Raw genomic sequence first — 72,089 nt, forward strand, 5'->3', positions numbered from 1 at the left:
TCCCTTCTTGCGTGGGGTGGGGTGATGGGGGTGGGGTTGGGGGAACCTTCAAGTCCTTCATAACCTTTGTACTATTTCACCAATCGGAACAAAACTTATTTGACTTGCAGCAGAGGAGAATGGTGAGTAAGGTGGTGAAAAATCGTAGCGCTATGGTGGATTATATTTGCGCAAATTTAATTACAACGCAGACAGGAAGTGGTCAAGATGAGTGTTTTCTGTGGCGGGTGGATGTACGACGTGACCATCTGAGGGAGACAGTTCATGGGGGTGGGGGGCACTCAGCAGGGCCGGTTCAGAGCCGCTATAGCTCTGGGGATGAAGCTGTTCCTCAGTCTGGAGGTGCGGGCGTAGAAGGCCTTGTAACGTCTGCCGGAAGGTAGGAGTTCGAACAGTCCATTACAAGGATGTGAGGAGTCTTTGTGGATGCTGACGGCCTACCTGAGGCACCGTGTGTAGTAGATGCCCTCCAAGGCTGGTAGCTGTGTCCCAATAATCTTCAGCGCTCTGTGGACGACGTGCTGAAGAGCTCTCCTCTCCGCCTCCGTGCAGCTGAGATACCACACAGAGATGCCATACGTTAATATGCTCTCTGTGGTGCTGCGGTAGAACGTTATCAGCAGCTGTTGGGGCAGACCAGTCTTTTTCAATGTTCTCAGGAAGAACAGTCGTTGCTGTGCCTTCTTGACCAGCGCAGCGGTGTTGGTGGACCATGTGAGGTCCTCTGAGATGTGTGTGACCAGAAACTTAAAGCTGGACACTCTCTCCACACTGTCCCCGTAGAAGGAGATTGGGGCGTATTCTCCATTATGTGTCCTCCTGAAGTCGATAATCAGCTCCTTGGTCTTGGAGGTGTTTAGGGACAAGTTGTTACGTGAGCACCAGTCTGCCAGGTTCTGCACCTCCGCTCTGTAGTTTGTTTCATCACCGTTGGTGATCAGCCCAGATCACCGTTGTGTCATCTGCAAACTTGACGATGGTGTTGGTGTCGAATGCAGGAACACAGTCGTGTGTGAAGAGGGAATAGAGCATGGGGCTCAGTACACAGCCCTTGTGAACCAACATTACAAACTCCTTCATATATAACGTGGGATAACATTCTCAGTCAGTCTCCCGCCCACCCAACATTCCTACCATAAATTATACACACTAGTGGTATGTGGAAATAGGCTTTAAGGTGCACTGTCAATGGGTGTGTTTAACATTACATTGAGGTGGGCAATTTTAGCTTTAAGAAAATCAAAAACTGCAGGTGCTGGAAATCTGAAATAAAAACACAAAATGTTGGATACACTCAGCAGGTCAGGCAGCATTTATGGAAAGAGTTTGTTTCAGGTTTGGGACCCACAGCACCTGATGTTTTTGTTGCATGATTCACTGCAGTCAAAATGCTCATTCGAAACAAAGAAAGCTAATGTTTCATTTTTCATTTTCATTTTTAGAGATACAGCATGGAAACAGGCCCGTTAACCCACCGAGTCGACACCAAACATCAATCACCCACTCACACTAGTTCTATGTTATTCCACTTTAGCACCCACTCCCTACAAGCTAGGGGAATTTTACAGAGACCATTTAACCTACAAAGCCGCACGTCTTTGGGATGTGGGAGGAAAACGGAGCACCCGGAAAAAACCTACGCGGTCACAGAGGAGAATTGTGCAAGTTCCACGCCGACAGCACCCGAGGTCAGGATCAAACCCGAGTCACTGGCATGGCATGGCAGTAGCACTACTAGCTGCGCCACTGTGCCACCGACAGATGTTAGACACAAAGAACTGTAGATGCTGGAATCTTCAGCAAAACATAAAGTGCTGGAGTAACTCAGTGGGTCAGGCAGCATTTGTGGAGGAATCTCAGTCTGAAGAAGGGTCCAGACCTGAAACATCGCCTATCCATTTCGTCCACACATACTGCCTGACCCATTGAGTTACTCCAGCACTTTGTGTTTTGCTCAATTCTGATATTAAATGTTTGTAACTGCTGAACGTTATTTCTGAAATTATTTTCATGTTCATAAGTTATAGGAAAAGAATTAAGACATTCAGCCCATCAAGTCTACTCCGCCATTCAATCATAGCTGTTCTATCTTTCCCTCTCAACCTCATTCTTCGGCCTTCCCCCCATAACTGACACCCATAGTAAAGAACCTGTCAATATCCGACTTGGCCTCCACATCTGTCTGTGGCAATGAATTCCACAGATTCACCACCCTCTGTATAAAAAAAATCCTCATCTCCTTTCTAAAGGTACATCCTTTTATCCTGAAGCTACGATCTCTGGTGCTGGACTCTCCCACCAGTGGATGCATCCTTTCCACATCCACTCTATCCAGGTCTTTGACTATTTGGTAACTTTCAATTAGGTCTCCCGCTCATCCTTCTACTATACTTATCAATTGTGTGAGATAATTTCAGAAAGAACAGTTATTCCTTCAAAGATAGACACAAAATGCTGGAGTAACTCAGCGGGACAGGCAGCATATCTGGATAGAAGGAATGGGTGATGTTTCGGGTCAAGACCCTTCTTCAGAGCTGAAGGAGTCCGAAGAAGGATCTCGACCCGAAAAGTCTGAAGAAGGGTCTCGACCCAAAACGTCACCCATTCCTTCTATCCAGAGATGCTGCCTGTCCCGTTGAGTTACTCTAGCATTTTGTGTCTATCTTCGGTTTAAACCAGCATCTGCAGTTCCTTCCTACACAGTTCTTCCTTCCACCCTAGCTGGCTACATAACATGATTCATTTATTTCTGGCTCACTGCATGTCAAGGATGTCTAATCGTATCAGAAAAATGTCCAGTTTATCCTGACCTTCCGCTTGATTAAAAGCAGAACGAGTTTGCAAGGAATTTGAAGATGATGGTGCAAGAGCAACTGTGCACTAACATGCTCCTACCCTGCGTGGCACTAATTGAGTTTAGTTTAGGCGTGTTAATCAACAGTTGCATGCAGTGCGTGATTTAAATGCAATTAGAAGAACAGGGACGTCATTGCCATTGTAAGAGAGAAGGCAAAATCTTCAAAACTAACAACAGGTAAAACTGAAGAGAAGCAAAATACATGCCTGAAACATCAATCACCCTCAGCACAATGAACAAGCCATTAAGGAATCTTTTAATGTTGATCATTAGCACTTTAGCATCGACTAGTGCATTAATGCTTCTTGCAACAGGTAGTTGCTTTAATTGGAGAAACCAGCATGGCCTCCATTAATCCTAATCTTTTTCAACCCATCAGGCACCAGATATTGAATCTTCCCAGCACTTTACTCAATTGCAATCAAGTGGGGGAATTTATGATAACCTTGCAATCCACAAGGGCAAAGCCTGGAACATTACCTGGTGCCAGAGATTTGAATTACTGCTATCACCATGCCTCTGACACTTATACATTGCTGAATTTGTAAGCATCCTTGGTGGAGATTATTTTGCCTGATATTGTAGTTTCAGATATCGGGTTTATTACGGGATGTCACTGGATTCCTTACAGCACACCAGGCTCCAGATTCACACAACATATTGAAGTTCATAAGATATCAGAGCGGAATTAGGACATTCGGCCCATCAAGTCTGCTCCACCGTTCGATCATGGCTGATCTATTTTTTTCCCTCTCAAACCCATTCTCCTTCCTTCTCCCCCTAATCATCGCAAGAAAATTAGCATCTTATGAAACTGGTTTGTTAATGACTTCAGTTGATGAGATCAAGATTTGATTAACTATATATTTGGGTTTTCATTTTATCATGGAAGTTCAGTTGTTCTTTTTTAATTGCCACAGCAATTAAATAATATATTCTACTTTAATATGGCTTTGAATGAATGCATTCTGACCGTTGGCAAGATTGCATTGTCTCACTTGTTTTGAGGAAAATGCACTAATTCCTTCATTTAGTTTTAATCAGTTGTTAATGTCCTGAAATGTTGGTGTAGTTGAGCAGTCCTTGCTTTAACATGACAAATCATAAAGTCCTGGCGTAACTCAGTGGGTCAGGCAGCATCTCTGGGTGACATGGATTTGCTTTAGACTTTACTTTAGAGACACAACACAGAAACACGCCCTTTGGCCCACCGAGTCTGCGTGAACTTCGTACTATAGTGCAATAGTGCACACTAGGGATAATCTTTACCAAAGCCAATTAACTGTATGTCTTTGGAGTGTGAGAGGAAGCCCAAGCACCTGGAGAAACCCACGCAGCACAGGGAGAATGTACAAACGGTCAGCATCGAACCCGGGTCTCTGGCGCTGTAAGGCAGTGACTCTACCACTGCGCCACCGTGCCACCACACTGCTGGAGGAATTGAGCGAGTCAGGCAACATCTGTGTAGCGATCAGTGAAATTTAATTCACATTACAATCAATTGATAGCAAAAATCTTTACATTAGAACAGGAGTATCAATCAGCTTGGCTCATTTAAAGGCTTGGTTTCTGTATGGGAGAGTTTTGGTCTCAATTGGACTATTTGTAGTGTCCTCACCTCGACCCTTCGACCCAAAACATCACCTATTCCTTTTTTCCAGAGATGCTTTCTGACCCGTTAAATTACTCCAGCTTTCTGCATCCATCTTCAGTTTGAACCAGCATCTTCAGTTCCTTCCTACACATCTTATCAATGCTTCAATGGTGCTTAATTATCACATGTACTGAGGTACAGCGAAATTCTTTTTTTACATACAGTTCAGTAAAGTATCCCTATACATAATTACAATCCCGGATTAAGTAATAAGTGTATAGAAATAGTCCACTGAAACCATATACAAGAGACGCCAAGTTTTGGAGCCACTTTCAAAGTCCAGTTGTTTTACGAGCAGCTGGCCATAAAGGCCCTTTGTCCGAGTGATGTTGCAGAGTCGGCCTGGCCAAGTGAAGCTGTGGGCGGCCTCCACCACTGCTCTACCACTCCGTGCCACTGCGTTCCACGTCCGGTCCGTAGGCTGGGTTCCCTGGAGCGGCGTCCGATCTAGTCGAGCCCCAGGCTGCTACGGGGCCTCCAGCCGTCACCTCGATCTGGATCATCAGGTCAACCATTATCCCTCCTCGCCCGGCCACCATTCAGCCTTTGTGCTCCAGGGGTACCTAGAGGCCACGTAAGGTAAGACCCCAGTTCCCTTTTACCAGCTCTTTGTCCTTGTGCCTGCCTCCACTCTCCTCTCCGGTTCTCCGGTCCTTGGGGATGAGCAGGGACCAGGCTCGGCGGCTCCCCTCTCAGAGCGGCAGGCCAGCCAGGCCAGCTGCCGGGAGTTAGTCGCGGCACCTTGGTATGCTGCGTGCAGCTCTCTAGGGGCCAGGCCATGTATTTTGTTCTGAGATCTAGGATATTGGTTACATGGGAGATGGGAGCTCTGAATGCTGAAGGGCGAAGCAAACCAAATGGTGCTGCCTTCCACAAAATAGACCTACTAGGGCGGCATGGTGGTGCAGCGGTGGTGTTGCTGCCTTACAGCGCCAGAGATTCAGGTTCGATCCTGACTGTGGGTGCTGTCTGTACGTTCTCCCCGTGACCATGTGGGTTTTCTCCAGGAAGTTTCTGGTTTCCTCCCACACTCCAAACACGTAGAGGTTTGCAGGCTAATTGGCTTGGAATAAATGTAAAATTGCCGCAAGTGTGTGTAGGATAGTGTTAATGTGCGGGGATCGCTGGTCGACATGGACACAGTGGACTGCAGAGCCTGTTTCCGCACTGTATCTCTAAACGAAACTAAACTAAACTAAGAAACAATGTATTTGAAATCTCATGCATCTCTGGCAACAAACAAGAGAAATCTAAGCTAATTTAACTTGTAGTGGAACTGCCAACAAAATTGCACACCGCATATAATTGTTTTTGTAAAATGCCATTTCATGATTCTTGTAGGATACTGATGAAAACATTTGTTTATTGTACGATTTGGAAGTAATGCTCACAAAACCGTAGCCCATGAGAGATGGTGCAGGGTATCAGTGATACCCAGTCATAGAACACTTGAAGGATGGTAATTTTTGAGCTGTAATAAGAAGGAATTAATGGACCACAAATAACTGTCATGGTAACGGAGAGGCTAATTACACTCAGCATTGTGGCTGCAACACTTCTGTTGAGGGGCAGACGAGTGGTTGAACACGGAAGGCTAAGAGATGTTGTCCACAGTGCTTAAGCCCGTCATTAGATTTGTGGAGGTGGCATCTCACTGACTTGTGCAGTAGTTCTAAACCAGGCTCACAACAGAAAGTGAATTCTCACCCTGAGCACTCCTTTTAAGACATGATAACTGTTAATTAACTACTAAACAATTTCACCAGCAATGAAAATTGGCTGGAACCTCATTCCTTCAGCTTTTAATTGCTGATGGGAATCTTAAAGCCTTAAATTTAAAATTCACATTTTCATTTCTCTTTTATCCTATTAATCCAATCTATCCGGGGTTTTTTTCCTCTCTTGACATTGAATTCACCTAATCTAATCTCTTCTTGCTTCTTAGCCTGAGCATTGTCCATTTTCATAATTCTTCATTCCAATTAGTTATGGAGATAAACTGCGATGTCACCATCTAGCATTTTTGCAGAAACTTGCAGCACAGTCTACCTACTACGGGCACTCCGTTGTCGTTCTGTCCCTCCAAGCTGGGTGCTGTTATGTTTCAACAGATAATGACGTGATCCATTTGCAAGTGACCCAGAGTAAGTGACATTACCAGTTACTCTAGCTCAGGCTGAAACTCCTTCGTGTTATTTCCCAGTACTCACCATTTAAGTGATTAGATGCATGATCTAAGTGCTGTACAAGTGCCAATGTGAAACTACCGGTAATAAGAAATGCAATCCCAGAAGCTAAAAAGCAACCATTGCAAGGCAATTGATACATCCTGTAACTGGTCCAAGAAGGCATTTCCTCCTGAATTGATGTAATTACCAGCAGTTCCACACTAATGATGCTCATTAATTCAAAGTGAAGATTCTATTGATATATTTTTTTCATGTTTGAAACTTGCTTGCACCAATAGACACTTATCATAAGTCTCCTGGTGTATTCCTACTGAGACTGAAGGTTAACCTTATCATGTTACACATTCCAAATGAGCTACAGGTCAAATGGAAAGTTTCAATTGCCTTTGCAGCTTTCCATCATCCTTCACCAGTGGGAATATCTGGTAGCAAGTATCAAAGCTTCCTTGTCGTTCCAAGTTTCTTCCATTTAATGTGCCACATTTTCTCGGGTAATGGAAGCGGGTAGAGGTAACTCAGTCAGCAATCAGATTGATGTCGAAGGTAAGATCACAAGCCTGAAGTGTATGCCCAAATCATTGCATTTGTATATTATGTAAAAGCAAAGAACTGCAGGGTCTCGACCCAAAACATCACCTGTGCATGTTCTCCAGAGATGTTGCCTGACCTGCTCAGTAACTTCAGCACTTTGTGTCCTTTTGGTCACTTCTATGTTATGTCCATTTAAGCACTAGAAACTGAGGATTAGGCATTCATTTTATATATATCTTTGCTTATTATAATATCTGACATATCAAATATAAATATGAGAAATCTGAATGTGAACCATAAGGCAAAGTCCACTTTATATGGCATGCATAGAGTAGATAGTGTCATAGAGTCACACAGAATGGAAACATGCCCTTCGGGCCAACTTGCACACACTTGGCAACCAACATGCCCCATCTACTCTAGTCCCAACTACCTGGATCTGGCCCATATCCTTCCAAACCTATCCTATCCATGTACCTGTCCAAATGTCTTTTAAACGTCATGATAGTACCTGCCTCAACTACCTCTTCCGGCAGTTCGTGCCTTGAACCAGCCACCCTTTGTGTAAAAATGTTTCCCCTCAGGTTCCTATTAAATCTTTCCCCCCTCATCTTAAAACTATGTCCTCTATTTCTTGATTGTGCCTTCTGGTTGAAGGACTCTGTGCAGTTACCCTATCTAATCCCTTCATGACATACACCTCTATTAGATCACCCCTCATCCTCCTGTGCTTCAAGGAGTAAAGTCCTAGCCTGCTCAACCTCTCCATATAGCTCAGGCCCTTGAGCTCCAGCAACATCCTCATATATCTTCTCTGCACACTTTTCAGCATAACAACTGAATACTCCAAATGTGGCCTAACCAATGTCTTGCACAACTGTAACATAACCTCCCATATTTTATACTCAGTACCCTGACTGATAAAGGCCAATGTACAGAAAGCCTTCTTGATCACCCCGTCTACCTGTGATGCCACTTTCAAGGAACTATGTACGTGCACTCCGAGATCCCTCTGCTCTACAACACTCCCCAGAGCCCTAGTTCTCAGGCTGTCTCCTTGATAACATTGTCCACAACCAGAGGGTGAGTAATATTGGAATAGAGTTATACAGCATGGGAACAGACTCTTTGGCCTAACTCATCCATGCCAACCAGGTTTTATAACTGAATTAGTCCCATTGTCTGCATTTGGCCCAGATCTCTCCAAATATTTTCAATCCCATGTAACTGTCTAAATAGCTTCTAGACATCACCATTGTTCCCACTTATGCAGCTTCCACTGGCAGCTCGCTTCATATATGTACCACCCTCTGTGTGAAGAAATTGCCCCTCACATCTCTGTTAAATCTTTCCCCGCCCACCTTAAACCTACTGTATGCCCTTTATCAAGGCATAAAGTCAAGTCAAGTCTGTTCGTCACATACACATACGAGATGTGCAGTGAAATGAAAGTGGCAATGCTCGCGGGCTTTGTGCAAAAAGACAAACAAACAAACAACCAGACAAACTATAAACACAATCATGAACACACACATATTCTTTTACATATTAAAGTTCTGGACTGCTATACCGTGGGGAAAAGACTGTGACCATTCACTTTACCTATGCCTCTCATGGTTTTATATACCTCTATAGGGACACCCCTCAGCTTCCTACACTGCAGGAAAAAAATTATCAGCCTATTCTCAAAAAATATTCTCTCCTTGTAGCTCAAATCCTACAGTTCTGGTAATATTTGGATGAATCTTTTCTGCACATTCTCCAGCTTAATAACAGCCTTCCTATCATAGGATATTGGTATTGGCATTGGTATATTACTGTTGTGTGCACCAAGACACAGTGAAAAAGTTTATTTGTCACCCGTTCCTTCTCTCCAGATATGTTGCCTGACCCGCTGAGGTACTCCAGCAGTTTGTGTCTGACTTGGTAAAATTATACATTGTCCCTCGTGTGTGTAGGATAGTGTTATTTTGCGGGGATCGCTGGTCGTCACGGACTTGGTGGGCCGAAGGGCCTGTTTCCGCACTGTATCTCTAAACTAAACTAAACTGTACATAATATTCCAAATGTAGTCTCACCAATGTCTTGTACAGCATTTTGATAGAAGGTGGAAAGTTTTTTTGTTTTTTTTAATATTTTATTTATTAGAAGTGAGTCCAATGCATTGGTCCAAAAACGATGTTAACATATTACATTCTCTGTACAACTTCCCTTTTTTTTTTTTTTTAAAGGGAGAAGTGAGAAAGGAGAGAAGAAAAAGAGGTTGTGAAAAGTGAAGAATAGATTAGTGGGCGTGGGTGAAAAACCAATAAAGGAAAAGTGAAAGAGAAGGAATAAGTGAAGAAGGAAAGCAGGAGGGAGATTATTCCATTGCCACAGTGAGATGATTTTTTTTTAATAGGTGGAAAGTTTGCAGGTGATTTGAGAAAGATGTTTTTTTCACCCTGAAGGTAACTCGCATCTGGAACAGTCCCTGGGAGAGTAATGGAGGCTGGTATCTGATAACATTCAAGAGGAATTTAGATGAACATTTGAATCGCCAAGGCATATAAGACTGCAGATGAGTGCTGGGAATTGGGATTAGAATAGATGGGTATCTAATGGTGGGCATAGACTCAGTGGGACCTAAGGGCATGTTTTCATGCTGTATGAATCTATGACTTTGTGACTGAATATGCAGGTTAAATAGATCCAGACTAAATAATAACAGCTTTCGGAGATGGCAGGGAAGATGTTATTGCGACATCAATTTGCCTTTACATGGCACTTTTAAAGGGAGAATCTGCACTTATTTGACCTTGGGACCTACTAGCAAAGCCAATAAGTTACATGTAATCTGTTATACAGTTCTGGAGATGTGACAGACAGTTTTAGGTCAGTTCCATGGTTGTATTAGCTTTAAGTTTTCCTGGTGTCGTATGAGGGATAAATAGAAGTCAAGGCACCAGGCACAACTCAACCAAAAGATTCTGGATTTGACTGTCAGCTGGATTCTGTGCTGTAGTCCCTGAACCTACTTGAAATGCTGCTCATGGATCCATGGCTGCCATCTATGTTTGACCAGTTCAACATAGTCAAACATGTCTATGTTCCCAGGAGCATCATTAGGCAACATCTGGCAGTAACCAATCCACTGCCAGACATGTTTCTTCCTGCTCAGTTGCCAATTGTGGACTTTACTGTAAGTCCAGAATCGATTGCCCATCCCTAATTGCCCTTAAGGTGGTAAAAATGATTCGTCATAGAGTCAGACAGTGTGGAAACAGGCCCTTCAGCCCATCCTGCCCACACTGACCAACATGTCCCATCTACACTAGTCCCACCTGCTTACATTTGGCCCATATCCCTCTAACCCTATCCATGTACCTGTCCATGTACCTGTCCAAATGTTTCCTAAACGTTGCGATAGTAGCTGCAACATTAGGATAGTCTTCAATGATTATATTCTTTCTGGGAAGACACTCCTACCCTAGAGTCGAGAGTGATTCATTGTCATGTGTTCCAACCACGGTTCAATGAAATTCTTACTTGTAACAGCAGAACAGCCCTGTAAACACAACACACATAGATAACATATAATCAATAAACTAATAACAATACTGTTGCAAAAAAACACAAAAATCCTGAGAACAACCAAATTGTCTATTGAAGTTCAAGAGACAAGCCAAGAGTGTTTTATGTCATGTGCCCAGAAAGGGAGCAATGAAATTCTTACTTGCAGCAGCACAACAGATCTGTAAACATAGTACTCTGTAAACACCATAATAAAGAACAACAAAAGTTCAGTATTCAATGCCTCCAAGTCTATGGAAGTTTGGAGTTTATTTGGAATTTTAGATAAACAGCGCGTAAACAGATCCTCCGGCCCACCGAGTCTGCACTGACCAGCGATCACCCCGTACACTAGCACTAGAGACAATTAAACATTTTACAGAAGCCAATTAACCTACAAACCAGTACGTCTTTGGAGAGTGGGAGGAAACCAGAGCACCCAGAGAAAACCCATGCTGTCACAGGGAGAACGTATAAACTCCACACAGACAGTACCTGCAATCAGGATCGAACCCGGGTCTCTTGGGCTGTAAGGCAGTAAATATACCACCCTTGCACCACTGTGCTGTCCTGTACTCTTGTAGTGTTTAGTAGCCTGATTGGTTGTCAGAAGGAAGCTGCTCCTGAACTCGGATGTTATAATTTTAAGGATCCCATGCTTTCTTCCCAAAGGCAGGAGTGAAATGAGAGTGTGGTGTGGGTCTGTGATGATGCTGGCTCTCTTTTTAAGGCAGCAACTCCTCTAAGTCCCTTCAATGGTGTGGAGGTCAGTACCCGTGATGGAGTGGGCAGTGTTCACCTCTTTTTGCCATCTCTTTGTTCGAGTTGCCGAACCAGGCCATGATGCAACCAGTCAATATGTTTTCCACTGTATATCTTTATAAGTTCAAGAGATCATGGTTGAGTTTAATGTTGTGTAGTTTTTCGAGAGCTTGATTGCTTTTGGGAACGATTGCCCAGTCTATGTTTCGTCTGGCCATTTTGCTGAACACCTTCGCTCAGTCTGCTGGGACCCACCTGATCTCCCAGCTATCAAAAGCTTTAATTCCCATTCCCACACTGACCTGCCTGTTCTAGGCTTCCACCATTGTCAGAGTGAGGCTAAACGCAAATTGGACGAAAAGCATCTCATATTTCGCTTGGGCAGCTTAAAACTCAGTGGTTTGAATATTGATTTCTGTAACTTCAAGTAACCCCTGCATTCTCTCTCTTCCTCCCCTCCCCACCCTCCCACCCAGGTCACACCAGCTTCTTGTCCTCACAACTAACAATGGGCTGTTTCCTTTATCATCACTACTTTTTTGCATATCTTTCATTCATTTGGTCTATATCTCTCGGTTCTCTTTCCCCTGATTCTACTCTGAAGAAGGGTCTCGACCTGAAACGTCACTCATTCCTTCTCTCCAGAGATGCTGCCTGTCCCACTGAATTAACCTGACAGTTTGAATGAATGAATGAATAAGTTTATTGGCCAAGTATTGACATACAGGAATTTGCCTTGCTGCTCCGCCCGCAAGTGACAACATGACATACAGTGACAGTTAGGAATGACACATAAAACATTAAACATTAATAATAAAACATTATTGATTAAACATGTGAATTAAATAAAATACCAGAGCAAAAGGAGGCCTCAGATTTTTGGTTGTTGAGTAGATATACTACTCGTGGAAAAAAGCTGTTTTTATGTCTGGCTGTGGCAGCTTTGACAATCCGGAGTTGCCTTCCAGAGTGATTCAAAGAGTTTGTGGCCAGGGTGAGAGGGGTCAGAGATGATCTTACCCGCTCGCTTCCTGGCCCTTGCAGTGTACAGTTTGTCAATGGGGGGAAGGTTGCAGCCAATAACCTTCTCAGCTGATCGCATGATTCGCTGCAGCCACCGGATGTCGTGCTTGGTGGCTGAGCCAAACCAGACCATGATGGAGAAGGTGAGGACAGATTCTACGATGGCCTTCATTGCCTGTGGCAAATTGTGCATCCTCAGCTGCCGCTGGAAGTACATCCTCAGTTGTGCCTTTTTGACTGTGGAGTCGATGGTAGCCCCCCATTTAAGGTCCTTGGCGATGATGGTTCCCAGGAACTTAAAAGACTCAACAGATGTGACTGTGCTGTTGTTGATGGTGAGTAGGGTGAGGGGAGGGGGAGCTCTCCTAAAGTCTACTATCAATTCCACCATCTTAAGAGCATTGAGCTCCAGGTTATTGCGATGGCACCAGGACGCCAGCTGTGTCACTTCCGGTCTGTAGATTCTTCCCCATCCTGGATCAGTCCAATCAGGGTTTTGTCATCCGCAAACTTGGGAAGCTTGACAGAGGAGTCTGTGGAGGTGCAGTCGTTGGTGTAGAGAGAGTAGAGGATAGGGGAGAGTACGCAGCCTTGCGGTGTTCCTATGCTGAAGGTTTGCGGGTCCGAGGTGCTTTCCCAGCCTCACATGCTGGGAAAGCACATGATTTTGTGTCTATCTTAGGTTTAAACCAGCATCTGCAGTTCCTTCCTAAACATTTCGCCTCCTGTAGATCCCTTTGATGTTGGGATCCTAAAATCTGAAGTTGCTGGAAATCTGACATTAAAACAAAAATTGCTTTCAATACCCAGCCGGTCAGGTAACATCCACTGAGAGATGACAGAAGTAAAGGTTCTGCTCCTTCAGATGTTTTGGGAAGATGTCCCAGGATTAACACCCGGCAATAATGAATAAAGAATGCAGAACTACTTCCTTGTATGGAATTTTGACTTGACTTTTAATGGAGACTTTAACTCAATTAAAATTCTTGTTGTAAAGCATTTCTTAATTGGAAGTGTTTAGAGCCACACCTAGTTTAGAAGATTTATAAATGGATTTGAAACCACAGTTTAAGTAAAAAATGCATTATCAGAAATGCATTTAACAGGAATTAAATTTAAGGACTATTAAAAAGGAAATTCTGATTTTGAGGCATCTTGCTAAATTGATTCTAATGCAATTTTTAGTGCTTTTATTGCAGCATTGAATCTAAGCCAGAACCTACTCAGCAGCTGAGATGTAGGTTGACAAGTATATGGGAAGGAAGCAAGTGCTCATCTGACTGGAAATAATCTCTAGGTCAATTGCCAGCCCTGGACAAGAAATACAGCATCATTGGTAGGAAACGCACCAAGTAAATACACTTCATGTGAAATGATTTTGACATCTACATACCTTTTCTTCTCCTTTACCTCTTTTAGAATCTAAGATTCCAATTTTAGTTATCTAACCTACAAACAACTCCCTCCCCTCTCCCTCCCTGCCCCACTTTGTTTCCCCCTCTCTTCCCTGTGCTCCACCTGGAATTTGCAGTCAATTTTTCCCCTTCTCTATCCACCCATCCCTTCCATCATCTATATTTCTTCCTCTGGTGTCACAATTCACACCTCTTCTACCCTTACCTCACACTTTGTCTTTTCATCTTGGGCTTTTGTCCAACCATCTACGGATGAAGAGCGCCCCTCATGTGTATCCACCTATCACTTGCCAGGCCTTGTCCTACCCCACCTTTCCCCACCCCACTACAATCACTAGACGCCACTACACATCACTTATCCATGTTCTCCAGAGATGCTGCCTGACACGCTAAATTACTCCTGTACTTTGTGTCTTTTTTTGTAAACCAGCATCTGCAATTCCTTGTGTCTCCAGCTTCATGTACTTTGCTCCAATAGTCTCCATCGTGTATGATCCCAGTCCATTAGTTCTCACAGAAAATGTGATGATCTAGGCAACACAATTAATTCAACTTTAATCTCACTGCACTTCCATATGTGTACATGACCTGGGAGTAACTGAACAGAAATGAGAAGCAGAAAGTTCTAACATCTTTATTGCTCATCCATAAACCAAGCAAATTGGGACCATTCATGGCATCTTCCACATTTACCAGGTTATGCCCAAAGCGACTAAAACCATGATCTGACAATCTCCATAATTTTCATTAGGTTTAGAGATACAGCATGGAAACAGACCCTTCTGTTCACCAAGACCATGCCGACCAACGAACACAGTAGTTCTTTGTTATCCCACTTTCTCATTTGCTCTCTACACACTCAGGACAATTTACAGAGACTATTTAACCTACAGACTTGCATGTCTTTGGGATGTGGGAGGAAATCGGAGCACCCGGAAGAAATCCATGCAGTCACAGAGGGAACAATGGCGCAGTTGGTAGAGCTGCTGCTTTACAGCGCCAGAAACCCAGGTTCAATTCAGACCTCGGGTGCTGTCCGTGTGGAGTTTGCACATCCAGTTTCCTCCCACATCCCAAAGACATGCAATGTTTTTAGGTTAATTGACCTCTGTAAATGGTGTATGGAGTTTGTAAAGTGGAATAACGTAGAAATATCGTGGGCCGAAGGGCCAGTTTCCATGATGCATCTCCATTGTAAGCTAAACTAAACGTGCAAACTCCACATAGACAACATCCGAGGTCAGGATCGAACCCGAGTCTCTGGCACTGTGAGGCAGCAGCTCTACCAGCTGCACCACTGTGCTGCCATGGTCCAATCAACTTTCCATTCGTGGCTCATTCTTTAGTCCCCTGCCAACACAGAAAGGTACTTGTGTAGGAAGGAGCTGCAGACGCTCTTTTAGACCAAATTAGACCACTGGTTAATAAGATGCAGAAGGTAAAAAAGATGGCGGATGTGCAGGAGTGGGCGCCGTCTGTGTATGGCAGCCTGCCCGCAGTCCGTCTCTTCACTTTTTTTAAAATTTTAAGTCCTGTCCAAAATGTTAGTGGAGGTCTTTTATGTGGGGGGTGGGGTGGGGAAGGGGGAAACTTTATTTCTTAGTCTAGTCTCCTACCTGGTCGGAGAGGCAGCATCCCTCCGAGCTGCTTCTTTGTCCCGTCCTCGCGGCCTACCATCGAGAATGGAGCGGCGTTTCCTGTCGGGACCGGCCGAGACTACAGCTTCGGCGGCGCAGCGCTGGGATACCAACACGGAGCGGGCGATGCCTCACCGGGTCGTCGTGCGGTAAGCTCCGGAGCGCTGTGGCTGCCGACTCCCAACATCGCGGAGCTGTAGCTGCGGGCGTCCGGCCGCGGGCGGCGCTGGATTTGGAGCACCGCGGATCCAGGGATCGAGTTCGCCGGGGTCGGAGCTCCAACCGGTGCGGCCTGAGGACTACGAGTGCCCCGGTCTCCAGGGAGGAGGCAGCCGCTCCAGACGTTCCAAGCCGCTGAGGAATGTATTCACCCGACGCCGGAGTTCCATCTTCACGGCAAGAGGGCCCTGAAAATCATCGGACTGGCTGCAAGGCCACAAATGGGACCCGACCTCGGGTGTTTCACAGAGGAAGAGGACTTAACTTTCTGGTGCCTTTCCTCACAGTGGAAATTTTTGATTCTGCTGTGGGGGGGATGTTTGTGTTGAACTCTATAATGTGTTGTGTCCATTTTCTTTATTTTTTTTACCTTTTTCTATGGTTTGTATGGAAACTTATTATTTAATTTATGTAAAGCACTTTGGTGTCAATGCGAGTTGACTTAAAACGTGCTATATAAATAAAACTAAAAAAATAAAAGTTAAAAAAAAAGCTGCCCGAGCGAAATATAAGGTCATCTGTTGCCGGCCCTGATTTGTTTTGGCCTTCTCTTGCATCCAGTTTCTCACCCCCCCACCTCTAACTTTCAGTCTGAAGAAGGCTTGCGACCCAAAACGTCACCTATTCCTTTTCTCCAGACGTGCTCCCTAACCCACCGAGTTACTCCAGCATTTTGTGTCTATCTTCGGAAAGGTACTTTTTCTTCAAATCAGTCGTCCACGTGGAACAGATCTGTAGGTAAATCAGCCAGGTCTATGCAGCCGAAATGTGTAGGATGCAAACCAGCTTTTTAGGTCTATGCAGCCACCTGGCAAGTTTATGGTCATCTTCTAATGTTGACAGATTTTATTTTGCAGTTTCATCAATTTGAGCTCTTATATTACAGGGTTACAGGGTTTCCTTTATTGTCATTCAGACCGAAGTCTGAACGAAATTTCGTGCCTGCAGTAATAAGAAGCAGCTCGGAGGGATGCTGCCAGAATAGGTGACGTTATATTGGTTGGGCCATGACCATAATCATCACTTTAATGCCGCAAAGTAAATGAAAAACTTTGGACACCTGATTGATGAGCAGTGTGTGACAATGTTCAATTAAAGACCATTATAGAGCCATATCTTTGAGTACTTCTTTGTAAAGGCTTTTTTAACTCTGACAAGTAGAACAGGCCTGATGAACCATAAAGTAAAGTCTTATATCCATAATTAGAAATCTAAAGACCATTCAGCTGCAAAATAACAATAGCAGGTCCGATAATGATCTGTGGAAACATCTACAATTATGTCACTGCAAATGCAACATCAGCAGGTTAAAAGCACATACAGTATACAGGGAGCTGGAAGGTACACAGTCCTATCAATTCTAATGAAATGGTGCACACAGCTGAGCCATCTCTCTTTCTACAGCGGATGTGAATCGACCCAATGCACCGTTGCAATATTTCATTGCCAATGCACCAGTTTGAGGAATGGGCAGTCGCGAAATACTGCAGGATGGAATCTAGTCCATGGACAGAGCTTTGTATTGATGAGACTCGGAAAGTCCCCATGGTTTTTATTTATTTACAGCATGTGGATTAGACATTTTCAGAGGCCATTTAAGAAGTAACCGCATTAGACGGTCTTCAATCACATAGCGTGCGTAAGGACAGTTGACTTTCTTGAGTGAAATTAATGGTTTTTCACAACTGTTTCATAGCGACAAGGTATTTTGTTCCAGATTTAGTAATCATTTAAATTAAAATTCCCATGGTGGGTTTTGAACGCAAGTCTCCAAATCAATAAACTAGGTCTTGGGATATGAGTGCAACTAATCCACTCTGCTACTATATCATACTATTTATGGATGGAAGACCATGTGGTACTAAAGAACAATGGACTTCTCCCAAAGATAGACACAAAGTGCTAGAGTAACTCAGCGGGTTAAGCAGCATCTCTGGAGAAAAAGCATGGGTGACGTTTCGGGTCTGAACCCTTCTTCAAATTGAAATTAGGGGGATGGTGAAGAACTTTAATTTAATTTTGTTTCAAGACACAGCGCGGACACAGGTCCTGCAGCCCACCAAGTCCACACCGCACACGATCCCCGCACACTAACACATTGGGGACAATTTACAATTTTACTGAAGCCAACTAACCTACAAACCTGTATGAGTGTGGGAGGAAACCGGAGCACCCAGAGAGAACCCACGCAGGTCACAGGGAAGACGTACAAACTCCGTATAGACAGCACCCGTGGTCAGGATTGAAGCCGGGTCTCTAGTCCTCTGACTAGAGCAATTGCTCCTCAACTTCTTACAGCATTTCATCCAGGTCCAAGGCACTCATTTCAGGTACACAGGTACTACCACCCAGCCATTATAACTAAATAAAGCTTTGGAGAAGTAGAAGACACAAGATCACCCATCCCCCACATTCTGCATCAGCCTTTGTGTATAGAATTGATGTGAAGGTGTTGTGTGAATTACCCATTCCCCTGTCTAGTGACTCTTCACCCAATTGGGAATGGCCATGTGCAGATCCTATGATCTAAACTAATTATCCTTATTAGTTTAGGGCCAGAGTCTGAAGAACGATATTGGTTCAAAATCATCTGTCCATTCCCTCCACAGATGCTGCCTGACCTGCTGAGTTCATCCGGCACTTTGTATCTTGCTCAAGATTCCAGCATCTGCATTTTCCTTGTGTCTCTAAACTAATTGCCGCCATGGGCAAAGAATCAGAAGCTTCAACTGATGAATCAGACATGCTATACAGGTCATGTTAATCACACTTCCACGTTTCAATGTCTGAGGAGGGCTTCCATAGGTGAGAAGCGATGATAGAGAGACACAAGAGACTATCGATACTAGAATCTAGAACAATAAACAATCCGCTGGAGGTATTCCGCGGCTCAGGCAGCATCGTCGGAGGGAAGGAATTGTTGATGTTTCAGCTCAAGACTCACCATCAGGACTGAGGTTTGAGAGGGAAGATAGGTGGTATAAAGGGAGGAGAGGGAGTGGTGAGACAGGGGCCAGTAGGTAATCGGAGCACCGGGCAAGGGTGAAGTATGATGGGGAGACGGTAGCAGATGTGTGAGGGGGGGGGGGGGGGGGGAGGTGGGAGACAGAGATTGGTGAATGATAGCTGGAAGTGGATGAAGAGAAATAAAAGAGGTCTGGTGGGAGGAGAGGGTGAAGGTGGTGACAGTTTGGATGGTGATAAGCAGGGACACAGAGGCTACTAGTGCTAGAATCCGATCAGTAAGGAAGGTACAGGGAGAGGGAGAGAGAGAGGGAAGGAACACAGGATGTAAGGGTCACTGGAAATTGGAAAATGCATTGAATTCAATCCATTCTTTATCCCATTGGATTATTGAATACCCAGGTAGAGTATGAGGTCATAAAACACAAAGTATCTGATCAGTCTGCATCTGTAGAAAGAATGGACAGCTGACATTTCGGGTCAGGACCCTTTGATGTAAATATAGAATATGAGGCGTCTTTCTTAAGATGAAATGAGATGACCTCAATATTCATTTAGTCTTCTCCAACACATTAAACTTGAAACAGCTTTGAACTCAATTCATACTCCAAAAGAAGCAGACCACTCAAGGGCACAACATTGTGGCTGTACTTGTGATTTTTAAATACATTGTGGCAGTCATTCTTGACAGTAGAGACTATGATTAATTGCTTAGCAACAGCAGAATGAATCCTGAATGTTTCATCTATGCTTATGCTAAATCAATTTGTCTCATTAAAAATGAGGTTAAACCAATTAATTTTGTACTACACCAACAAATTCAAGACTTGTAACTATCTTTGGGTTATAATATGTGAGTGGCAGCGAGAAGCAATGTACCCAGCCCAAGATGTTGTGGGTGGCTATAGTAGTGACACAGTGGCACAGTAATTAACACAGCTGCCTCACAATGCCAGTGACATGGGTTTGATTCTGACTTTGGGTGCATTCTGTGTGGAGTTTGCCTGTTCTGCTGCTGAGTACATGGGTTTCCTCTGGACATTCCAGTTTCTTTACCAAAGATGTGCTTGAAGGTTATTGAGTCGTAGAGTTGTATGTCACAGATACAGATCCTTAGATCCAGCATGTTGAATGCTGTGGTGGATGTTTGTGTAAAATTTTTATTGTGGTTGTGTTCTTTATTACTGTACCGCTGCTGGCAACCCAAATACCACCGACCTTGGTTGTGTGGCAATTAAATTATATCTATCTATCTATCTATCTATCTATGTTCATGCCAACGTCTCCGCTCACCTGCTTTAATCCTATTTACTCGCATTAGGTCTGTATCCTTCTCTGCCTTGCCAGATTAATTGTCTATCTAAATGCCTGTTAAACAAAGTAGTTGTATCTCATTCCACCATTTCCTCTGTTAGTACAATTGGGGGAAAGATTTAATGGGAACCTGAGGGGTAACATTTTTTACACAAAGGATGGTGGTTGTAAAGAACAAGCTGACGAGGGGAGACGCAGTTTAAGATACACTAGACTAAGTGGGACCGGTTGGGTCCCAGTCACATGGGAGGCACACACAACGCAACCCATCCCCCAATGCAATATTCCACCACTCACCCATAGTCCTTAACTGTGCAGGTGCAGCTCATTTCCCCTCATCCCCCAGCACTCCCTCCCCCTCCTCTTCACGTGTGGGTGGGGAGGAGGGAAGTGTATGTGGGTGGGGGGGAGGGGTGTGCGGGCGGGGGAAGGGTGTGTGGGCGGGGTGTGTCTGCGGGCGGGGGGTGTGTGGGTGGGGGGGCGAGGTGTGTATGTTGGCGGGAAGGGTGTGGGAGGGTGGGAGGAGGGATGTGGGCCGGGGAGGGGGGATGTGTGTGGGAGGGGGAGTTGTGGGAGGGGGATTTGAGGGGTTTGTGTGGGTGGGCGGTTGTGTGGGAGGGGGGTTAGTGGGGGGAGGGGGTGTGTGGGCGGGGGGAGGTGGAGGGGTGTGTGGATGGGGGGAGTGGGTGGGTGGTGGTTGTGGAGGGGGGGAGAGAGCTCGGAGAAAAGTCGCTCAGAGAAAAGTCGGGGAAGAGCCATGGGGGAGAGGGGGGTATCATGGGGGAGGGGGGCAGGAGCCAGCAAAGGGGACCAGAAGGGAAGGGGCTGGAGGTGGCGTTGCGATGGGGACTCACAGGGGGCACTGGTCACTGGTCATTGTCCTCTGCCGGGATCAGACTCCGTGCCGGGCCGGGCCGGACTGGGCTGGGCTGGGCCGCTTCTGGTCCCTCCGAATATTGTGTCCGGTTAGTGTCCTCTGCCAGCCAACCGCAGCTCCAATAAAGACGCAATGGCGCAGGAAGGGAGTGACAGGAGAAGGGACTAATCCGCAAGGCGCTGACTGGCAGGAGAGGAGATCGATCTGCGCACGAGCGGTTTTTAAGATTTTTAAACCTTGCTAACTTTTACAGTAAGCCACCAATCGGAATGAAACTTGGTGCCCTCGCAGCACAGCAGAATGGTGAGGGAGTTGGCGAAAAATTGTAGTGCTATCACGTACCGTTTTTGTGCAAATAGAAAAAAAGCGCAAACCGGCAGATAACAAGATCAGAGTTTTAGTTATGTGTAGATAGATGGAATAAAAAAAGGGAATAGAATAGATAGATTAGACAGGTACATGGATAGGATAGGTTTAGAGGGATACGTGCCAAAAGCCAACAGATGGGACAAGTGTAGTTGGGGCATGTTGGTCAGTCTGGGCAAGTTGGGCCAAAGGGCCTGTTTCCATACTGTATGACTCTAATTGCATTATGGCTTCAAATCTAGGGAATCAGATGGTTACTCAGAGAGTTATTGCTGATGCATAGTGTGGCAGTGCCAATTGGCTTTCAGTTCTACCCCAGGATTTCATTCCTGGCTCTACTGTGTGACGACATCGCACATAATAAAAATCACCAACCAAAAATGTCCAAAGTGCAAGAATGCAAGAGACAGTGTTCCCATCCGTATCATAAAAGGTGGAATGTTTACAAAGGTCTCAGTGAAAACATGATTCGCTGTACAAGTCTCAGCATGCAGGAACTGAAATTGCTTTGCAAACCACTATCACATGTTAAATGCTGACAATGTGTGGTTTTCAAAGCATCCTGCAATAAAAAAAACCTTGTGCAGTGGCTGCTGTATGAGATAACTTTAATGCGTTGAGCTACTTTGAGCTACTGTGTGCATAACGGGTTAAATGTTGTAGAACGTAAAACATGAAAAGTACAGGACAGGAATGGGCCCTTCGGCCCACAATGTTTGTGCTGAACATGATGCCTAGATAAACTGATCTTATCTGCCTGTACATGTTCTATATCGCTTTACTCGCTGCACTCCCATGTGCCTATCTAAAAGTCTCTTAAACGCCACAGTTTATGTTTCAGATGTAACAACACGTATTTCCTGTTTATTGAAATCAATTTATCAAAAGTTGCATTTACTAAGGTGGTGATTGAAATCCATTGATCCCTCTCAATTTCCACTCCCTCGTCTTTATCCTGGGAGAGGTTACATTTTACAGAAATGTATTCAATCACCTTTACTCCCAGAGTAGTTTCATTCTCCACAGATTAGATATATGAGAAGTGGGGACTAATGAGGTAAAATTAATGATAAAATGCCCTTCTTCCCTGTGCATTGAACTAGCAGATGGCTGACAGCAGGATGGTACTGTAATTAGGTGACATAAATGGAAATGCCTTTTACAGATTCTCTAAGTGGTTTGGAGGAAGATATTGAGATCAGACAACGTATACTTGCATTTCCGCAGATTGACATTCATATGCATTATTCTTTCATAGTGGCAAATTAGATTTTCTGAAATTACCTTGCAAGTGACCCGCAGCATTAATTGACGATGATAATGTTGAATTTGTTACTTGTTCAAAAATAAAACACTATACCTGGCACTCGTCATGAATAAGAACTTGCTTGTCATTTTTTCTTTTTTTAGAGATGCAGTGCGGAAACAGGCTGTTCGGCCCACAGAGTCCGCGCTGGTCAGCGATCCCCGCACACTAACACTATCCTACACACACCGGGGACAATTCACAATTTTTACCAAGCCAGTTGGCCTACAAACGTGTGCGTCTTTGGAGTGTGGAGGAAACCGGAGCACCTGGAGAAAACCCATGTAGGTCACGGGGAGAACGTACAAACTCCATACAGACAGCACCCGTAGTCAGGATCGAACCCGGGTGTCTGGCATTGTAAGGCAACAACTCTACCACTCTGCCACTGTGCCATCATCATCAGATGCCGAGCATGTTTAATTGGCATCTGATGGTGGCTGAAGAAGCTGTAGATAAGAAAGGTTGTACTTGCCATGGAGATGGATAGAACATAGATTCTCTAGGAACACCAGAAACTGCAGATGTAGGAATCTTGAGCAAAACAACGTGCTGGAAGAACTCAAGGGGTCAGGCAGCTTTTGTGGTGGGTATGGTATGGGTAGGATGTAGGAGTGCAGGTACATAGTTCATTGAAAGTGGCACCACAGGTAGATAGGTCAAAAAGCCTTTTGCCACATTGGCCTTTACCAGTTAGGGTACTGAGTATAGAAGTTTGGAGGTTATGTTGCAGTTACATAAGACGTTGGTGAGGCCACATTTAGAGCATTGTGTTCAGTACTGGACACCATGTTATAGAAAATATGTTGTCAAGCTGGAAAGGGCACAGAGGAGATTTACGAGGCTGTTGCCAGGACTCAACAGTGTGAGCTATAGGGAGTGGTTGAGCAGGCAAGGACTTTATTCCTTGGAGCAAAAGAGGATGGGGGGGTGAACTTATAGAGTATTACAAAATCATGAGAGGAATAGATCGGGTATACGCACAGTCTCCTGCCCAGAGTAGGAGAATTGAAAACCAGAGGACATAGTTTAAAGGTGAGGGGGAAAGATTTAATAAGAAACTGAGAGGGTAATGTTTATACACAAAGTACTGGGGTAGATGGGACATGTTGGATGGTGTGGACAAGTTGGGCTGAAGGGCCTGTTTCCACCCTGTATGACTATAACCTCAGCAACTATGAACTTCTATGGACTGTTTTGGATGCACAAATGACTGTGTTTTATTTTGCACTTGTCTATCAGTTATTATTTAATTGAATTTAAAAATGCAAAATATAGAGTGTATTCATCACACACTGGAAGTAGAGAATTCTAAAGTCTCACAACCCTCTGAAGGTTGAAATTCCCTCTCAACTACAGCCTAAATGAGTGACCTTATATTTTGAAAATGGACGGCCCACTGATAAGTTAGTTCATAAATTTGTTAATTATAGGAGCAGAATGAGACCATTCAATTGTGGCTGACCTATCCTTCCCCATTCTCCTGCCTTTTCCCCCACAACCCCTCACACCCTCACTAATCAAGAATCTGTCAATCTCTGCCCGAAAAATATCCATTGACTTGGCCTCCACAGCCTTTGGCAATGAATTCCACAGAATCACCAGCCTCTAACCAAAGAAATTCCTCCTCATCTTCTTTCTAAAGGTACATCCTTTTATTCTGAGGCTATGGCCTCTGGTCCTAGACTCTCCCACTAGGCGATCTGAAACAATGTGGAACAGCCTTCAACTGCACTAGGGACTGCACTACCCTTGCTTATATCATCCAAATCAAACAGTGGGCATTGGAGATTAGTCTTTTGATTTCAAGATCACAAAGCTGAGAGACAGTTTCTTCCCAGTTATTATTGTCAGCTAGAGTGTGGCCCTGTCCTCCCATCTACCTCATAGAAGACATTTGAACTGTCTTTAATCAGACTTTATCGGACTTCATCTTGCACTAAATGTTGTACCCTTTTATATGTGCACTGTGGATGGTTAGATTTTAATCATGTATAGTCTTTTCTCTGACTGAATAGCACACAAACAAAAGCTTTTCACACATGACAATAATAAACTAAACTAAACTAAACATTTAATGTTGTCACAGCTTGCAGAATGAAGAACGACTCTAAATGATCAACCCTTATCCGATGATTATACCCATTTAAGATCTTCATAAATGCACTGAGATATGGGATAACAAGAAATAGAGTATTATTTACAGAGCTGCACACTTAATTGTACATATTGAATCTTTAATGATTTGAAGCCAAGTCTGAAATACTTTTGCTCAATTTGCGCATAATTGCACTTGTTTCTTCCTGGGACTGAGAACTGAAACTGATTACAAAGGGAGTTTTACATGCAAATGATTGCCCCACATCCCTGTCACATCCATAATTCAACTGCTGATACAGGGGTCTGGGTGTGGTTACTATCTCTGGATGGAACAGTGCTTAACACTGCACGACCTTCTGGAAGGAACCTTCTTGGTTCTGATATATTTGCATAACTTCAATCTCACTTTATCATCGCAAGCATTTAATTCTAGGTTTTTGGCAGAATACTTACTCCAAATTGATACATTTCTATCTTGCCTGCATGTGGCAAACAACAGATCACCTGGGTTAAACAAGCCATGATCATCTCTTGCAAGGCTTTGTTCCACATGGCTTGAAAGATCTTGGGCAACTTATACATGTGTGGAGCCCATAGCATATGTTGATGAGGTCAGGTAATTCTGACTATCCTATCAACATAAGGGCAGCATGGTGGCACAGCCAGTATGTGAGCTGCTGCCTCACAGCACCAGAGACCCCAGTTCGATCCTCACTACAGGTGCTATTTGTACGGAGTTTCTATGTTCTCCCTGCGACCATGTGGGATTTCTCCTGGTGCTCCAGTTTCCTCCCACATTCCAGGTTTCTAGATTAACTGGGTTCTGTAAATTGCCCCTGGTGTGTTGGATGTGGAAGTGATTCTAACATAGACCCAGTGTATAGGTGATCGATGGTCGGCGTGGACTCGGTAGACAATGCGGTTTGAATCTAAACCAAACACACTATAGTCCCCACCAGACTGGCCGAGAAGCTACTGGAATTAGGGCTCAACACCCCCTGTGTGCCTGGGCCCTGGACCTTCTCACCGCCAGACCCCAGGTAGTCAAGATGGGAGGGAATACAAGTCCCTCACCCTGAGCACAGGATCCTCCCAGGGTTGCGTCCTCAGCCCCCTATTGTACTCCCTGTACACACATGACTGAGTGGCAAGGTTCAGCTCCAACTCAACAATCAAGTTTGCTGATGACACTGTGGTGGTGGGCTTGATCTCAGACAACGATGAGAAGGCCTACTGGGAGGAGGTGGCTGATCTGGCACTCTGGTGGCTGATCTGGCACTCTGGTGTCAGGACAACAGCCTCCTCTTGAACATCAAAAAAACTAAGGAGCTGATCGTGGATTTTAGGAGGGCACATCATCCGAGGACGTACACACCATTGAGGATAAATGGGGATACTGTGGATAGGGTGAGCTGTTTTAAATACCTGGGAGTCCACATCTCTGAGGATATGACATGGACATCACACGCCGCAGCACTCGTGAATAAGGCAAGGCAGCGCCTTTTCCACCTCAGGCAATTGAGGAAATTCAGAGTGTCTCTGAGGATCCTCCAGTGCTTCTACTCAGCGGCTGTGGAAAGCATCTTGTCCGGAAATATTACAATCTGGTTTGAGAATTGCTCTGCCCAGGACAAGAAGGCTCTGCAGAGAGTAGTGCGTTCGGCCGAACGCACTATGGGAACTTCACTCGCCCCTCTGCAGGAACTATACATCAGGAGGTGCAACTCCAGAGCCAATAAGATCATTGGAGACCCCTTCCACCCCTGAAAGGGACTGTTCCAGCTGCTACGTTCAGGCAAACGCCTCCGTTGCCATGCTGTGAGAACGGAGAGGTTGAGAAGGAGTTTCTTCCCAGAGGCCATTAGGACTGTAAACTCCTATCTCACCAGGGACTAACTTTACTGTATCACTCTACTGCTTTTTTTAAAATTGTTTTTTTTCCCTTTTTCCTTCCGCCCACAATATTTAATATGTAAAAGAATATGTGATTCTGTTCCATTCTGTTTGTAGTTTGTTTGGTTGTTTGTTTGTTTGTCATTTTGCACAAAGTCCGCGAGCATTGCCACTTTTCATTTCACTGCACATCTAGTATGTGTATGTGACGAATAAACTTGACTTGACTTGACAATAGGATGTGGCATAGGAGTGGTCCAATTTTGAATGCCGTTGACTCTCTATACATATATATATACGTCATACAATAGGTAGAGGACATTAGTCATCCTCTATGACCTAATTTACCATGACTTTGTAATCTCCGCACAGTTACATCAGCCCTTTGCATGACTCACTCACTCTGGTTAGTCTTTACCAGCACACCATTTTGTTTCATTCATTCTGTTCCTTCCCATCTGATTCTATAGATTTTCTGGAAGATTTATTCAACATTTTCATATGACATAAATTGTCCCCTCTCCAACCGTTATAAAAATTATTTTACCTTTATACGGTGCAATGGATTTGACGACAAACAGGGGCTTAAATTGTTCAAATTCTTTGCAGCGCAGATTCCGTTTTGCTATTTTTTCCTCTGGTTTAGGGGGGTTTTGGTTTTTCCTTTTTTCTCTTTTTTTCTTTTTTATCTTTTTGTCTTTTTGTTTTTTTTTATATATGTTTTCTTTTAATCATTTAACTATATTTACATAGAGACCAGGAGGTCTATATTCAATGTGTATTTTGACACTGGACTCATATTTAGGTTATACCTGTTATTAATGTAATCCTGATCCCTATGTATCAATATCATTGTTATGTTTATCATTATTCTTTTTTTTGTTGTTTTTTTGTTTTTGAAAAAAAAGCTGATAAAAAGATTTTAAAAGAACGAAAGAAAGATTTTCTGAGAGCCACTTAGGGCTCACCATCTGGCCTGCTGCTAAGTCTGTTTTGTGCCTCGTTATATACCAGTGGAGCTCTGTATCATGGTATCAGGGTGTGAGAGAACTTTACTGTTGAGACTTCACAATTAATTACAGATCGAATGTCTGTGGAACAATTGTATTGTTGAGAAGCAGAAACATCACACGATTTTCCACCCAATCGCATCATAATACAAGCACCAGCATGAATACAGAGAAAACAGAAGCTCCTTATTTTTTATATATTTTAACTCCCAGTTCTATTGGATGCAGCCTCACACCATCTCCCTTATTGATCCATGTGAGAATATAATATGCTTCAATGAAATCACTTCTCATTCTTGTATGAATGAGTGTAGGGAAGTAATATTCAATCTTCAATCGTAAGACATATCCCACCATCTCAAGAATAAGCCTAGAGATTCTATGAGCAAAACACAAAGTTCTTGAGGGACGCAGCGGGTCAGACAGGTGGCGTTTTGGATCGGGATTCTGAAGAAGGGTCCCGACCCAACCCAAAACGTCATAGAGTCATACAGTGTAGAAACAGAACGTTCACATTGACCAACATGTCCCATCTACACTAGTCCCACCTGCCTGCATTTGATCCATACCACTCTAAACCTATCCTATCATGCACCTGTCTAAATGTTTCTTAACCATTTCGATAGTAACTGCCTCAACTACCTCCTCAGGCAGCTTGTTCAATACAAGATACAAGATACAAGATAGATTTATTCATCACATGTGCCAGATGGCACAGTGAAATGTAATTCCCATACAGCCATACAATAAAAAATAAGGGACACAACACACTATAGGGTTTGACATAAAACATCCCCACACAGCAGAATCAAAGTTTCCCACTGTGTGGGAAGGCACCGAAGTCAGTCTCTTCCTCCACTGTTCCCCGTGGTCAGGGCCTCCCCAAGTCCTCCGCAGTTGCCGCTACGGGCGGCCCGATGTTCAGGACCGCTCGTTGGGGTGTTGTAAGTCCGACGTCGGGGCTGCGGGACGTCCTCAGCGGCGTGGACACCAGAGTCGGCCCCCTCCTACCGGAGTCGGCGGCTTCCAAAGTCCGTAGGCCGCGCCGGGTGGAGACTGCTGCTGCAGACCCTCTGCAAGGCGCCCCAGGACTCCACGATGTTGTTCAGCGCCGCCCGCGTTGGAAGCTCTCCGCACCAGAGCTCCACGATGTTGGAGCAACGGCCCAACGCTCCGGAGCTCCAAACGGCGACCCGGGTAGGCATCGCCCGCTCCGCGGTGACTCCAGCGCTGCGCCGCCGCTGCAGCAGCCCTGGTCCGGTTCCCGGTCCCCGGCAGGAAAGGCCGCTCCGATCCAGCTGGTAGGCCACGAGGTGGGAGGCGAGGAAGCGACTCGGAGAAATAGTCGCGTCCCCGCCCGGAAGAGACTGGGAAACAGTTTCCCCCTTACCCTGCCCCCCTCCCCCACATAGAAAAGTAAAAGTTTCCCCCAACACAAGACTTTGGACTAACTGAAAATAATTAAAAAAGATAGAAATAACAGACAGGCTGTAGGTAGAGGCTGCTGCCAGCGCAGCGCCCCTCGCAGCCCCTCGCTGCAGCCCCCCCCCCAACCGCCCCTTGTGCAGAAATGTTATCCCTAATGTTCCTATTAAATCATTCCCTCCTCACCTTAAACCTATGTCCTCTGGTTAGTGTTGTGCAGTATTCAAGTCTGATGGTTGCTGGGAAGAAGCTGTTCTTGAACCTGGTGGTCACGGATATTTTCCGATGTCCTGCTAAATAAATAACATCTCCAAAAATGAATTAACTGCTTGAACTAGTCATTCACCAATATAACAACTCCCAAATTATTTGGAAATTATTTTCACTGTGCAGTACCATGAGGTATTAGTGATGATAGTGATAAAGGGTTGTGTTGAAGCAATCTTGTTGTAATTGCAGAGAGAACAATGAGTCTTTGCAGACAGCCCACAGTTTACATAATGCTCTGTAGGACTGCATCACAGGTGAAACCACATGCAGCAGTAACCAAGGCAACCTCTTATGCAATAGATTTGGCAGCCCCTCGTTGCCACTTCTAACTCAGAATCACAATTACAACTTTGCAATACTCCCACGCCAGCCTTCACGTCTCCCACTCCACTGGAATTGGCTGTCTCATTGTAAACTTTCAAGAGGTTCCTTCCTCAGCAGTCCATTGGGGTCAAGGATGAGTTGCTTCCACTCCAGTCTGTTAGGTCCTGAGCAGGTTAATGAGATCAATGTGGGACCAACAGGCTCTGATGTGGACAGGACAGGAATGTGAATGGCAGGTGAGTGGTATGTGTTGGAAGGAACTGCAGATGCTGGTTTACACCAAAGATAGGCACAAATTGCTGGAGTAACTCAGCGCGACAGGCAGCATCTCTGGAGAGACAGAATGGGTGACATTTCGGGTCGAGTCCCTTCTTCAGACTGAGGTCTGAAGTTCTTCAGACCGAAACGTCACCCATTTCTTCACTCCAGAGATGCTGCCTGTGCTGCGGAGTTCCTCCTGGAGAGTGGCTTGCTTAGAAGGGTCTCCACTCCTTCTCCATTGGACTCCCATCATAGATACTCAATACCTTCCCGGATGCCCCTGCTCCACTTTGAACAGTCACTGGCCAGGGATCCCTATCAATAGATAAGGATTTACAGATTTTTAAGGAGCCATTGTGGACAAAGTTAATGCATTGCTCGGTCCTCCAAGAGACCTCTTGCCCTGATGGACCTTGGACCGAGTGCTCATTTCTGGAGTCCGGCATCGGGCATGCAGATGATGTGGCCCACCATAGAAGTTGGTTAAGTGTGTTCAGAGCCTTGACGTTAGTTTGGGAGAGGACATTGAAGTTGGTTCACTTATTCTGTGAGAGGATTTGAAGTTTTTTGAAGAGGCAAAATTAGTATAACCTCTCTGCTATAATTGGATCAGGTCCACATAGCATAAAGGAAATCTCTAGTGCCTAGTAAACCAAGAGCTTCAAATATTCAAACATTGCATTTCAAACATTCTTTACCAATATGAACTAAAGCCAAGCATGTGTGTTGGTAGCCAAAATAAATATTGTCATCAGTGTTTGGTGGCTCCCATCATATGTAAAGTGATGCATGTTTTTCCAAGGTCTTGTGATAGACCTTCATTCTCATGGTGGAGATGTGCAGAGGTTAGGGGGCAGCGTGGGTGGGGGATTGGTAGATTGTCTACTGAGGCAAGGTGGCACTTTTAAGAATAGGTTCTGGAAATCTTATAGTTCATATCACTATCATCATTAATACCTCATGGTACTGCAATGTTTTTAATGGTTTGGCCATTGGAAATAGAACTCTGCATTAGCCATGCCTCTCTGACAGTAGTGTTGACCCAGAACAGCAATCATACTAATGCCTTATCGGGCAACTGAACCATCCTACCACAACTATAGTGCAGCCCTGAACTACTATCTACCCCATTGGTGACCCTTAGACTATCTTTGATCGGTCTTTACTGGCTTTATCTTGCACTAAACATTATTTCCTTATCATATAACTGTACACTGTGATTGGCTCCATTGTCATTCCAGTGACTAGTTAGCACGCAACAAAAGCTTTTCACTTTACCTCAGTACACATGAAAATAAACTAAACTGAACTGTATTCAATCATACTTAGGGTGGCATAGTTGCCCAGAGGTAGAGTTGCTGCCTTACAACGCCAGAGACCTGGTTCGATCCTGACTACAGATACTGTCTATACGGAGTTTGTACGTTCCCCCTGTGGCCACATGGGTTTCTCCGGGTGCTCTTGTTTCCATCCACACACCAAAGACATACAGGTTTGTAGTTTAATTGTATTCAGTAAGTGTAAAATTGTCCCTAGCATTTAGTGTACAGGGTGATTGCTGGTCTGCAGAGATTTGGTGGACCGAAGGGCCTGTTTCTTTGCTGTATGTCTAATGTCTAAAGACTTGAGCTCCAAACCCAGACAGGAACATCCCCACATAATGTTGCTGAGCCAGGCTGCTGATGAGTGGGTGAGATCTGAAACCAAAACCTAATTTCCTCTTAGGTTCCTTAAGCAGACATAAATAATGTTTTGGCAGCAATTTGAAGAAAAGCTGAGAAATCTTTTCCATTGAGCTGACCAATTATTTATTTATTGACTGATATCACAGAACCCTTTCTAATGTCAAACCAGGCATACTAGTTTTACTAATTACAATAGTGACTACTATTGCAGTTTAAAACATGCCGCATTGACGGTAAATAAATGCAAGACTTTATTTCAAGGAGTGGCTGAGAGTAAGTAACTAGCCACTCTTGAATTAATGGTACAGAGATTTCTCCAAGCTACTCATGGAATCACGGAGTTATAGAGCCATACAGATTGGAAACAGGCCCTCAGCACAAATTGCCCACACTGGCCAACATGCCCCATCTAAATTGTTCCCACCTGCCCATGTTTATTGCATCCTCCAAACCTTTCCTATCTGTGTACCTGTCCAAATGTCTTTTAAATGTTGTAATAGTACATGCCTCAGCTACCTCCTCTGGCAGCTTGTTCCATGTACCCACCATCCTCTGTGTGAAACAGTTGCCCCTCAGATTCCTATTAAATCTTTCCCCTCTCACCTCTTGTTTTTATTATTCTTCTCTGGGTAAAAGACTCTGTGCATTCACCCTAAATATTCCACTAATAATTGAAAGCTTTGTAGCCATGTTTGCAGATGATACAAAGATAGGTGGAAGAGCAGGCAATGCAGAGAAACTAGGGTTTCTGCAGAAGTACTTGGACAGGTTGGGAGAGTGGACAAAGTAGTGTGCAATCATACATATTGGTAGTAGGAATAAAGACGTAGACTATTTTCTAAAAGGGGAGAGGATGCACAAATTGAAAGTGCAGAAGGACCTAGGAGTTCTGGTGCAGGATTACCAAAACGTAAATTTGCAAGTTGAATTGGTTCAATGTTAGCAATTATTTCGAGAGAATTAGAATACATAAACAGGGATGTAATGATGAGGCTTTAAAAGGCACCGGTCAGACCGCGTTTAGAGTATTATGAGCAGTGTTGGACCACATATCCGAGGGAGGGTGTGCTGGCATTGGAGAGGGTCCAGAGGAGGTTTACGAGAATAATCCCGAGGAATACTGGGTTAACATATGATAAGCGTTTAACGGCACCAAGCCTGTATTCACTGGAGTTTAGAAGGATGAGGGGGACCTCATTGAAACATTGAATAATGAACGGCCTGGATAGAGTGGATGTGGAGAGGATGTTTCCAGAGTCTAGGACCAAAGGGAACAGCCTCAGAATAAAAGGATGTACTTTTAGAAAAGAGATGAAGAGAAATGTCTTTAGTCAGAAGGTGGTGAATCTGAGGAATTCATAATCACAGATGGCTGTGGAGGTCGTCATTGGGTATTTTTAAGACAGATTGATAGGTTCTTGATTAGTACTGGTGTCAGGGGTTATGGGGAGAAGGCAAGAGAATAGGGTTGAGAGAGAAAAATAGATCAGCCATGATTGAATGGCGGAATAGACTCAATGGGCCGAATGATCTACTTCTGCTCCTATAACTTATGAACTTATGAAGTCCATTTGACCTGTTCCAAAGTAAAATTGTCCCCAGCAAAATTCTTTGATCAATTTCCACCTTTCAGTTTCCTCAGATTTTTATCAGGATGACATTTACTCTTTATTGATAAACTATTTGGCGGTATTGATCTCGTGAAACTTCTGCCATGATGCTGCTTTCTCCTGGGCTAAAGTTCAAGGGGCATATTTAGCCCATGGTTTTATTTAATTTAGAGTTTAGAGATACCGTGGAAACGGGCCCTTCAGCCCACCGAGTCCATGCCTACCAGCAATCTCCGTACACTCGCACTATCCTACACACACTAGGGACAATTTATATTTTTATCAAAGTCAATTAATCTACAAACCTTGTACATCTTTGGAGTGTGGGAGGAAACCAGAGCACCCAGAGAAAACCCACGTGGACATGGGGATAACATACAAACTCTGTGCAGACAGTGCCCATGGTCAGGATCGAACCCAGGTCTCTGGTGCTGTAAGGCAACAAACACCGCTGTGCCATGGTGCCGCCCCATTGATACCAAAAGCCTATGTCAATGTCCAGGCGCTAAAGCCTTGGGTTTCTTCATTTTGAGCTGGTATCAGGGATCTTCCCCTCCCACCAGCATATGCAGGGAAATTTCAGTTTTCTGCTCACAAAATTGTGGGCCGCACACAGCTGGTCTTAACCTATCCCCATATACTGAGGCAAGTATATGGAAGACATGGAAAGTACAAAGCAAGTATATGGAATACATTACAGCCAAATTCAGCATCTACATACAGGGGACAGTGAGTGGGACCTTGGATTTTACCATGCAGAAAATGCAGGAAAAAATTAAGTTCTGACAAAGGGTCTTCAACCTGATAAGCTTCGCCTTCTACAGATGCTGCCTGACCAGCTGAGTATTTCCAGTATTTTCTTTTTTTATTTCTGATTCCCAGCATCTGCAGATTTATTTTTATCATTTAATATTTTATCCTTTTCATCCTCCGATCAGTTCCACCATTGGGGTTGTTTTAGTCAACAAGAGCTCTCTCTTCTCATGTACGGAGATGAGACATTGGTATTTTCTCCCACATCCACCTCTCTGTCTCTCTTCCCCTTTAAGAGGCTTCCTAAAACACAAATCAATGAAGGAAAATCACATGTGCAACGCATCCTCATTCCACATGATGTTGAGAATGATGTTGAAGATGTTTATTTACAATGACCTCATCCTCTCTCATTCCAAAGACGTGCAAATTTATAGGTTAATCAGCTTCTGTAAATTGTCCCTGGTGTGAAGGATATTGCTAGTCTAAGGGTGATTGCTGGTCGGCATGGACTCAGTGGGCCGAAGGGCCTCTGTTCACACTGTACCTCTAAACCAAACTTAACTTTGGTGTCCCCAAACACATTGCAGCTGTTATAACACTTGGAGAAATACACTTACATCAAAATCAGTTTGTGTGTGTGAAAGGCACGAGATATAACTGGAGATTTTGTTGATTCCTGAATTATCTAACAATATTCTGAATAGGATCTTTAGAAGAAAAAATAACAATCTTTCATTTTTTCCCCCCTTTATTTCTCTGAGCAGGATTTTAAATGTTTTCCAAACAATTGGGAATCATTACAAGAACAAAGCCAGAGTTGTTTGCACAAGTAACACCTTGTGCTACTTTCAGAATCTCCTAAAACACCTTAGAGTGGAGGTGCTGTCATTGCTCTGATGTTGGAAACACAAAACCGCTTAGAAAAGGCCTTATATGAGATCAGGGAGCTAAAGGTGCAGAGAGGTTTAGTGCAGGGATTACAAAGCTTTGTGGCTTAAGTTACAGCTACCAAATAGCGGAATAGTTCAATTCAGGAATGATCAACGGGTGGGAATTGAAGGAGTCCTGATCTTGAAGGATTTTGGCAATGGAAAAATCGACAGGAGTGGAGGGCAATCAGATCATGGTCTGTAGAATCAAAGCCAATGTCTTTTTTATCTCTTGAATCTCCATCCGTTGCTCTCTAGGCTTCCATTTGGACAGCTGAGCTCAGTGGGCCTAAGATCTCATGAAAATGCTCCACACACAATGAATCTTCCAGCAGATCTGATGCAGTCTTACAGCAGATAAGGAACAGCTTCTTCCCTACAGCCATCAGGCAACTAAACACTACAGGGCTGCCAACTCTCACGCTTTGAGCGTGAGACACACGCCCTCAAGCAAACTCTCACGCCCTCACGCTCATCAGAAATTTCTCCCGCTCAGTGGTGAGAAATTTTGTTATCAATGAAAATGTCAAAACTCGGATAAACTGCATGGTCCGCGGGTGTTGGAGAGCAGGGGCTGCGGGAGGGATGGGAGCAGAACCAGCGGCCGGAACAGATGCGGGGAGCCGGGACGGACGAGTGTTTGCCGGGGCCGGCGTGTCGCTCGCTGCAGCTCTGGCCATGGAGCGCTCCGGACAGTGCATGTCCCGGGCGTCGGAGGCGTCGGAAGCGTTGCGCTGCTGCCGCTGCCGCTGCCGCGAGAGTCTCTGTGCCAAAGGGACAGACTCTCAAAGGGAGGTGGAGAGAGAGAGAGAGGGGAAGGAGACAGGGAGACAGTGGGGAGAGAGAGAGGGGGGGGGGGGTGAGAGGAGAGAGAGAAGAGGGAGGGGGGGGGAGAGAGAGGTAGGGGAGAGAGAGGGGGGGAAGTGAGAGAGGGAAGAAAGAGGGAAGAGAGAGAGGGGGGTGGAGAGGGAGGAGAGGGTAGGGAGAGAGAAGGGGAAGAGAGAGGGGTGGTAAACGAGAGAGGGGAAGAGGGGGAAAGAGAGAAACAGGGGAAAGAGAGAGATCGGGGGCAAAGAAAAAGAGATAGAGACAGAGGAGAAAGAGAGGGGAGAGAGGGCAAGGGGAAAGAGTGAGGGTGGGAGGGAGAAATGGGGAAGAGAGGAGGAGAGAGGGGAAGAGAGAGAGGGTGAGAGGAGAAACAGAGAGAGGGGAAAGAGAGAGGGGAGAGTGTGGAGAGGGAGAGAGAGGGGGAGATAAAGAGGTTGGGGGGAAGCGAGGGGGAGAGAGAGGAGAGAGAGGGGGGGAGAGAGAAAAGGGGGAGAGGGAGAAGAAAGACGAGGGGGAGAGAGAGAGGGGAGAGAGAGTTAGGGGAAAGAGTGTTAGGGAAAGAGAGGGGAGAGAGAGGGAGAGGGGGGAGACAGAAAAGGGGGAGAGAGAGAAGAAAGAGAGGGAGAGAGAGAGAGAGGGGAGAGAGAGTTAGGGGAAAGAGAGTTAGGGGAAAGAGAGGGGAGAGAGAGGGAGAGGGGGGAGAGAGAGAGGAGAGAGGGGACAAGAGAGAGGGGGAAGAGTAAGGTGGGAGGGAGAGAGGGTGGGAGAGAGAAGAGAGGGAAGGGGAGAGAGTGAGGGCGAGACAGGGGAGAGAGAGGGGGTGAGAGGAGAGACAGAGAGGGAGAGAGGAGAGAGAGAGAGGGGAAAGAGAGGGGGAGGGGGAGAGAGAGAGGGGGGGAGAGAGAGGGGGGGGTTGAGAGGAGAGAGAGCGGAAGAGAGGGGGGAGAGAGAGAGAGTCTCTGTGTCGAATTTGCCCAGGTGACCGGCATGGATCAGGCTGCGGTTCGGTGCATCCTGGAGGACAACCCGTGGCTGCTGGAAGTAAGTACCAAGCACTGGGTAGAAATGGTGGAAGATAGTGGACTTCAAATGGGGTGATTGGAGAAAGCATCCTGCTTGCCTGCTAGATTTTCACTTACTATAACTGCAGGAAAAATGTTCCCGATGTTGGGGGCGTTCAGAACCATGGGTCACAGTTGAAGAATAAAGGGGGGGGGGACAAACAAAGATGAGAACAAACTTTTTTCACGTAGAGAGTTGTGAATCTGTGGAATTCTCTGCCACAGAGGCAGTGCAGGCCAATTCACTGGATGTTTTCAAGAGAGAGTTACATTTAGTTCTTGGGGCTAACGACATCAAGGGATATGGGGAAAAACAGGAAAGAAGTACTGATTTTAGATGAATAGCCATGATCATATTGAATGGCAGTGCTGGCTCGAAGGGCCGAATGGCCTATTCCTGCACCTATTTTCTATGTTTCTATGCTTGAGTATATGGCAATAAAACTCGATCACTTGATTTTGAAGCATTCATGCATGGTGGAGGTATAATGTAGTCATAGAGTGATACAGTGTGAAAACAGGCCCTTCGGCGCAACTTGCCCACACCCGCCAACATGTCCCAGCTACGCCACCTGCTTTTGGTCCATACCTCAAAACCTGTCCTATCCATGTATCAGTCTAACTTTTTCTTAAATGTTGGGATGGTCCCTGCCTCAACTATCCTCCTCTGGCAGCTTGTTCCATACACCCATCACCCTTTGTGTGGATAAAGTTACCCCTTAAAAAGTTACCTCTTAAAAATACTTCATACAAAATACATTGAAATCATACTTCTACAGTGCACTAAAACATGATTTTAATACATCAAATTTCAAAAAGTTCCTACCCTTCTTCCACACCCTCTCCCCACTCGGTTGCTCCACTCCCTCACCGGTTACCCCCAAGGCCAGTGATCGCACAGCCTTCCCCCCTCCAACCCAATTTAAAGCATATATATTGCATTCAAGTGTAAGTTATAAGACTCGCTACAGTATGCACCATATTGCACAATTTCGATCTGAAAAATGCAAATGTTCCATACCAATGGGAGGGGGCACCCTCCTCCCACCCCCCTCCTCCCACCCCCCTCCTCCCCCCCGGTCGCGATGCTCCCTCGGGCTTGGTCTCCCGCAAATTTCTCACTCCCAACTCTCACCCAATGTTGACAACCCTGCACTACAACCTCCAAATAAGCTCTGAGGTGTGTGTGTGTGTGTGTGTGTGTGTGTGTGTGTGTGTGTGTGTGTGTGTGTGTGTGTGTGTGTGTGTGTGTGTGTGTGTGTGTGTGTGTGTGTGTGTGTGTGTCTGTGTCTGTGTCTGTGTCTGTGTCTGTGTCTGTGTCTGTGTCTGTGTCTGTGTCTGTGTGTGTGTGTGTGTGTGTGTGTGTGTGTGTGTGTGTGTGTGTGTGTGTGTGTGTGTGTGTGTGTGTGTGTGTGTGTGTGTGTGTGTGTGTGTTTGCTGCCCAATTGTGACTATTGCCTTTAAAGGGCCCCATCATGTCAGCTTGTGATCGGTTGGCTAAGTAAGGGGCCAGAGAGCCAGTGTAACCCAGCAGTGTCAAATGCAAGCTCTGAATCAAGCAGCAGCAATTGTGTGGATACACAGAATTAAATTGCAGTACGCACCAGGGGCCCATAAAGTTAAGAATGCAATATGTTCATTTTCTGATGGCGAATGCTAATTCTTCCTGAAAGAACTTCAATACCTGCTTAAAATTCCATCTCTACACCTGGAAACAAAATGAGTGTGAACAAAGAGTCATAAATAAAACAATGGTGACACAAACTGCTGGCGCCTGAATATATCTGAAGTTTCATTATGTAAATTCAACTGGATGGCATCTTCCAAATCCCTTTCAACGCATAAAAATAAATAAAAAACATCATTAGAAACAAGGGAGCAATAAATAATATAAAACTGACACAAATCAGTTTCTGCTTTTTGGTTTCATACCCTGGAAAGTATGCATGCAAAGTCTTCATTCCACCTTTAAAAACATTTTACTTTACCTCCAGGAACAATTCAAATGGCATAATTTGAAAGGATGGAGAAGAGAAACCCACAAACGTTGCAAACATGAAAGGTAAACAGAAGCTTGCAGCAGCCACACATCGGAAAGAGAAACAACGAGTCTACACTTCATCCAGAAGCTAGCCAATGGAAATCTGAACTCCAATACTGCTGGCAGTTTTTTCCCCGATGTTAATCATCTTTGTGATGCTCGAAAAATGTTAACCTCATCCTTAGCATCATTTCTGGTCTGTAGTATGCAGATGAATTAAACAACTCCAGTGACCCATCAGCTGACTGATAAAATCCCAACCATTACACAGTGTTTCTGAGGCCCGGCTGTGCTAACTCAAATGCAGCGTTATTTAGAATCTATTTCCAAGGCAGGTTTAATGCAACCAATCAAAGTTGTTCCATATGTCATGAAAGGTTGGTTTACAGATACGGTGTGGAAACAGGGTTTTCAACCCACCAAGTCCGTGCCGGCCTACAATCAACGCATACTAGTTCTATCCTGTAGACTACAAACCTGCACGTTTTTAGAGCGTTGGAGGAAACCGGAGCACCCAGAGGAAACCCACTCGGTCACAGGGAGAACATGCAAACTCCACACAGATAGAACCCATGGTCAGGATTGAACCTGGGTCTCTGGCGTTGTAAGGCAGCAACTCTACCGCTGCGCCACTGTGCTGACCCCACATAATCCTGTATAATCCCATTATATTCTCTCCTTATTCCCATTAACCCCCCCCCCCTCTCACTGCTACCCAGACTTACCACTCACCTTCATACTACAGACAATTCATACAAACCAGCTAACCTACCAATCCACATGTATTTAGGATATGGGAGGAAACTGAAGCACCAAGAAGGAATCCAGGCTGTCATGAGTGTATGTGCAAATTCCATACAGACAGCACCAGAGACCAGGATTCAATCTGGGTTACTGGAACTATGCGTCAGCATTTATGACTAGCTGTATCATCCTGAGATCTCCCTTAAATGTGTCTGTATGCCTTGTTCCCGCTGCTTCTTAAAACTAGACCCTCTGATGATTCACTACTCTCAATTTCACTGTCCGGCTGAGTGCTAATCTTTATCTGACTATACCTTTGCAAAAGTGTTGAATAAATGCATATGGTATTTCACACTTACCTCAGACATGCCCTACCTTCATATCAACTAGTTGGCCCCACTCGGTCATGACTGACCATGGGTGATGCTTCCTGGTTGGATGCAAGGCTGGGCGATGTCATATGGAGGACAGGCTGTTGCCCATGCAGCACATCCTCCCTCTTCACGTCGCTGATCAATCCAAAGGAACAGCAGGGCCGTTACAGATTGGCACCAGCGCCGTTGCAGGAGCTGCCAGAGCGAGGATGTAGACAATGACAAATTGCCTTAAGGGATCCGACTCTGGATTTTCTTGAGGTTTACGCCTGGAGCCTTTTCCATGACTGGATATAGCCACAAGGCAATGGAGGTTTTAAATCAGAGTTTTCCCTCTCCTAGATGGACTGCCTTCCCAGGCTGATGAGCCCCATCTGCCCATATCAACTACACTTTAGAGATAAATAATTGGCTGTGAATCAGATACCAGTTTTAGCAAAGATTGGTGTGACTTCAATAGGGAGGACTTCAAAAGAAAATCCCACTATACAATCTACTCCAGAATTTTCAGGCTGTCCCTCTGAAACGCTCCAACACCAGACCCTGAGAGCCCTTTGATTGATGTGTTATTTTTACTTGCTTTCCCTACAAGAGTAAAGAGTTACATTTTGAAGAGTAAACATCCAAATATAACCACCCATTGACACAACTGACCCATTGGCACTGACTGCATAGGGTATGGACCGTTTGGCATTTAGACTTTACTTTAGGCTTTAGATATGCAGCACAGAAACACGTCCTCTGGCCCATCGAGTCCGCGCCGTCCAGACATCACCCCGTACACTCGCACTATCCTACACACTAGGAACAATTTACAATTTTACCAAAGTCAATTAATTTTCAAACCTGTATGTCTTTGAAGTATGGTAAGAAACCGGACATCCTGGAGAAAATCCACGTAGTCACATGGAGAACGTACAAACTCCGCACAGACAGCACCCGTGGTCAGGATCGGACCTGGGTCTCTGGTGCTGTGAGGAAGCAGCTCTACCGCTGCGCCACTGTGCTGCCCGGATGTTTGAAGTGTGACAGGGAGGGATTTAAGGAGATGAATGGTTATTACTGGTGACACAAGGAAATGAAGATGCTGGAATCTTAAGCAATAAACAAAATGCTGGTGAAACTCAGCAGGGGAGGCAGCATCTGTGGAGGAAATAGACTGATAGCGTTTCAGGTCGTGGCCCTTCTTCAGACTGATTGGAGTACAGAATGGAGAATAAAAAGCCTGGCATTGACTATCATGATGATCGGGAAGCATTGGGTAATTCTGTGTGAAGTCAAGGAAGTGTTTGAATAGTGTAACCAAGATCTGGCAAGTGATGAGTTGACAAGCTACACAGAGCTGTATATCCTGTTGGCTCGAGGAATGTGATACTGGGAGAAGCTATCAAAATGGGTTTGATTTCTAAACTGTGCAGATACCAACTTTAGAACATCAAACATAGAATAGTACAGCATGGAAAGAGGCCCTTTCAGCCACAATGTCTGTGCCAAACATGATGCCAAGACCAACTCTTATCTGCCTGCACATAATCCATCCCTTTCTATTCACTGCATATCCACACACCTATCCAAAAATCTTTCAAATGACAAATCAAATCTGCGTCAACTACCACCCCCAGCAGCACATTCCAGGCAGTCACCATCCTTTGTGTAAAATACTTAGCCCCACATGTCCTTTAAAGTTTGCTCTTTTCACTTTAAAGCCTTGCCTTCTAGTGTTTGATTTTTCCGTCCTGGAAAAAAATGTTCTGACTGTCCACCCTAACTATGCCTCTCATAATTATATATATATCTACCAAGTCTCCCGCAACCTCCAGAATTGCAGAGAAGTCTGTCCAACCTCTCCCTGTAATTAATACCTCCTAATCCAGACATTGTTCTCCTCTGCACCTTTTCCAAAGAGTCCACATCCTTCCTGTATTGGGGCGACCAGAACTGCATGCGATCTAATCATGCAGGCGACGGTACCTTAACATGCTGTTACCCTTTGCTCAGCCCTCACACCAAAGCCTCTTCAGCCAATGCCTCAGAACTGCCCTTACCCTCAAACACAGCCTCACTCCCAGCCCAGCACCCCCCACGATAGGCCACTCCCCTAAACTCCTTCCTTTTATTGGCTGCTGTGCCTCTCACTGAGCTGCTTTCTAAATGAAAGAAAAACTTTTGGAATCACAAGCAGCAGCATCTTTCAACTCTCCCGCCGAATTTTCAAAAATGCCTTCTCTCCTCTCAAAGGTTTGTTCCAGTAAAGGGCAGATGGATTTTGAGGAAACCCTCAGTTCAATGACACCCTCTCCCTTCGGTTTCAGTTTCAATTTAGCTGCAGACTTAAGGCAAATTAATCTAGAGTTATGATTTTGGAATAGATTATACTGATCAACACTTGGGAGACACAGCCGAAGATTCTGTCACCAGATGCGTGGGCAAGGCTAAAGACCTTGCCTTTCAACAGAGCCATGCAAGTGGGAAAAGATGCAGATCAGCGTAGAATTTGTTTGTGATTCATTTATTCAGAGAGTGGTTTGTAATACACTGCACAGACATTGACATTTGTGAGTTGTAGTTTTGTTTAGTTTAGTTAATAGCCACAGCGTGGAAACAGGCCCTTTGGCCCAACGGGTCTGCGCCAATCAGCAATCCCCGTACACTAGCTTTATCCTACATACTAGGGATAATGCACAATTTTTACCAAAGCCAATTAACCTAAAAAATTATTTGAACACTATTTGAATGTGGAAGGAAACCAGAACGCTAAGGGAAATCCCACGCGATCACGGTAAAATGTACAAACTCTATACAGACAGCACCCGTAGTGATGATCAAACCCAGATCTCTGGTGCTGCAAGCCAACAACTCTGCCACTGTAGCACTGTGAGGCTTACTGTTTTATAGTCATTTCCAACCTTCAAAGTTTCAATTCTGTTGAAAGATTCGATATTTTTTAATGCTTTTCGTTTCCTTTCTATGATTAGATAATCTGTAGAATATGGATGCATCACAAGAATGTTCAGCCACAATCCTTCTTTGTGAATGTTCACCAATTTCTAATTGTCACAGGTTGAACACATTTTGTGGATAATCTACGTGCAGAACCTACAAACTGCAACAGAACACAGAATTAATTCACAAACACTGGCTGTAAGTTAAGGGGATGGATGTCTCATTGGCTACATTTTTCCTCGATAAATTACACAAAATGCAAGTTGGATTTAAGCCCGCTGTTCTATACTTAATGCGGAGTTTAAAAATTTGGGGTATTTCATTTTCGGAAATACAATTGATTTTGTGCTTTAAACTTCCTCATGTTTTTTTATCCCCTGCCTTAAATTATTGCTTAATTTAGCCATTCAAGCTTCTATACTAAGCCTAGCTCCCAGCTGAGACATCAAGTGTATTGCTTACCTGTTTCAAACAGAGGGAGCTTGCATTTATACACCAAGTTTCCATCAAACCAACTTTACAGCCTTTAAATTCTACTTGAAGTGGAATTGTGTGTTGTTTCGTGGATAATGTTAATGGAGGAACTTGTATTTACCTTGTGTTTTCTCACCACCACCGGATGATTGTCACAACCTCTAGATTGTTGTGAAAATAATCAATTAAGTGCATTTGAAATGTTGTCACAATTCATAATGTGGTGTGGGACAGTACCGGCCTTTGCCATGGGAGCTTCCAGATAGGCATTGCAATGAAGCAAATGCCAGTATAATTTACAACAACTAGATTTGCAGCGCAACTGATCTATACTGCAGTGAGTTAAAACAAAACAAAGCTGCAGATGCTGGAAATGGGAAATGAAAAACAGAAAATGTTATTAATATTCAGCAGCTCAGGCAGCACCTGTGGAAAGCAATGCAGAACTAATAGTTCGGGTGAAGGGTCTCCAATCTGTACCACTTCTTATGTCCCGGAGAGAGGGTGGCATAGTGGTGGAGCTGGCCGAGCTGTTATTATGGGCCTGTCCCACTTAGGCTAATTTTAGGTGACTGCCGGCGACTGTCATAGTCGTAGCAGGTCGCCGAAAAAACGGCGACTGGATCCCCCCTTTGACTTAAAATTTGAAATAGAACCAGACTTTAACAACAAAATACCGAAGTCAGCACCGGCGACAACCTACATCATCCTGGCGACAACCTACGTCATCCTGGTGACAACCTACCACAGCACCTACTTCAGGAGAAGTCAAGCTACGCTCATTGGCATCAAGCCAACTGTTGCCGACTGCCCCCGAAAAGTTTCAAAATCCAACGGCGACCAGAAAAACTCTACGACTCTTTGGGCGACGGAGGAGACTACTCACGACCATACAGGCGACACCCCAGCGACCATGTGGCGACAGCCTAATCGCCTGTTGTCGCCTAAAAAATCGCCTAAGTGGGACAGGGGCATTACCGTGCCAGCGATCGGGTTCGAACCTGACCTCAGGTGCTGTCTGTGTGGAGTTTTAACGTTCTCTCTGTAACAAAATGGCTTTCCTTCGAGGGGCACTGGTTTCCTCCAACAACCCAAAGACGTGCTGTTTGTGGGTTAATTGGCCTCTATAAATTGCCCCCTAGTGTGTAGGAAGTGGATATCATATCATGAACAGGAGATTGGTGGTCTGCATAGATTCGATGGGCCAAAGGGCCCTTTTCCATGCTGTATTTCAAAAACTAAAACTAAAACATGGGACAGTAACTGAGGAGAAACCTCCCAGGCTTCAACCAAATATTTTCATCTCTGACCGAGAGGGCAAACAGTTTCAGTTTAACATCAAAAGGTTGGCACTGCCTTTTGCTAGTCTACATTTAGAAAGGTACATGAATAGTTCAAGTTTAGAGGGATATGGGTCAAACACAGGCAGATGGGACTAGTGTGGATGAGACATGTTGGTCCGTGTGGGCAAGTTGGGCCTGTTTCCACGTTCTATGCCTCTATGCCTCTTCCATCTGCACTGAACTGTTGACTGCCCAGAATTTGTTCTGAAGTTTCCAGAGACCAAAGGAGGCCAGAGTCCAAACATTGACCCATGCTCTTATAACTCAGACGTGATCACAAATATTTAAATACAGATTGCAGCAACGTCAAGGTTAGGGACAAGTTTTCCACTCATTTGGCAGCCTGATCCAACATGACTGATTATTTTTCTGTAGCTACAGGGAAACCATGCATTCAATGCTACTTATTCCTTTGTGTCTCATAATCGGCTTGAACTTGGCATATTGAAAATTAAGTGACAGAACTAGAAACCAGAAGGGTCTGCAGCTCTTGACTGCCAGCTGCTTAAAAAAAAGGCTTCTGTTGAGCTAATTTATCAAATTAAAGACCGGTGGTTTGCATCATTTGTACAGGATAATGGAGGGCACACCAGGGAGTGGAAGCAATATCAAAGCTGTCAGATTAAAGACCATGTTCTCTTGTATGACTTTGTGCAAACAGTTTGGGTACCACCAAGATGAGATATGAGAGGCTTCAAGGCAGGATATCCAGCAGCTGCTGTAAACTTGCAATTAATCAGTCTTGAAGATGCCGGAGATCCAGAGACCGAGAACTGAAAAGAATAAGAGAGACAGTAAAAGAGTAGGAAGTAGACTGACAGCAAAGAGCAAAAGCCCAGTTTAGATATTAATCATCACCATTGGTGTAATAAAGTCATAGAGTTATAGAGCTTAGTAGCAATAGAATTCAGTGCACCTTGTCCATATCGACCAAGTTGGATTTCTGGGTTAGTCCTATTTGCCCACATTAGCCCATATCCTTCTAAACCCATCCTATCATAATATCTGTCCAAATGTCTTCTAAAAGTGGTATTTGGATCTGCTTCTGTAGCTTCCACTGGCAGCTCATTCCACATATGTTCTACCATCTGTGTGAAAAAGTTGCCCCCGAGGCCCCTCTTAAATCTTTTCCCTCTCACCTTAAGTCTATAGCCTCTAATTGTGGTTTATACCGAAGATAGACACAAATTGTCTGCAGTAATTCAGTGGGTGAGGCAGCATTTCTGGAGGAACAGGATAATTGGCGTTTTGGAATGAGAACCTTCTTCAAACTGGTCCCTGTCATGGAAAGAGGTCGACAGAAAAGAGATCACTATTCTGAGCTATGTCATGGAATGAGATCAACAGGCAGTGAGAGGAAAAGTTTCAAAGATGCATTCCAAACCTTCTTGTAAAAAAGCAACTTCCCCATGGATTTCATTGCAGTCTCTGAGTCATGGTAAGTCAAAGTGGGGAAGGAGCATTCACGACGGTGTTGAGAACCTCAAGCACATGCATTGGGAGCATACTGTGTAGTTGGCAGAAGGACTGTGTCACCTTGCAAACGCCTCACGCTCATATCCCCTGCGGTGGAAGAGTCTATGGTTCCTACATTGGCCTCATCAGTCACCTTAGAATGCAGACAGGAAGCAAGTTATCCTCAATCACGGTTTTAGTTTAGAGATAGAGCATGGAAACAGGCCTATCGACCCACAGAGTCAACACTAACCATCAATCATCCATTCACACTAGTTCTACATATTCCATTTTTGCATTCTTTCCCTTCACTCTAATGTCAATTTACAGAGGGCCAATTAACCTACAAACCCACACGTCTTTGGGATGTGGGAGGAAACTGGAATACCCAGGGGAAACCCATGTGGTCACAAGAAGAACATGCAAATTCCATACAAACAGCACCTGAAGTCAGGATTGAACCTTGGTTTCTCACACTGTGATGTAGCAGCTCTACCAGCTGCACCACTATGCTTGGTACTGAATGAGAAGAAGACTACGTTTTAAATTATTCAGCATAGTGAGCCTCTGTGCATGTACGTTTCACACCACAGTCATCTACCCACCAGAAGATTGCCATCAGGGTCCATGCAAATATAAATCAGGAGTAATGCCCCTGCCTATACAGCCACCTACCCACTGCTGAGGATAAAATCAACAAACTAACTGTGCAGCAACACTAGTGGAGTGTTTGACCTAATCATTAGCCTCCATTTACAGGGTGCACGCCACAACTGCACAACGCAGTATTTGGATGGGTAAATGGATAGGAAAGGGATTAGAAGGATATGGCCCCAACACAGGTAAATGGGACGAGCTTAGATGATGATTCTGGCCGACCTGAATGAGTTGGGCCGAAGAGCCTGTTTCCATGCTCTATAACTCAATGAGGTGGGATGAAGGGCCTGTTTCTGTACTGCATTACTCTATGTTGGGTCAAAGGGCCTGTTACCATGATGTAGAAACATAGAAACATAGAAAATAGATGCAGGAGAAGGCCATTCGACCCTTCAGCCAGCACCGCCATTCATTGTGATCATGGCTGATCGTCCTAAATCAATAACCCGTGCCTGCCTTCTCCCCATATCCCTTGATTCCACTAGCCCCTAGAGCTCTATCTAACTCTCTCTTAAATCCATCCAGTGATTTGGCCTCCACTGCCCTCAATGACAGGGAATTCCACAAACTCACAACTCTCTGGGTGAAAAAGTTTTTTCTCACCTCAGTCTTAAATGGCCTCCCCTTTATTCTAAGACTGTGACCCCTGGTTCTGGACTTGCCCAACATTGCCAAAAAATTTCCTGCATCTAGCTTGTCCAGTCCTTTTATAATTTTATATGTTTCTGTAAGATCTCCCTCATCCTTCTAAACTCCAGTGAATACAAGCCTAGTCTTTTCAATCTTTCCTCATATGACAGTCCCACCATCTCAGGGATCAATCTCGTGAACCTATGCTGCACTGCCTCAATCACAAGGATGTCCTTCCTCAAATTAGGAGACCAAACTGTACACAATACTCCAGATGTGGTCTTACCAGAGCCCTATATAACTGCAGAAGAACCTCTTTACTCCTATACTGAAATCCTCTTGTTATGAAGGCCAACATTCCATTAGCTTTCTGCACTGCCAGCTGCACCTGCACGCCAACTTTCAGTGACCGGTGTACAAGGACGCCCAGGTCTCGCTGTACCTCCCCCTTACCTAACCTAACCTCATTGAGATAATAATCTGCCCCCTTGTTTTTGCTGCCAAAGTGGATAACCTCACATTTATCTATATTATACTGCATCTGCCCACTCACTCAACCTGTCCAGGTCATCCTGCAACTTCCTAACATCCTCTTCACAGTTCACACTGCCACCCAGCTTTGTGTCATCAGCAAACTTGCTAGTGTTGCTCCTAATTCCCTCTTCCAAATCATTAATATATATTGGTAAACTGTTGCGGCCCCAACACCGAGCCTTGCGGCACTCCACTCGCCACTGCCTGCCATTCTGAAAAGAATCCGTTCACTCCTACTTTTTGCTTCCTGTCTGCCAACCAATCTCCTATCTATGTCAACACCCTACCCCCAATACCATGCGCTCTAATTTTAGTCACCAGTCTCCCCTGCGGGACCTTATCAAAGGCTTTCTGAAAGTCTAGATACACTACATCCCCTGACTCCCCTTCATCCATTTCACGTGTCACATCTTCAAAAAATTCCAGAAGATTAGTCAAGCATGATTTCCCTTTCATAAATCCATGTTGACTTGGACTAATCCTTTTACTGCTATCCAAATGCCCCATTATTACCTCTTTAATAATTGACTCCAGCATCTTTCCCACCACCGAAGTCAGGCCTAACTGGTCTGTAATTCCCCGGTTTTCTCTCTCGCTCCTTTCTTGAAAAGTGGGATAACATTAGCTATCCTCCAATCTACAGGAACTGATCCTGAATCTATTGAACATTGGAAAATGATCACCAATGCGTCCACTATTTCTAGAGCCACCTCCCTGAGGACCCTGGGATGCAGACCATCAGGCCCAGGGGATTTATCTTCCTTCAGTCCCATTAGCTTACCCGATACTATTTCTCGCCTAATGATCTTTCAGTTACTCTAGCCCCTTAGATCCTCTGTCCTCCAGTACATCTGGGAGATTGTTTGTGTCTTCCTTAGTGAAGACAGTGTATGAGTCTATGATTTAATGAGCAGGATGAACACACTTGATAATGAATAAGGATCTGCAGCGTAAATAATTCAACACCACTTGGCAATTTCTGCCAATAAAGGATGGTTAGCATGGTATGAAATTGGAGAGAGACAAACAGATGAGATTGAAAGCTGAGTGATGGTCTAATCATAAGTCTGATAAAGTCTCCATTTACAGAGAAGTCCTAAACTAAAGGATAAAATGTACAATTGTCATTAATACACCCAACATAGGAGAATCATTTTACCCAGAGTGGTAAGAATGCAAAACTTGCCAGCACATCGGGTCTTCCGTGCGTGACCTACAAACTCGCCCAAAAGCTTGGAGGGAGCCGCTAGAGATGTTGGACACGATGCGCGGGCGCTGGCAGGAGGGTGAACCGGGGTAATGCCTCCAGCGCCTTCAAGGTCGGCTGCAGGAGGTGCCCCCGGGATACAAAGCTGCCCGGGCGAGGAGAGGGATATCGTTTCTCGGACTGATCCCGTCTAAGCGACGGAGGAAGACCTTGCAGGAACCTGGGGCTTACCTGCATCGGGCACTACTCGAGTAGACCGAGCTCGTGGGCAGATCAGACCTAGGACTTTGGAAATGGCCCCATAACATGGCGCCGCCTAAATGTGTAAATATGCAAAAATAATTTCACTGCCAGTTTCACACGTAACAAATGAAGCTCCATTGAACCAAAGAGTGAATACTTGCCTTCTAAAGGGAAACTATGTGAGGGAGAAATAAATAGAAGAATATTCAGATAGTGGGATGGGACAGGACTTGTGAGGAGCCTAAATACCAGCATTGACCAGTTGGGCTGAATGGCCTGTATCTGGGCTGGATAGTCGCTGCAAAACCAAAACATGGGGCACTAATGCTGCAGATTTGGAGATATTTCAGAGTCACACCATGTAACCAAAAATAGGAAAGAGTGACGCTGTCTAGGATTAATTGCCCTCAACAAGGGAAGCATTAAACAGCTTCTGATTAGACCGCACTGCACTTGACGGGCTCTGGTGCCTGACTGATATGTGGAGTAGAGATCAGAGGTAGGGGTGGGGAAGAGAAAGAATCACATGTCCTGCCACTAAAAATGGAAGAACCTCAAGCCAATGTGTCTGTCAGTAAATCAGCAAACGCATGACTTCAGCTGGCATGTTTCTCCTGTCAAGAGACGGCTCAATTCCCAGTATCGTGTAGCTATAAAAAAAGGAAGCTGTCAAAATGTCATAAAACTCATTACGGAGCTGCAGTGGATATTACCCACTTAATAAAAATAAACCTTTCTGTTCAAATGTGTTGCTCCAAGGCTGAAGTCTGTGAACTGACAGATTTAGAGTGGTACCTGTCTGCTACTTATGGCAAGAGCTGAAAGTTAGTTACAGAATGGCCAAGCTTCTGTGGACAATTTCAAAACCCATTCGCATTCACTAACACACAAGTTCAAAAGTTCATGTGATGGGAGCAGAATTATACCATTCAGTGCATCAAATCTATTCCGCCATTTAATAATGGCTGATCTATCATTCACTTTCAACACCATTCTCTTGCCTTCTCCCCACACTCGAACTAATCAAGAATCTATCAATCTCTGCCTTAAAAATATCCAGTGACGGCCTCCACAACCTTCTATGGCAAAGAATTCCGCAGATTCACCACCCTCTGACTAAAGAAATTCCTCCTCATCTCCGACCTAAGGGTACGTCCTTTTATTCTGAGGCTATGGCCTCTGGTCCTAGACTCTCCCGCTAGTGGAAACACCCACTCCATATCCACTCTATCCAGGCCTTTCACTATTCGGTAAGTTTCAATCAGGTCCCCCTTTTAAACTCCGGCGAGAACAGGCCCAGTGCTGTCAAATGCTCATGTGTTACCCAATCATTCATGGGATCATTTTCACAAACCTCCTCTGGATGCTCTTGGACGCCAGCACATCGTTCCTCAGATATGGGGCCCAAAATTGTTCACAATACTCCAAATGCGTCTGATCAGTGCCCTATAAAGCCTCAGCATTACATCCCTGTTTTTATATTCTGGTCCTCTCAAAATAAATGCTAACACAGAGAAGGATCCGGCATCAAGTTTACAATGACAGCATTCAGGAGCCATGGTGGAACTTTAATACAACCTGTATACTCTCACTTTGCTCTTTGAATGGTCTCAGTTGGAGTGAAGCACTGTTCTCTAAAGCCAGTTCTGCTGTACAACATATTACTGTAACAGAACAATCCAAGTGCTATTATTCACAGAAACATGATTATTCTTTCTGAAGAACCATCAACACAAAGTGCGGAGAAAATACCTTCAATGCAATTTCTCCGACACCTCTGTTAAAGTGGTTTGAGGTCTGTTATATCAATATTAATACAGGTGTAGGGTAGTGAATGTCATCTGCAGTTAGATAACATACTTGAGTATTCAGGTTGGAGCTTTGGCTGTGAAAGCCTTAAAGTAGCCCTCACTCCCAAGAGCATTGAGTCACTGCATGTGTCTGTACTGCAGGAAGTGTTCCTGCACTAAAAATCCAGACTGAGAGGCACAGACTAATAATTCAGATACCTAAATTCAATTCAATCCAGGGTAGCAGAAGAAGTTAAATTCAGGTCATTACATGAACCTGGAATTAAAAATATAGCGTGCAGGAAAGATCTGCAGATGCTGGTTTAAATCAAAGGCAGACACAAAATGCTGGAGTAACTCAGCGTGGCAGGCAGCATCTCTGGAGAGAAGGAATGGGTGACGTTTGCAATCGAGACCCTTCTTCAGACTGGTATTCACACTGAAAAATATAGCACCTGTTAAAAAATAGCACACACACGCGCGCGCGCGCACACACACACACACACACACACACACACACACACACACACACACACACACACACACACACACACACACACACACACACACACACACACACACACACACACACACACACACACACACACACACACGCGCGCGCGGCATCGGAAGCTTCAACCGTGCGCCCTGAATTAGATTTAAAGCTTGTAAATTTGAGGGGGACCGTCCCCCACCTCGTAAAACATGGAGGGGCCACGTCCCCCCTGGCCCCTGGTTTTCCGCCAATGCTTCTATCTGTTGTTACATTGGTCTGATACAACTTAAAGTCCAAAGCTACATTGTGGTTTACTCTTCATGGACTGAAATGTTTAGGAAGGAACTACAGATGCTAGTTTATACCGAAGATCGACACAAAATGCTGGAGTAACCCAGCAGGTCAGGCAAAGGAATAGGTTACAAATCAGAAACCTTCTTCAGGCTGGAAGGCAGAGGTAGGGGTGTGAGTGGGGGGGGGGGCAGGAACTGGAGGCAAGAAAAGGCCAGTGAGATCAACGTTCATACTGCTGGGTTGTAAGCTGCCCAAGCAAAATATGAAGTGCTGTTCCTCTAATTTGTGTGTGGCCTCACTCTGACAGTGGAGGAGGACCGTGGACAGAAAGGTCAGTGTGGGAATGGGAAGGGGAGTTAAAATGTTTGGTATCCTGGAGACCAGCAGCCGGCCTAGGCCAAGGTAAACTGAGCGTAAGCGTTCAACGAAACAATCGCCAACTCTACGCTTGGTCTCAACGATATATAGGAACCCCAACCAGGAGCACAGGATACAGTTGGAGGAGGTTCAAGTAAGCCTCTGCTTCACCTGCAGGGGAGTGATGAAGTCTAAGTAGTCAATGTCACGGTGGCAGCTGGAAATGAAAAGGTTGAAGGAGGGCAAAAGGCTAGCTGGGGTTTTCAAGAGAATGAGAAGCGTTGGAGGTGGTGGAAGGATCATCAAAGGTGGGGGGTGGGAGCGAGGATTGTTGGCCAAAGAGGCATGGAAGGTTATACGGTTATATGGTTATAAGAAGAGCCCAACATCAAGGTGTCGCAGAAAGCATTGATATAATAGAATACAAAGGTATGGCCTCTAATAAGGACAGTTATCCGCATTAATATCAGTTTTGTGGGTCAATCCTATTTAATAAAGATTGAAGAAGAGAGAGCACGTACCTAGTATATGGTGGGATTGAGATGCCAACATGTGTGCTCATCAATAGAATCAGTCTACCTCAGGCAGTTAGAGACCCAGAATCCTGACCTTGAGTGTTGCCTGTGTGGAGTTTGCACGTTCTAACTGTGGCCGCGTGGGTTTCCTCTGGATACTCTGGCTTCTCCCCACATCCCAAAGATTTGTGGGTTTGTAGGTAAATTGTGCTCTGTAAATTGCCCCTGGTGTTTAGGTGAGTGGATGAGAAAGTGGGATAACATAGAACTCATGCGAACTGGTCGGCATGTCTCGGTGGGCCGAAGGGCCTGTTTCCATGCTGTGTCTTTCAATTAATCATTCAATGTGAACGACCCATGAACGTCTTCATTCTCAATAGATAGGAACAAAAATAAAGTTAACGATTTTGCGACTATCTTCAACCAAATGATCCAGCTCAAATTCTTCCGAGATTCCCACTATCACAAGAACCAGCCCAATTTATTAATTCCCTGTATGTTCGAGAAACTATTGGAAATAAGAAGACCTGTGGGATCAGACAACTTCTGGCTGCAGTCCTAAGGACTCCTGTTTCAGAACTAGCCACCTCTTCAAGCCAAGTTGTTTCAGTACAGCTGTAAGACTGTAAGACCTGACAAAATGGAAGATTTCCCAGGTATATCCTGTCCACATAATAACAGGATAAATCCTCATTGTAGTTCCATCAGAAACTTCATCGGCAATGTAATGAAAGGTGATTTTGACCATCCTATCACTTGGCACCCTGTGACACTCCTATCAGGGCGGCACACTGGTGCAGAATGGCAGCACAGTGGTGCAGAAGGGCAGCACAGTGGTGCAGCAGATAGGGACACGGCTTCGAACTTGACCTCAGGTGCTGTCTGTGTGGAGTTTACATGTTCTTCCTGTGACCACGTGTATTTCCTCCAGATGCTCTGGTTTACCCCCTCGTCCCTAAGATGTGCAGGTTTGTAAGTTAACTGGCCTCCGTAAATTGCCCCTAGTGTGTCGATAGTGGATGCGGAAATGTGATAACATAGAACTAGTGTGCATGGATGATTTATGGTTGGTGTAGATTCTGTGGGTCGAATTGCCTGTTTCTGTGCTGTATCTCTAAACTAAACTCCAAACTAAACACAGTCCGACAATTTACTTTGTAACTATTGGGCTCACCCATTATGAGATGTGGATAAAACATAGACCAGTGAACTGTACTCCAGAGCGCAGGGGAGGGGAGCGTGACTGCAATTGGAGTCAAGACATTGTTAGATTGATTCTGGAACAAGTAAAACTTGAATCGATTGGCAGCAAGGAGGAAATAATCCTCTGCCGGAATCACAGAGAAATGTTTAACATTTGTTGGTTCTCCCTTGAAAGGAAGATGGACATTACAGTTGAAGGGCTATTACTCCAGCTCCAAGAGTAACACTTTGTAAGAGATTTGGTTTGTGTAATGAGACTCAACAAGGGTCCGGTGCCATTAATGGATTAAGTCGACAGCTAGCACAAGCTACAGCTGCACGCTCCGGTCAATGTATTATCATGTTGCAGAAGCTCCTGTGGGCTGGGTCCTGTTCGCAACCATCTCTTGTTGCTTCATCAGTGAGTTTCCTTCCATCATAAGATCAGAGGTGGGAATATTCACTACTATTCAAGTTGTGTTTATTGCCATATGCCCAAGTTGGGTGAGGTTCAGGTACAACGTAAAGGGGCTGTCCCACTGCGGCGACCTAATCTGCGAGTTCAGACGAGTTTGCCCTCGACTCATACTTGCAGCATGCTCGACACGAGGTCCTAGGAGGTCTTTGTAACTCTCCTTCATGCTCGAGGTTAGGCCCCGCGTATTGTTGAAAAATGCCGCGAGTAAAAAAAGGTCCCCATGGAAAAATTCGATACTTTTTTTACTCGTAAGTTTAGTCGAAGTTGGTCGTAGTAGGTCGGCATGTTATTCATAGGTAATCGAGGATAGTCAAAGGTAATCAAATGTAGTCGAAGGTAGTCGTAGATAATCTTCAACATAGTAGAAGAGAGGTCGAAGGGAGGTCGAAGGAGGACGTCTTCACTCTCCACTATTTGGTGTCCAATTTTCCCGAAGCTAGTTGAAGCTAGTCGAAGGAGGTCGAAGGAGGTCGAAGGAGGTCTTCAACATGACATATTTTCAAACTCTCCTAAACTCGCGAATTAGGTCGCCACAGTGGGACAGCCCCTTAAATCTTGCTTGCTTGCAGCAGCATCACAAGGCACATCGGCTGAGACAACACACAAACACATAAGATATACACAAATAACACATACATTACGCACAAGACTGTAAAAAAGACAGTGCAAGAAACAAGACAATGCAAAACACAGTTCACTGTAATTTGTTATTATAATTCAATTAACTCCAATAAACATTCCTCAGATAATGAAGAATTCCATACAAAATTCAAGTTCAAGTTCACATTTATTGTCACATGTACCAATTGATACAGTGATATTTGAGTTACCATTCAACCATACATATAAAAAGAACACAATACAGGATAGAGTTTAACATAAACATCCACCATAGCGGAATCAACGTTTCCCACTGTGATGGAAGGCAATAAAGTTCAGTCATCTTCCTCTTTGTTCACCCGTGGTCGGGACCTTTGAACCCTCCACAGTCACCAATACGGACGGCCCGATGTACAGGCCCTCTCTCCGGGATGATTGAAACTCCGGTGTCGGGATGGACCGGAACACGCTCGCGGCTTGGAGTTTCCGAATCGGCCGCTTCCTACCGGAGACCATGGCTTCCGAAGTCCACAGGCTGAGATGGATGGAGCTCCTACACTGGCGATCCTCCGCGATGTTAAAGTCAGCACGGCCCACGGCTAGAATCTCCGCAGACTACAGCTCCACGGTGTTAAAGTCAGCAGGCCCACCACTCTGGAGCTCCAACACAGGCGATCGCCCCGCTCAGCGATGATCATTCAGCACTGCGCCGCTGCTGAAGCTCTGGCCGGTCTCCGGTAGGAAAAGCCATCCCAATCCAGCTGGTAGGCCGGGGGGGGGGGGGGGGGGGGTGGGGGGAGGGCGAAAGATGCAACACGGAGAAAAGACGCATCTCCGTCCAGGTAAGTGACTGAAAAACGATTTCACCCTATCCACCACCCGCACATAAGACAAACTAAGAAACATTTAAAACATACGTTTAGACACACTAAAAATAACAAAAAGGGTGAAAGGACTAACAGCTGCGGGCCACTGCGGTGGCGCCACCCGATGGAGATTGCATAAGCAGAATGATCTGGACAATCTCCAGGTTTGGGCTGATAAATGACAAATAGTATTTGTATCAGACAATGGTGATCTCGAAACCAGAGTCCATCCATCTCTGGAGACACAAAGAACTGCAAATCCTGGAATCTTGAGCAAAACACAATGTGCTGGAGAAACTCAATGGGCCAGGCAGCATCTGTGGAAGGAATGGACGGGTGATGTTTCAGGGCGGAACCTTTTTCCTGCCTGATACATAGACACATAGACAATAGATGCAGGAGGAGGCCATTTAGCCCTTCGAGCCAGCACCATCATTCAATGCGATCATGGCTGATCATCCACAATCAGTAACTCGTTCCTGCCTTCTCCTTATACATCTTGATTCTGTTAGCCCTAAGAGCTCTATCTAACTCTCTTTTGAATGCATCCAGTGAATCAGCCTCTACTGCATTCTGAGGCAAAGAATTCCACAGCTACACAACACTGTGTGAAAACATTTTTCCTCATCTCAGTTCTAAATGGCCTACCCTTAATTCTTAAACTGTGGCCCCTGCTTCTGGACTCCCCCAATATTGGGAACATGTTTTCTACATCTAGCATGTCCAATCCCTTAATAATTTTATATCTATATAATTAAAATTCAAATCTTGACCACTTCCTGTTTGCACTGCATATTGATTTTAGAAAAAATGCTAGCACTTACAGCTGGGATTTTTAGCCATCTTACTCAGAGTCCCACTTCGTTGCGCAGGACAAGAGGATGTTTCCCATCGATGAAAAAAAAAAGAATTATTAATGTTTTAAAAATGTTGAGATTCTCTCTCCTGTCAATCACGCCATGAAGGCCACGCCCCTTCCAGTCGGAGAGGGGAGGGACTTTAAAAACCGGAAGTGTGGACTGCCTCAGTCTCTGCAAGATGGGGGAGCGAGAGGTTACGACTCTCAGTCTGAGCTGTGAATAACACTGAACACATGTCTACATGTGTGTGGTTTTACTGACCTGTGAGTGCACTTAATGTGGTTTGAAAAAGCAAAGGTGGTGGTGGTTGGTTTGAAAAAGCAAAGCAAATGTGGTGGTGGTGGTGGTTGTGGTTAGTTTGAAAAAGCTAAGCAAATGTGGTGGTGGTTGTGGTTGGTTTGAAAAAGCTAAGCAAATGTAGTGGTGGTTGGTTTGGTAAAGCTTATAATTAAAAGTCTAAACTTGACCACTTCCTGTTTGCACTGAATGTGGATTTTAGAAAAAACACTACTACTTATGGCTGTGATTTTTGGCCATTTAACTCAGAGTCCTCCTCCGCTCATCGGGTGCAGAGGGTTTTTCCCATCGATGAAAAATAAAAGAGTTATTAGTGTTTAAAAAGTGTTGAGATTCTCTCTCCTGTCAATCATGCCAAGAAGGCCACGCCCCTTCTGGTGGGAGGGGGAGGGACTATAAAACCCGGACGTGGCTCAGTCTCTGCAAGATGGGGGAGAGAGAGGTCACGACTGTCTGAGCAGTGAACCAACTGAACACACGGACTGTCTACTGAACTGTGAGTGTGGATTTTATGTGGTGTTTTGTGGTGTTTTATGTGGTTTTGTGGTGGTTTCACCCTGCTTGAAATGGTATGAAACTGCACTTGAATTTGGTGGCCTTGCACCCTGCTTGAAATGGTATGAAACTGCACTTGAATTTGGTGGCCTTGCACCCTGCTTGAAATGGTATGAAACTACACTTGATTGCACCCTGCTTGAAATGATATGAAACTGCACTTGAATTTGATGGCCTTGCAGCCTGTTTGAAATGGTATGAAACGGCATTTGAATTTGATGGTTGCGCACCCTGTTTGAAATGGTATGAAACTGCACTTGAATTTGGTGGCCTTGCACCCTGCTTGAAGTGGTAGGAAACTGCCCTTGAATTTGGTGGCCTTGCATCCTGCTTGAAATGGTAAGAAACTGCATTTGAATTTGGTGGCCTTGCACCCTGCTTGAAATGGAATTTCAAGGAATAGCCATGAATCAACTGCCATCCCACCAGCCGTGAGCGAGTGAGCTGCCAGAACGCCAGGCTTGAGTGACTGAGCTACCAGCCCAAGAATCCATTCGGCCCACAATGTCCATACTAGCCCTCTGGAAACCAGTCCCTTCAGCCCACAACACCCACACTAGCGCTCCAAACACCACCCCCCCCTCCCACTAGCCACCAATATTGGAATTGGTGGAGAGGTGGAATATTGCGCTGGGGGACCAGCCCTCCCATGGGTCCCACTTAGTCTAGTGTTTCTATAAGATCCCTCTTATCCTTCTAAATTCTAGTGAATACAAGCCCAGTCCATTCTTTCAACATATGACAGTCCCACCATCCATGGAATTAACCTTGTGAACCTACGCTGCACTCCCTCAATAGCAAGAATGTCCTTCCTCAAATTAGGAGACCAAAACTGCATACAATACTCCAGGCATGGTCTCACCAGGGCCCTGTACAACAGCAGCAGGACCTCTTTGCTCATATACTCAACTCCTCTCGTTATGAAGGCCAACATGCCATTAGCTTAATTCACTGCCTGCTCTACCTGTATGCTTACATTCAGTGACTGATGTACTAGGACACCCAGGTCTCGTTGTACTTCCCCTTTTCCTAACCCGACACCATTCAGATAATAATCTGCCTTCCCGTTCCTGCCTCCAAAGTGGACAACCTCACATTTATCCATTATGTGCCATGCATCTGCCCAGTCACCCAACCTGTCCAAGTCACTCTGCATCCATATAGCATTCTCTTCACAGTTCACACTGCCACCCAGCTTTGTCATCAGCAAATTTGCTAATGTTACTTTTCATTCCTTCATCTAAATCATTAATGTATATTGTAATAGCTGCAGTCAGAACCCTGAGACATCACCTGTCCTTTCCCTCCATGGAGGCTACCTGATCCCCTGTGTTTCTCCAGGAATTTGTGTTTTATCTAACCATCTCTTCTTGATATTCAACTGTACTCCCATCACTGAAGCCTCCACCTCTGCGACTGGAAAATGATTCACCATTGATCGTGATTATATTGATACAAGCTTCACTGTGACTGCAGACAAAGGTGAGTTATCCTGGGTGACTGTTCAACTCCTCAGTACCCAGAGCCTTTCCATAATCTACAGAGCAGGAATGTGTAGGACTACTCTCTAGTTGTCCAGATGAGTGTAACTCCAACAAGACTGAAGACGTTCAACATCCTCCAACGTCAAATACACTACTTGATTGGGACCCCTTCCATATTCACTCCTTCCATCAGGAGTGTACAATAACTACAGTCTACATCAACTGCAAGATTCACTGCAGCAACTGTATGTCTGCATGACTGGGATCAGCTTATTGTGTAAAATCCTGTACTGAACATGAATTCCACCAGCTTGACTGTGTGGTCATTAAATAATCTTGATCTTGATCTTGAACTTATTCAGACTTCCTCAAGTGCATCTGCCAAACTAATGACCTCTGGCGTCTAAACGGGAATGTCAACAAGTACATGAGGCACCCCCTCAGCAACACCTCGCATGTTTGTGCAGACATTCTACCAAACAACTGCAAAAATCATTTTTGTAAAAATTATGACAGCCTCTGCAGAAACATGAAAGATACAACATTGGAATCAGCGGAGGGATCTTTTCATTAAGATTGTGGCCAGAGGCAGACCATGCAATGCCTCTTGGTATGACACTGCATGGAGGTGAACCAAGCCAAGTTGAAGATCCAGCCAAGGCCAACTCAAGATTATAGAGCCCATCTATAAAAATACACAAATAAGAATAAAACATAGTGATAGTGTCACAGGCTGGGATAGATTAAATATACTAATGTGCTGTTCTTTGAACAAATATTGTTATCGCTTTTAATAGTAATGCTGACCCAAAGAGGCATTGAATATTACAGTACAGTCCCTTGAGACTGACTCATCCCAAGTGCTACCTAAACCATTCCTATTCAAGTACTGTCCAAATTTCTTTTAACTGGTATTATTGTACCTGCCTCAACTACTTCCTCTGGAAGCACGTTCCATATATGCTTTTTCTTCACCCTTTGTGTGAAGAATTTGTACCTTGAATCTCTGTGAAATCTTTGCCCTCTAACTTGAAACCTATGCCCTCTAGTTTTTGACTCCCCATTCCTGGGAAAAAGACGGTGTGCATTTACCTTAACTATGCGTCCCATTATTGTGTACACCTCTATAGGGTCACTCCTAACGCGCTAGTCTGCCATCAGAGGTATATTGTCTTCCTTTTTTTCCCCATTTCCGCAGATATTAAGATAGGTGATGGCAAGCAATAATCCAAAGCAAAGGGTATACTAGAAAACATTTATATTGGATGCTTCAATCTAGATAGGTACTTAACACACACATATTTCTTGGATTGGCAGTTCAATGCTACAGCTTTCTTCTTTTTATTTCTCTCTGTCAGATAATATTAAAAAAGAGCAAAATAATAAGTAGAATGTGGTCTGAAGTTCATCTCAAGATCAATGTTGACAAGAAGGTTGTGAACAAAGCCATTTCTGTTTCATACATTTGCCGCTGAGAGGAATGGATTGATTATACGCGTAAAAAGATAATTACTCTTTCTAATGGAGGAATTTTCTACTCATCCATTACTAACAGTGGAATAAATAGTGTTGCAAGATTGGGACATTGAGTGCTGGTGGTCTGGGACTGTGTTTCATCAGCATACATGGGGACACCAAAGTTGGGTTCCCCGATAATATTGCCAGGAAGACAAGAAATTGGTGTGGTCAAGAATTGCTCTTTTGGGACATTGGAGGCAATAATGTTAAAGCTAGAGAACAAACACTTGCAGGTGAGTTTTGACTGGATAAATAAGAAAGGGAAGAACATTACTCCATCCAGCTGGACTTTGGTGGAGAGACATTGGAAGTGGGCAACATGGGCAACCATGCATGTCAACCACCCAGGACAGCGAGGACTACATTCCCATTATCATATTCAGGTAATATGTCACAAGTGGGAAGGAGGTACAGTGTGATTCAGGTCAATTGTTCTGGGGAAAATAAGCATAGTTCACAAGATCATAAGATTATAAGTGACAGGAGCAGAATTAGGTCATTCAGCCCATCAAGTCTACCCCGCCATTCAATCGTGGCTGATCTATCTTTCCTAACCCCGTTCTCCTGCCTTCTCCCCATAACCTCTGATACCTGTACTAATCAAGAATCTTCTATCTCTGCCTTAAATATATCCACTGACTTTGCCTTCCACAGCCTTCTGTGGCAAAGAATTCCACAGATTCATCACCCTCTGACTAAATAAATTTGTCCACATCTCCTTCCCAAAAGAACATCCTTCAATTCTGAGGCTATGGCCTCTGGTCTTAGACTCTCCCACTAGTGGAAACATCCTTTCCACATCCACTCTATCCAAGCCTTTCACTATTCTGTATGTTTCAATGAGGTCCCCCCTTATTCTTCTAAACTCCAGTGATTATAGTCCCAGTGCTGCCAAATGCTCATCATATGTTAACCTACTCATTCCTGGGAACATTCTTGTAAACCTTCTCCGGACCCTCTCCAGAGGCAGCACATCCTTCCTCAGATATGGTGCCCAAAATTGCTCACAATTACAAAGAAGAGGGGATTTGGCAGGAGGAAGAAGTCAAGGGTTCACATTAATTTCAGGGAGGCCAGATGACAAAAGATGTTTGAGGCAGAGCGAGATTGTATGGTGGAAACAATAGGAAGTCAGTTGGAGAACATTTTAATAAAACCAGCTTGATGCTGCTAGTAGACACAAGGAACTGGATGAAGTGATTCTGAATAATGGTCCCAACCCGATACATCGCCTATTCAGATTCAGATTCAATTTTAATTGTCATTGTCAGTGTACAGTACAGACAACGAAATGCATTTAGCATATCCCTGGAAGAGTGACATAGCACATGATTTGAATAAATAATAATAAGTGTCCGGGGGGGGGGGGGTGATTGGCAGTCACCGAGGTATGTTGTTGAGTAGAGTGACAGCCGCCGGGAAGAAGCTGTTCCTGGACCTGCTGGTTCGGCAACGGAGAGACCTGTAGCGCCTCCTGTAGCATGTTCTCAAGAGAGGCTGCCTGACCCCCTGAGTTACTCCAGTACTTTGTGTTCTATTAATTCTGTGGATTCAGGTGTGGGATACCATAACCGTTTGGCCATTGTACCATTCCAAAACATTATCTCTATTTAATTCTTCACACAGCCTGCCTGACTTGCTGAGTATTTCCAGCGAAATTCTATTTTTTAACCAGACACCTAACTTGGATAATGGTAAATCTGAGTAATGGGATAAGGTAATTGGAAGCAGTTTTGTTTAAAGTGGCTTGAAAAGGCCACACTTCTGTGTGAGTCCAGAGTCATGGTGAAGTTTGATTCCCTGCAGAATACTATCTGAATGTTATTTTATTACAATGTCACTGATTTATATTGTTAACTAAACACACAAGTGCCAGTGTGTAGGTTAATTCCAATCTACACGTTATTGGTCTCGACTATCAACATAACACATTGCAACCATTCCTTCCTAAGCAATCGTATATTAGTAATGAGTGCTGATGATAATTTCTTTGATTATTTTGAAGTATTATCCACAGCAGCACTGATTGCATAAACAACATTTCTTTCCCCTCAGTGCTCCAAGGGTAGAGAGCAGTCTTTTTCTATTTGCTAACGTTGAATGTTAATTTTATTCTACTGGATAGCAGAAGTCATTCTCAATGACTACTGCAAATTAAGAGCATTTCCTCAAGGGGAACATTAGCAGTAAATCAAAATGCTCTCCAGCTTTAAGCCTCAACAGCAGAACAATTTTATTGCACTTATTACTGATGGGCTTAAGAAACAAATAACTTCACGTGCATATCAACAGGTGCTCAGAGTAATAATGTCAGAAAACTGGCAATCATTGAGCAAGATGTCTGTGTTTTTTTTTACATGAACACAATAGCCAGCGTTACTGCTGTCTAAATCAAGGCTTGTTACATTGATTTTAAATATTTTAATTTCTTAGCCATAGCATACAAACCAGCATGTAGAGAGACAGCAGCTAATATGACTATGGGATCTTCACATTGGAGCTAATCACGTCATAGTCCACTATCCACACTCGAGTAACCCAGCACAGACGCCAGGTCCTATCTAATGTGGCTCAGCTAACCTATATCTGACTAAATGTGTAGGAAAGAACTGCAGATGCTGGTTTACACCGAAGGTAGAAACAAAATGCCGGAGTAACTCAGCGGGTTAGGTAGACGCCACCTATTCCTATTCTCCAGGGATGCTGCCTGACCCGCTGAGTTACTCCAGCATTTTGTGTCCATTTTCGTTATAAATGACTAAACCAGCTGAGCTACCTGGGCAATATATCCCCTTTCCTTTCCATAATTTTCCTTTTTTTTGGCATTTAAGCATTAAATTACAGTCCACCAAACTATTTGATTTATTAAATCAAATGACTTCACCGCCGAGATTTACAGCTTTCAATTAAAGCTGAGCTTTATTAGATGCTTAAATATCATTTATTAAATGCTTTTTAATGAACTTCCAATTAACAATTCCCCACTTTAGGAAAGGATAATCAGAGTATTAAAGATCAGAGTTCCCCTGCTGTTTTTAATGGTTAAGTTAGCAACTAAATCCCAACATGAGTATTAAGGTTTGATCATAAATATGCAGTCTGATTAAACTTTGATTTTAATTATTAGTTTTAGCCCATTGTCATCTTTGTGCATAGATGTCCCCCCCCCATTAGGAATGTCCAATTAGAGTCATTGGAGACAGTTGTAGACAAATAACCCTTGGCAATCGGTTATTAAGCTCGCCCTGGAAATAAAGTGAGAGGCAGGATAGCTGAAAAGCTCGATCAGTAGATTTTGGGAGCAGATTGATGCGTGGTTTTCCATTGTAAAAGCAGGGTCAGAGGCAGTGGACAAAGTGGTGCAGATACTATATCTCTAGGTGCGCCACCGTGTGGTAGTGTTGCTGCCTTCCGGCACTGAAGCACCAGGGTTCGATCCCGACTGTGGGTGCAGTCTGTACGGAGTTTGTACATTCTCCCCGTGACCGCTTAGGCTTTCCCCGCGATCTTCGGTTTCCTCCCATACTCCAAAGATTTACAGGTTAGTATGTTAATTGACTTGGTATATATGTGAAATATCTTTGGTTTGTGTAGGATAGAGTTAATGTGTGGGGATCGCCGCTCAGTGCGGGCGCGGTGGGCCAAAGGGCCTGTTTCCGTGCTGCATCTCTAAACTAAACTAAACTAAAGGTCTTATTGTGTGGGTCAGGTGGTTATAGATTGTATGTAAAGATAGATGGGACCTAGAAATAGAGAGCTGATCATGCGGTGGGATTGTGGGTTATGGGAGTTGTGATTAGTAGTCTGATGGATTGCTAAAATATGGATTTGTGGTGTGAACTGCAAATGTAAAATAAACAATGAGGATTATAATGTGTAGGATCTAGCAATGGCTTGGTATAAACGGTGGGACTTCAGGAGTGGCTGGAGGGTGGATTGAAATATATTGTAGATATGGGTTATCTGTTGGTGTGCTGGTGTTTTAGCATCAGAGTCATGCAGGCCAGAAACAGGACCGACATGTCCATGCTGCCTCAAGAAGGTGGCATCTATTATCAAGGGTGCTCACTATTCAGACCGTGCCCTCTCCTTGCTGCACCATCGGGTAGGAGGTACAGAAGACTGAAGTCCCACACCACCAGGTTCAGAAACAGCTGCTTTCCTACTACCATCAGCTTCTGCAGAACCCTAATCCCATCTCAGCAATGGACCACCACAGACCACCTCTTGAGCTACCAGGGACTTGTTTTCTAATTGTATTTTGCATGAACAGTTTGTTTATTGCTCAGTCATCATATTTTTCCTGGCCTTGGAGCATTTTTATGTATTATATTATAGTTTATGTTTCTGTTTTTCAGCAAGATTTTCATTGTACTTGTTCCTCACCATACATATGCTTGTAACATTACACCAAAATAGACGACTATCAAGTAACCATCTCTGCTGATGCCTGCACTAGATCTAAATTCTTCTTGAGGATTTAGGCAACTGCTCACAGGAAAAAAATGATAGGGTTAAATGGAGTTTGTAATCAAACAAATTATACACAAAAGGATTTCCCCAGTTCCGCGCTTCTAATTCCCATGATTCACTTCCAGGCCAAACATGCTCATCTAGGGCAGCAAATATTCTACTTCCATTACAAAGCTGGTGCATTCCGTTGCCTAGCAACCAGAAGAAAAGTAACCAGCGAGACATTCTATCATTTATATAATACTGGAGGGCATCTCAAACAAGATAGATGGGGCCAAGAAAACCTCTTTTGCAAAAAAAAAAAAAATCCTCAATTACTGGGCCTTTTGGACAACTGGGAAAATATGTCTAAAGTCACTGATTCCCTCTCCCAGTAATCTCACTGACAATTCACCATTTAATCTCCACTCGGTTGTCAAGGCCAGGTGCTGAGTCTTTGTTAGACTTTTCTAACTCCGAAGAATACATTGCACACAAACTCTTTCAATTCAGTGTGTTGTCAGAGAGGCTTCGAATAAGATGGATGTGGGAAGTTACTGGTGAGGAATTCTGTGGAGTATTAATTGGCAATTTCTCTTTCAAAATAAAGTCCTTATGACTTATCGCCCAATAAATAATAAAATGCTGTAAGAATGCTGAATTCACCTTAGAGATATGGTCTGAGCTGTATTGTTGGGTAAAGTATATGGAGCTTTAATTTACTTAGAGATAACAGTGGCCATCTAAATAAGAAGTGCTTCATTCCCAACAATACAAAAATAAACACTTTAATGCAAAGCAGTCTCCACAGCATTAGCATCCTGTCCAGCAACCCACAAATCCCACAATAATGCCATATTTTGAAGAAATCAAGAACATTTTGGTTACATTGTGCCTTGTAAATTTGATAAATACGCGCATTTATATAGCTCCCTTCGCATTCTTAGCCCAACCTGAGATGCCTCTGAACCAATGAATCGCTATATAAGTGTTATCATTTTTGCACTGTCAGAAGCCAATCAGTGGACAGAAAGTTACCTGAACTAACTAGGATCAACTAATGAAGAAACAAAGAACTGCAGATGCTGGCTAATATACAAAAGGACACAAAGAGCTGGAGTAACTCAGCAAGTCAGGCTCCATCTCTGGAGATAGATACAAAGTGCTGGAGTAACTCTGCGAGTCAGGCACCATCTCTGGAGAAAAAGGATAGTGCAGTTTCGGGTTGAAACCTTTCTTCACCCGTAATGTCACCTATTCCTTTTACCCGGAGATGCTGTCTGACCCGCTGAGTTACTCCAGCTTTTTGTATCTAGCTAATGAACTGTTTTAGGATTGGCTGAGCCCTGGATCTTGACAGCACATTCTTATAATATCTTGGCATTCTTTGCAAAAATGTGCCTTTTAATATTTTGCATCCACCTGCTTACACTGACCTGCACTGAGTTTGGTGTCTAATGTAAAATTTAATAGTTCTAACAGGACTAAACTAGAATTTCATCCCAAAACTAAAAAAAGTACGCTGGAAAAACTCAGCATTCAAGCAGCATCTGTGGAGGCAAAAGGGGGAAATCAACCTTTTGGTTTGAGATCTTGCATCAGGAATGAAAAATAACGATGGGCCTATACTAACTGGAGTTTAGAAGGATGAGGGGGAGCCTCCTTGAAACTTATTGAATAGTGAAAGGCCTGGATGGAGTGATTGTGGATAGGATGCTTCCACTTGTGGGAGAGTCTGGGGCAAGAGGCCATAGCCTCAGAATAATAGGACGTACCTTTAGAAAGGACATGAGAAGGAATTTCTTTAGTCAGTGGGTGGTGAATCTGTGGAGTTAAAGGGAGAAGTGCAGAGAAGATTTCCCAGAATCTTGCAATGTCTCAAAGGCCTGGGCTAAAGGGAAAAGATGGGCAGCCAAAGACATTATTCCTTGGAGTGCAGGAAGCTGAGAGGAGATCTTATAGATCTTATCGGTGAGGTGGTGATCTTATCGGTGAGGCGCCGATAGTTGGAGGTACCGATGTGGCAGCGAGGTTCGGCGTCATCGGTGAGTCGGTGAAGGTCGGCGGCAGCGGCCAATTGGAGGTCGGCGACGGCGGCATCTTTGGTGGTCCGGGCCTGAGGTCAGCCAGGAAGGCGGTGTCAACTGCTCTATATCGGTGAGACCAAGCCCAGGCCTGGCAATCACTTCGCCCATCACCTCCGCTCAGTTCGCAATAACCAACCCGATCTCCCGGTGGCTCAGCACTTCAACGCCCCTTCCCAATCCGAATCCGACCTTTCTGTACTGGGCCTCCTCCATGGCCAGAGTGAGGCCCACCACAAATTGGAGGAGCAGCACCACATATTTCGCTTGGGTAGTTTACACCCCAGCGGTATGAACATTGACTTCTCCAATTTCAGGTAGTCCCTGCTTTCTCCCTCCTTCCCCTCCCCTTCCCAGCTCTCCCACAGCCTGCTGTCTCCGCCTCTTCCTTTCTTTTTCCAGCCCCCCCCACATCGGTCTGAAGAAGGGTCTCGACCCGAAACGTTGCCTATTCCTTCCCTCCATAGATGCTGCCTCAGCCGTTGAGTTTCTCCAGCATTTTTGTCTACCGGTGATCTTATAGAGATTTGTTTAGTTTAGAGATACAGCATAGATGCAGACCCTTTAGCCCACCAAGTTTAGGCCGACCAGTGATTCCCATACACTACTATCCTACACACTAGAAACAATTTACAAATTTTACCAAAGACGATAAACCTACAGACCTGTTACGTCTTTGGAATGTGGGAGGAAACCGGAGCACCCGGGCCACAGGGCGAACATACAAGGTCCATACAGACAGCACTCATAGTCATGATGGAACCCAGGCCTCTGCCGTTGTAAGGCAGCAACTCTACCGCTACACCACTGTGCCTACACTCTACCTCTACACCACTGTATTCGGTAGTATTATTCACCTTTCCCATTCCTACCCCCACCCCGCCCCACCCCACCCCCACCCTCCCCAGGCTTCTTTTATCTGCCTATCATCTTGTCCCCATCTGCTTCCACTGCTCACCTACCAGTCTCTCTGCCACCCTCCTCTCCTATACAGGGGTCATGATTGAATATGACTTTTGCCTCCACAGATACTGCTTGAACCTTTGCGTTCTTGCAGCAATGGTTCTTGTTCCATTTCCATCATCTGCACTTTCTTTTGTCTAGAATATCAGCCTTGTTTTATGCTTTGAATGGAATAGAATTGAAGCCTTAACTGTCAGAGACATATCTTATATTGAACCGAGCTCATACTACACTCAAACCATACAATGTTTAATAACCAGGTTGTAATGGAAAATAGATGGTCTGAGTTTCAACTCACACGCCTCCACTTTTTGACCTGAATGCTGTATGTTCAGACATCAATGTTAAAGCTTCATTCTATCGCTTAACCTTTGCCATTAGATTTCAACCATCCTTACCACTCTGTTATTACCCCTGAATGGATTTCATCAAAAGCCATTTAAACAAAATAAATAGTGGAATTATCACCTTTTTCATTTCTTCAGTGAGTTCCGAGCACATACTTTACTGAACCCTGCAAATTATATATATTTGAAATTGTTGAGTCTTTGTCAGCGAAGATGTGTATGAAAGATTTATTTTACATTTCATACTTGCTGATCCCACGCTATAGTCCAATCCAGTCAGAAGAAACTGAAGACGCTGGAATCTTGAGCAAAACGCAAAGCGCTGGATGAACTCAAAAGATCAGGCAGCATGTGTAGGAAGGAACTGCAGATGCTGGTTTAAACCGAAGATAGACACAAAAGCTGGAGGAACTCACTGGGTCAAACAGCATCTCTGTGGAAAAGGAAGAGGTGATGTTTCGGTCGAGGCAGTTCTCCAGTCAGAAGACAGGTCTCGATCTGAAACGTCACTGTTCCTTTTTTCGGTTTAGTTTAGTTTAGAGATACAGCGCGGAAACAGGCCGACCGGAGATCCCCGTCGACCGGAGATCCCCGCCGACTAACACTATCCTACACCCACGAGGGACAATTGTTACATTTACCACACAAATTAACCTACAAACCTGTACATCTTTGGAGTGTGGGAGGAAATCGAAGATCTCGGAGAAAACCCACGCAGGTCACGGGGTCAACGTACAAACTCCGTACAGACAGCACCTGTGTCTCAGGCGCTGCGTTCGCTGTAAGGCAGCAGCTCTACCGCTACACCACCCTGTCGCCCAGATATGCTGTCTGACCTGCTGAGTTACTCCACCTTTTTGTGTCTAGGTCAGGCAGCATCTGGGGAATAAATTTATAGGCAACATTTCAGGTCAGGACCTTCCTTCACACTGAATCATCACCTGTCGATTCCCTACCCAGTTCTGCCAGCTCAATAGTTCAATCTTACAACTTTCAAGGAAACTGTTTTTGATCTTTAACTTTCTCTCTGTATGGATTAAGCACATCAATAGATTACACCTGTTGTTAAGAGAAGATGACTATTTTCTAACCGAACCTAAACTGACCAGTGCTCTCTGTAAAATTCTGGGAAATATACAAATGCTTTATTTCACTTTCTTGAAAATGCAGATTCCTTTCTATATTTGAAGAATAAGAATTCTGGGCAGTGTTACGGACAGAACGTTATCAGTAGAACGTGTGGTAAAACTCCAATTATTAAATTAAATTTTAAAATGTTTTATTTCTTACTATTGTTGTGTGCTCATTTTATTAAATGTCCATCGATCAAGCATTGTTGCCCATAGTCGAGATTTATTGCCAATCCTTAAATGGGAAATACAGGGGTATTTTTTCCACACAGAGAGAGCTACGTACATGGAGATAGCTGCCAGAGAAGGTAGTTGAGGCACATACAATAACAACATTAAAAAGAAAGGACACAGAGAGCTGGAGTAATTCAGCGGGTCAGGCAGTATTTCTGGAGGACGTGGTTACAGAACGTTTCAGATCAAAACCCTTTTTTCCGACTGATTGTGGTGGGGTGGGGTTTTGCAGTTCTTTGTTGCTACATTAAACATTGAAAAGAAATTTGGATAAATCCATGGATAGGAAAAATTTAGAGAGATATGGGCCAATCACCAGCAAATGGGATTGACTTAGACTAGCATCTTGGTCGGCATGGACAAGTTGACCTAAAGGACATTTTTTTGCCTTCCATCACAACGATGTGATGGATGTTTGTGTAAATTGTGTTGTGTCTCGGGTCTTTTTGTTTTGTAATGTATGGCTGCAGAAACAACATTTCGTTTGGACCTCAAGGGGTCCAAATGACAATAAATTGAATTGTATTGTATTGTATTGTATTGTATTGTATTGTATTGTATGTTATATGATGCTGTGACTCTATGACACAGTTGCATGATGCAATGGAGTGAATCATTTCAGAAAGCAAAAAGAGATGCTGAGAAGCAACTCGCATGCTGTGGAATAGATCAGGCAGAGTATCTAGAGGCAATATGGTTCATACCCGTGATAAATAGTTTTAAAGAACTAGCTGGGGTTTAATCCAAGAGCTTTTGGATCACTTTTACTATATTGTATATTGAAATGAATTATCATCTCAACCTCATCTTATCTGGACCAAGCCCTTGGATGGGTGGTCTGGTTACAAAATAATTATATTACTTTACCCACACTGGTGTGTGAGGGAATCTAATAAAGGGTATTTACAAGAAACGTTAACCCCATTTTTTCTTTCCACAGGTGCTGCCTGACCTACTGAGAGCTTCCAGTATTTTTTATTGTTATTTCAGATACACGGCATCTGCAGGGATTTTGTTATTGTACCGGTAGAAATATATCCCTGAGAGTCTCACCAATGGAGATAGACATAAAATGCTGGAGTAACTCAACGGGTCAAGCAGTATCAATCTCAATGCTGGGTTGGCTCACTTGTTTTCCTACTTGGACATCAACTGCAGGATATTAAGCTGCAGTTGCTGGCATTGTAATGGATAGACGCCATGCTGGCCTGGTGCTGCACTCTTCCCACATTTCCTGTTTTCTGGTAGTCTCATATTTCTTTTGATCATTACAAGAAACAGTAGCATCAACCCAAGGCAGCAAAGGTGTCATTTTAAATAATTCTAAGTCAAGCCTCAGATAAGCCTTGTATGCCTCACTGTGTCTAATCTCCCAAAAGTAGATCAATGGCTGTCATCTCACCTGGCTAATGATGTGTGCCACAAGGAAACTTGCAATGTAATAAAGACAATGCTCTGAATGCACTGCTAACATTTTTATTGCATTGCAGTTCATACTTTTCAATAATATTGGCAGATATACATGCTTCAAATGCTAACAGTAAGTTTTGAACTTCTAACTTTTTCCTCAGGAAACATTTGCTGCACTATCCAAAAAATCCTCAGGAGGGCATTTTGATTAATAAGTCAACCTTACACTCCTCATGTAAGTGGTAGTTGAAATAGAGTAATGAAGAAAGGAAATGGAGATAGAGGACAGCAAATGTTGTGGCAATGCATAACATAGGAATATCTCCATTGATTATTTAGCTTTCTGGACTATTTTCCATCCCTTCTCAAGTCTCCACGTCCAATCATATTTTTAGTTTTAGTTTTCAGTTTTATAGATACAGTGCGGAAACCGGCCCTTCGGCCCTCCAAATCCATGCCAATCAGCGATCCCCACACACTAACACTATCCTACATGTTATATTCCGGACGACAGAATGAATAACAACTTACACACAGGTTGCCTGGATCACTATGTAAATTGCTCGTTCTAAGCTTCCCCCCAGTCTAGTTTCAGTCAGAAATCACTGAATCAAGCACTTGATCAACTCATCTTTATTTTGACAAAACATAATTACAGTTCAACTACTGTACATATCCCACCACGGGTTCGATCCTTGTATCTGCCTGATCAAG

At 44.3% G+C, this 72,089-nt stretch overlaps 1 long non-coding RNA gene across 1 annotated transcript; it reads left to right on the plus strand.

The window, feature by feature from the left end:
• Positions 1–7,088: 7,088 nt before the first annotated feature.
• Positions 7,089–39,096, plus strand: LOC116979941. The gene is made up of 2 exons (XR_004413808.1): positions 7,089–7,243; positions 38,813–39,096. It is a non-coding gene; the product is annotated as an uncharacterized LOC116979941 (long non-coding RNA).
• Positions 39,097–72,089: the final 32,993 nt, after the last annotated feature.

Source organism: Amblyraja radiata, chromosome 13 (assembly GCF_010909765.2).
Source record: "Amblyraja radiata isolate CabotCenter1 chromosome 13, sAmbRad1.1.pri, whole genome shotgun sequence".
Taxonomy (NCBI): domain Eukaryota; kingdom Metazoa; phylum Chordata; class Chondrichthyes; order Rajiformes; family Rajidae; genus Amblyraja; species Amblyraja radiata.